Here is a 60,948-nt window from a genome sequence, read left to right as displayed (position 1 = left end):
TTTAAGTGAAATCTTGTTTATTATGGTCAAGGGCATAAAAATGAATGTAACTGCATCAAGACAATAAAGTACATATAACAGGGTAAAAGAATTGAATAAGATATGCTCATAAACATACTTGTAGATAAATGATTGGACTTGAGTCACAAATTTGATTACTTTAAACTCGGCTTGACAAAATCAAAAAACATTTGCAACTCAACTGGGACTTTAACACCAGTGAATTGTGACTTCACTTGGACTTGAGTCTTATGACTTGAACATACTTGATACCTTCCCCCAAAGACTAAAAATTTATTTTGAAAGTGTGCCACAAATCAGTTCATTAACCTCCATTTCCTAACTCAACTAACGGAAGTGCTATTTTTTTCCCAACAAACTGACATTCAATTCCCTGGATCCACGTTGTTCAAACCAATCTTTGAGAACTTTATTGTGCCAACTGAAAAAAAAATACCATTTATATTTTTATTTCATTTAGACAAAACATTAAACATGCAATATCAGTTTGAGAAGAGAAAGTTCTATAGTCTTTCAAATATGAGATGAGTTAAACATTTTTCATGTACTTCAGTCAAACGTAGAGCACATAATGACTTGTTTAAGACTGGGAACTAAAAGTTTAGGAGTTGGGACTTAACTTGGGACTTGAATACAAGGATGTGAAACTTAATTGTGACTTGCCAAATAATGACTTGCTCCCACCTCTGCTTGTAAATGCACACTACACCGCATGTGCAAAGAAACAATTTAAACAGAAATTGAGGCAGTTAGGTTGTGATGATGGGAAAGCACTTGTCTTTTGGTAACAAGACAACAGTGATTTATCTGCTGTGATTTTGACTGAAAAACAACAAACAAGTTTTAAATATTATTGTTTCTATGTCTATTTGAAGCTCTTGAAAACAGAATACTAAATTATAGTGTAACCAAATGTAGGCTATATAGCTATTTACATGTCTTTTTTTTATTTTTTTGGCATTTTTGGCATTTTTGCCTTTATTAGATAGGACAGATCAGCAGTGTGAAAGGGGGAGAGAGAGGGGATGGTATGCAGCAAAAGGCTGTGAGCTGGACTCAAACCTGTGACCGCTGGGGCACGGACAGTGCCATGAAACATGGGGAGCCTGCTTAATCCACTAAGCCACCGGACACCCCAGCTATGTACATCTCTAACTGCTGGGATAGTAAGAGTATTTTAGACTTGAAATTAATTCATGGGCAAAAAACAAAAAGGTTGAATCCTTTGATATAAACTCATATGCTGATTGTATTTCCCACTGCTAAAATAAGAAATGCAATGTCTTATTTAGCTAGAATGCAGAGGATTCAACAACATGTTAACCCTCTCTGCTCATCTGAATGCTCATGTGTGACGAGCAGGTGAAATGAGGAATAGCGGCCCTGGCCAAGACAGCTCCCAACTGCAGCACAGCGAGTGCCATCCATTTCCAGGCGACAGATCATTACAGCTCTGATGGTCGACAGATGGTGATGAATTGGCGCTGATTCTGGTGCTGGACAATTTTGGAGGCAGTCAGTTGCACAAAGTGCTAGATCACTTTTTCTCAATGATGTAGCCATCCAGTGAGTGTCAGATCCAAACCGAAGCTCCGCTCACCTCCTCCCACTCCTCGAGTTCACCAGAGATGGGTAAATACCACAGAGATAATCCTTGGGCTTATTGCTTCATGCACAAACAGATGTTTGTTCTGATAGAAACAATCACAATTCACTGAAGACTGACTAATATCCAGCATATGGTAACCTACTAATGACTAACAAACTGCATACCATAATAAGTACAACAAACACACAACAGGACCTGACTTTTGAGTGTCCCAGTGCAACAGACAGAAGCTCCAGGGGGATGATGCTCCTTTATCAACTCATAAAAACAAGCCAAATACAGAGGAAGCCATTTATTTGTCTTCAAACCAATGCTGTCATCTAGTGGTATAAACATGTACAGGCTATATTCTTCCACTGCTGCAATTAAAAAAATGCAGGTTGCTTCTGACTAGATTTTCCATCAAGCAGGGAAATATGTTAGACTTAGTGTCTTGTATATATATATATATATATATATATATATATGTGTGTGTGTGTGTGTGTGTGTGTGTGTGTGTGTATATATATATATATATATATTTATATTTGAATTTTTTACTTTTTAAAAATGCTTTTACGAAGCCTTTTTAACAGGCATTTGGGTAACTTATATGCAATAGCTCTGTATTTTTTTATATCTAATTTATTTTTGTTGTGTTATTTGATTTTTTCATGAAGTATTGTGCAGGTAGTTTTGCACTTTTAACTATGTAGCTTGTGTAGTCGCTTCATCTTCTCTGTTTTTGTATTGTATGTTGTATACTTCCCTTGTAAAGCACTTTGTGACCTGAGAGAAGAGCTATATAAATACATTTTGCTTACTTACTTATTAACATTTTTGCCTCTGATCCAGGCTCTCGCTGCCACCTTGATTTGCCAAACATTTTCAGTAAGCGTGTAAAGTACCTATGTGTTGAGAAAATGCAACATGGAAATTATCAGGAAAAGTGACACATCAGACCTAAAGCCCAATTTGTTCATTAGAAATACAACAAGCTTTTGATGTCCCTAGTGTTTGCATAGTGTCCCTCTCCTGACAGCGTAACTGATGTGGGTAGGGGGGTATGGAACAAATGCCATCCATATTTCCTCATTAATTGTTCCAATAATCAGTTGTCCAAATACGATTAGGATGACAGACACAGCATATGTAAAAATAAATCAATAAATAACATAGATGTGGCATGAACAATGAACAGGAAGATTTTAATTGAAAATGTTTTGTGAAATTGGGTTTTTGTGATGCTCTGATTTCAAAGTGTGTACTAGTAATGCTTTTTCTAAAACCATTTTTATGCTTTACCAAAAAGTACCAGAGTATAAAGTACAAACTAATACATTTCACCTACTATAACCCACAACATCTACAGGAGGTTCTGAGTTAGTATAACCTATACTAATAATTATACTATAATTACTATAGCCTCTAATAAGAACCACACTATACTTACACTTAACTCACACTGCAATTTTAGGCTTACACATGCTCCCCCAGCATCTCACCCAATAATTTGCATCTGCATCATCAACCTCAACAACAGAGGGCAATTGGATTACCGAGCCGCCTGGCTTGAAACACCCAGCTAGATTTTTTTTAAAGGCCTCTACAGGCCTACCACCAGTCAAACTAATTGGACAGCTGACCTTTCTTTGGCTTTAAAGAGCCCACTCAGCAGTTTGGAAGCCACATTGTCTCAACACTAAAAAGGCTAAAAGGATGGCTGAACCCTGCTAACTTGGGTTTGCCTAGGAAAATTTGCATATGTGTAACATTTAAGGCACCTGTTGCATCACAAAATAGTAGTGTAAGCTACAGTAAGTGGTACCAGAGTTAAGTTTTAAAAAGAGTTTAAGCCATAATGACATCTAAAAGTCATTTCTGCTGTATTGTTTTTTTTTTCCTTGAATTGTCATGAGACCATCTACTGCTGACAATTTCGGAAAAAAAAGTCACTACAGTTTATCCTCGTGCCCTCTGTTTTCCGACTACTGGTTTCTGAAGGCCAAATGTTTCCCCCGTTGGGCAGTGTTTAGGCTTAGTGAGTTTGTGGTTTCTGGGCCTATTCTTTAGGAACCCCAGCTAGAGAGATAAATGTTTGTTTCATGGTGATTGGTTCTGAATTTTTCTGACAGCTAAAACCTAAATATAAGCCTATAATGAGAAACTGTTCTTTTTTTTCAGGGGAGGGTGGTGGCCGGAGTCTGACTTTTTAAAATTAAAATTCTTTTTACCCTCTCCAAAACTACAAATATTTTTCAATTAGCTTACTTGAATAACTGCGGAGAAATCCATGTCCCTCCCCAGTGCTTAAAAAATTATTTGGCATGCCTCTCCTGTTTTGCACCACCCTCTGCCCACATAAAGAGCGAACAGTCCCTAAAGATCTTTAGCAGTTGTGTGACATGTGAAATTGGCTTCAGCATCCCATCCATAAAATGTTATTTTGCTGAGGTATGTGTAAGAAAGAAAAGGGAAGCTGACAACTACTATGTTTTTAAAGTGTCCAGCAGATGTCACTCTTCACACTAAATATTTATGGAAAGCTCAATAGGCTAATGACAATGTAATAGGGAAAAGTGTGTAGCCCAAAAGTAGATAGATAGATAGATTCTTTATTGTCTTCTTCCAAGTGAATCCATTGCCACAGTCTGTTCAAAGCCAAACATAAATACACAAGTGCACAGTTACATTATTCGCCACACCATAAATATATGCAAGACATACATCCACATTTATAGCCTGCACACAGCACCTACACAAATAGGCCCTAAAGGCCTAATAGTGGCAACAGTTAAGATGTCATGCCATCAAGACAGGCTGATACAAACAATCATGACTCCCCACAGAGGAGGGCTTCTGCCAACTGTGCAAGGAAGTCAATGGTGAGACAGATCTGCTCTTCTTAACAGAATGTACAAAATTCTAGTGAATTGAAAGAAAATATTTCCCCAAACTCAAAGATAAATATCCTGATTTTGACCTCATAACCAACATCAACAAATTACCAGTCCTGATGGGAGCACATAGAGAGCTGCAGTCTAGCAGCAGAAGACTAAGCCTGTCTTTACCTGCCACACCCTGAAGAACAGTTACTGACACACACACACACACACAGAGTTACTACTATTGTTACCATTATTATTATTGTTATTTATTTATTTTTAATTTTGTTTCTGATGTCCATCAGTATGTTCGGCACAATGTCAGTTGCATGGTTGTTGCCGATGAAGGTTCTCAGTCATCCAGGTCATTGTGTCCATAAGTGCCATTTTGTCGGCAGTTGGACTTGTTTCAGTTCCTTGAAGGCGTTTCGCCTCGCATCCAAAAAACTCCTTCAGTTCTACCCTACTGGAGGGTAGTTGCAGGCTTGTCTTGCAGGGAGTTGCAGTTGGCTAGAACTGAAGAGGCTTTTTGGATGAGGCTTCTAGGAACTGAAACAAGTCCAATTGCCAACAAAACAGCACCTATGGACATGGGTGTTGTTTCTGAACTGTGATGTTTGTCATGATATGCTGTTTGCACTTTTTTTTGTACATTTCCCTGTTGAAACCACCTCGTACAGTGTACTTTGGCAATACTAATACTGTTTCAATTAAGTCATGCCAATAAAGCCAGTATTAATTAAACTGAACTGATGTCTGTGCCACTTGCACAGCGTTGAAATTAAACCGAAGTCTTTGAGTAATGACCCTAACTTCAAGTCCCATGATCCTCAGTTGCGGACGCCCACCCAGTTTTGATGATGCTTTTCGCTACCGTCCAATATTTGTTTTGATATTTATGATCGACGTGCCAGCAGAGAGCTGCTATTGGTTTCTATGTGGTTTCCAGGAAGTAAACGCCACAATTCAAACCACCTCCCACATGTGAGCCCCGTCGTTAGCACCACGCGCAGCGTGTGGAGGAGAGAGAAACCGGTCGGGAAGGCAACGTCACTCCTCGGACCACCGACTCGACGTAGCGCAGCGGACAGATAGCGGAGCGGAGCGGCGTTGTCCGAGGCAGGTACCGTACTGGATCAATTTATATTGATATAAACTCAACGTCTGACGAGCTGACAGCTGGTTTCCAGGAGAACGGGGGAAAGTAGGTCGTATTAGATAAGAACAGGGTGGACTCTAGGGCCTGGCAGACTGTAGGCCTGTTATTCTCCGCGCTCTGTACTGACAGAGACAGCCCGGGAAGGGTCTTTCCTTCACGGTCAGCCCAGCTGCCAGTACTGGTCAGGTGCCTTAACGGACACCGCGCCACTAGGTTGGAGAGGTACATATTCCAGCTGGATAGGACAAATATTTTGCCAACCTAATACGACTGTGAATGTCAGCCAGTCTTTGTGCTTGCCGGTTTACCGCATATGTTTTGCTATTCTTTTTTCACGTCTTTTCAGGTGCTGAAGCGATTACAGCAGAAAGATGGCGGACGACCCCAGCGCGGCGGACAGGAACGTGGAGATATGGAAAATCAAGAAGCTGATCAAAAGTTTGGAAGCTGCCCGTGGGTAAGGGATCGATTTGAACAGTGAGTCGATGTAGTGGCGGGGCCCACCTGTACAAGGGTTTATGGTTTTGGCTGATTGTGTGAACGCTGGCCGCCGCAACAGCTGGAGATCGGATAAGTGGGGCCGAATTTGGGAGTGGTTAGCTTAGCATAGCTAACTCCGCTAACCGTAGCTTTTGCTGCTAGCTTGCTAATTGCTATCCGTTAATCGCTGTCGCATTTTGTCTGTCTGGAGGTCGAAAACGTTGTGTTAATATGGAAGGATGTGAATTTTGATTTGACTCCGTCCCGGGTGACATTGCGGAGAACGTTGCCTCAAGCCCCACAAAGGGTATAAAGCTTGTAACAGTAATGTTAGCTGTGCTGCTAATGAGACCCGCTAATAGACGTCATCTCTGGAAAGAGGCCGCCATGGGTGTCTTTAACAAGAAAGCACGTTGATGAGAGAGGAAGGCCGGCTAGCTTACAGCTGGACTTCCATATGCTCCCATAGACTCTTTCCACAGCGTCAGATGACGCCTGTCTGGCATTTTTACACGTAGATTATATGACAGCTTCTTAATTCCCACAAGAGTCAACTAAGTTGCCTCGTGGACGACGAGCTGCTTTGCGTCACAGTTACACTTTACTGGCAACAAAATAGTCCGATGAAAAGAAATCAGTTGCTTGCCGGTAGGGCCATTGTGGCCTTCTTGAATTATCAAACACGACATATAAAATGTGGGTGTTGCTACACTGGCTTATAGCTTGCTCTGCGACAGCTTGTCGTCTAGTGTTGCGCAGAATCTGCTGTCCTGTGCTGCCATGTCACACACAGTTGACCGTTTGCCCTATATTCATCCAGCTGCTGCTACCTGCCCGTGTGTGTGTGTGTGTGTGTGTGTGTGTGTGTGTGTGTGTGTGTGTGCGTGCAGTGTCAGCCTGTACTGGTATGCTTTGTCTTTGGACTGGCTGTGAATGGAGAGAGAGAGTGTGGAGCAGTGGAGCTGAAACAGTCCTCGGGTTCAAGGGCAGATATTGTATATTGTGTAACTCAAAGCCCACCCTGTTTGTTCCTCAACCTTTCAGACCTTTTCAAGGATATTTTGCAAGGGAAGGCTGTGTTGTGTACAAAATGAGATGAGAGTAAGAGACTGTTATCTTGATGGTGGTCAAATAAACTGGTCAGAGTTGATTATACTGATAATGAATGACACCTATCATGTAACTCCTTTTGACACATAATTTACATTGTCGTAGTGTGATTTGTTAGACATTGCCTCCTATAGCATCTTGTGTGTATGTATACCTTAGTTTTTATGTAGGCACTGATTAAAAGTCCTCTCTGTCTTTCTAGTAATGGCACCAGTATGATCTCACTGATCATCCCACCCAAGGACCAGATATCTAGAGTGGCCAAGATGTTGGCTGATGAGTTTGGTACTGCTTCCAACATTAAGAGCCGAGTCAACAGGCTCTCTGTACTCGGGGCCATCACCTCTGTACAGCAAAGACTAAAACTCTACAACAAGGGTATGTGTTGCATTGAAACCCATATAAAACCTTGCTGACCTCAATGTGAGACTTTGTCTTTTAGGGGCAGCTGAACAGACTAAATTACTATCAGGACATCTTTACTGACACAGATAATCTCACACTCCTTGTAAAGCTCAGATTGATATCAGATCTAATGTTTAATTGACATCTAGACAGATGGTACGAAAAAAAATTAGTGGCTGTATCGAAAGCTGCAGATTTATAAACACGAACAGATTTTAAGTTACAGTAGGTCTTAATTGAACTGCAAATTATATAAATGTATGTAATGTATATAAATCTATGTCAGCTTGTAATTTTTTTTAGGTTTTTCTATACATATGTACGGTACATTATGCACCTCCTCCCAGCTTCCAAGCAGCTAATAAATGAGTGAGAAGTGTTTAACTAGCACAAGGTGTGATGGTTGTAGCACTGAACTGTAAAGTATGCCACTAAAGCATGGGACAAGGGTGCTATTACCCATTGGTACAGTGTCAGTACATACATCACATCACATGTTATTACAGAAAGACATTCCAGGGAAAATACTTGTATGATGTATGTCTCACAGTATGTTGTGGCCTTTTGAAACCAAGATTGCAACATGTGCTGTGAAATATTTGAGAAAACTTGATGACGCTTGCCCCCCCCACACACACAAACTATACATAGTTTATTTATCTGTATAAAAACCTGATGTTTGTCTAATCTATTGGCCTCTGACCTTTCTCTCTTGCCAGTGCCACCCAACGGTTTGGTCGTCTACTGTGGCACCATTGTGACAGAGGAAGGCAAGGAGAAAAAAGTCAACATCGACTTTGAGCCTTTTAAGCCAATCAACACCTCCCTGTATCTCTGCGACAACAAGTTCCACACCGAGGTGAGGGCTTTTGCAAGGTTTCTGTCTGCATATGATATTTTCTTGTACAGATGTAAAGTTCTCTGAGTATCTATAATACACATGCTTTCTGTCACATTCTTATCATCCATTCTTCCATCACTCTCTCCTAACGCAGGCATTGACAGCCCTGCTCTCTGACGACAGTAAGTTTGGCTTTATTGTAATCGACGGAAGTGGGGCACTGTTTGGCACACTGCAGGGCAACACCAGGGAGGTGCTGCACAAGTTCACCGTGGACCTACCCAAGAAGCACGGTACTGACCTACAATATTCACACAACTCTGAATATTACTGTACATTCCTTTGGAGCTTAGCTTTGCACATTAAGAAACACTCTAAAGATTGCATCTCTTATTCTTCATCTCTCTCTCAGGCAGAGGAGGGCAGTCTGCTCTGCGTTTTGCTCGTCTGAGAATGGAGAAGAGACACAACTATGTGAGAAAGGTGGCTGAGACGGCTGTCCAGCTCTTTGTGTCAAACGACAAAGTTAATGTGGCAGGAATGGTCTTGGCCGGTTCTGCTGACTTCAAGACTGAGCTCAGCCAGTCGGACATGTTCGACCCAGTAAGTCTGTGCCTGTTTGTGTCCGCAGGGTGTCTGCTGGTCCTTTTAAAAAGTCATAAAACGTCCTGAATTCACTGTTGTTAGTATAATGCTTTAAGAGTCAGTAAATCATTTTAAATTTAATTTTGTGAGGTCTTAATGGCTGCAAATATTTGATCTAATTTCATTTATCCATCTTTATCTTCTTTTTTTCAAAATGTGTCAAGCTGCTCACTGTGAAAATTTAAATTTCCAGTGTTAGAAATCTTTAAAGCTACCACTGAACCTAATGCTGTATTTTTACTTTACATTGGCAAAATATAAATTAAGCTAACTCTCACTCTATGTTCCCTACATAAAATCTACCTCTGTACAGGACCACATATTTACTACTTACCCTGCAATGCTTGAATACGAAAAAAGATTATGTCCAAAAGTCTGCCTTAAATTTGGTGAGAAACTATTTTGAAAAGATCTTAAAAATCATTCAATGTAAGTGTCTGCCACCTCTAGGTACCCTGGTTCTGTTAGAAAGCAGTAACAATTTAGATTTTACCATGTAATATCAAAAAATATCGAAATGAATGTCCAAACAATTCAGCAACTAGACAACTAACCAATTTATAATCTGAGTTTACTGTGGGGAATAGATGCCAAAAAAGACAAGTTAATTTGTGCACAACACATACAAACAAGATATACACACTAGCTATACAATATCAATAAATAGATATTATGAATACCCCAAATAAAATTTGATATGCTGTTCATTAAGCTTTGTGTAAAGGACTGTTAAGTAAATTGTCTTTGTGTACTTTGAAACAGTACACAACAACAGTGCGGATACTAGCAGTTTTTTCCAAATGCTTATAGGTCTTTGTATATACTGCATACCGTCATACCATGATGAAGAGCAACTCCCTCAGCCCACTTTTAAAAGCCTCTTTGCATTGAAAAATCATTTTCGCTGCACTGTTTTGTGCTATCTGCAATTTGCTCTTATCTGTGGGTTGATTTACACCACAATACACTCCAACATTAGGAACCTTTGTGTTCGTTATTAAAGCAACATAACGTGTGTTTTCCACCTTAAAATAGCAGTTTCAAAGTCAATCTAATGGTACACTAACTCTCAGTATTCCAATTTAAAGTCTATTCCGTTCTCACAAAGTGCCACAGTTACCTGCTTTCTACACTTTGTAATTTGGCCAGCGGGCCCTGGTTCCCTCGCAAGAAGTGCGTATTGCACTAAATAAGTAAATCCATCTTATGCCACAATGTTGTCACTGTCCTTGTCGATTCTCAAGTAAGCCTTAAATTTGGAACTGAACAAACCTTTTTCAACTAGCCTGTAATAAATTCTCTCTCCAAAGTAGCCATTTAGCCACAGCCGAAAGACATCATGGAAACATTTTACTTGAAAACACACATACTCCACAAAACAGTTTGCAAACAAATGGCTTTAGACTCTAGCAGAGTCATATTTGAGCAAAATCCAGTGAAATTACTGTACCTTGTCAGTCAACGTGGTTCTCTGGCCTCTCACAACATCTTTGCTGGCTCTGCATACCTCTGGTTGTCAACAAATGCACATTTTCTATGAGACCTTTGGTGGGCACTGAAGCACACAGAACCAAATTTCTGTATAAGCAGTAGACTTTATACTGTAAAGGACAACACATTAAATACGTAGTATATTGACAAAAGTATTGTGTATTTAAATGATCAACATCAAACATGTTTGAAAATGATGCCAGACTTTATTGGGAGGTCCGGACAGTAGTTTTTTGGGTGCACTAACCCCTGAGCAAAGGCGGTCCTATCACTGGTAACCGCTAAGTGAGCTTTCCACAGATACCTGGTCAAAACTCTGGTCGAAACACAACCGACAGCATAATGTGTCATTATTGCAAGCGTGTTTCTTTTGATAGCATTTACCATATCTGCCATGTTAGGAACTTAGGGATTTTATCTAAAGCTGCTTAGTTTGGAAGAAAAGGCTTTTGGTATGCAGGGTTCCTACGAGCGTGAAAAACCTGGAAAAGTCATCGAATTTCGGAATCACAATTTTCAGGCTTGGAAAAGTTATGCGATTACTCCAAATTCTAGAATTTTTTTTGAATGTCATAGATTTTTTTGTGTAAAATGAAATTGTAACAATAATCTTCCATTGATAACGTTCCACGTTATATAACATACAGGTTAATTAATTTCTGTAGCTGTCGATGTTAAATAACTAGTATGTGTCAGTGTGTGACAGCGTTTTGTTTACCATCACCTGTGTTTTGCCATTGTCTCCCTTCTTTTTTGTGTGCTAGCCGGTATTATGTTTGGAAAGATTTTAAATCAGTTTGAACCTGATATGTTTGAAAATACCGGGCAAGTGGGGCAAGAAATGGAAAAAACATCTTTATTGTGGTTCCCTGAAAACTTGTGGAAGAGTTTTGAAATCTTGCCCATGAAAATGTGTGGGAAACCCATAATATGCTTCTAGCTGTATCACTCTATGCCTATGTGTGGATATCTCTATAGTGTGTTTAACTAGTGTTTGTGTGTGTGCGTTTTCTACAGAGGTTACAGGCCAAGGTTTTGAAGCTGGTGGACATCTCCTATGGAGGAGAGAATGGTTTCAACCAGGCCATTGAGCTCTCAGCAGAGGTTCTCTCTAATGTCAAGTTCATCCAGGAGAAGAAGCTCATAGGTGAGTTGTGTTATTGGTGCATTAGAACAACTGTATTGAAGTGCCTCTAGTGACAGCTAAAGGAAACAAAAGCTTTTGTTGTGTTGGAGATTTTCTTGATGTTTGTTCCTCTCTACAGGGCGGTACTTTGATGAGATCAGCCAGGACACGGGGAAGTACTGTTTTGGTGTGGAAGACACACTCAAAGCCCTGGAGATGGGAGCCGTGGAGATCCTCATAGTCTACGAGAACTTAGATACTATGCGTTACATTCTGCGTGTACATGGGGCAGAGAGCAACGGAGCAGAGAACGGTACACAAATATCACACCTAACATTGCTGAGAAACAGGGAATGTATTTAAAAAAACAAATATGCTATGGTGCTGTTATCTTAATGTCTGTCCTTTTGGCTTTCAGATGAGAAGACTTTGTACTTGACGCCAGAGCAGGAGAAAGACAAGTCTCACTTCACAGACAAAGAGGTGAGCCCTGCAAAGGAAGGACATATCCCTGTAATTAAAGCTTAACACATTACCCGTTATGCCATGTGTTCCTGACTCTGCTTCTGTTCCTAGACGGGACAGGAACATGAGCTGATCGAGAGCATGCCACTGCTGGAGTGGTTTGCTAACAACTACAAGAAATTTGGAGCCACGCTGGAGATAGTCACAGACAAGAGCCAGGAAGGGTCCCAGTTCGTCAAGGGCTTCGGAGGCATCGGGGGTGAGCACACTGTTGTTTATGTTAGGGGTGATGACAATGGGAGTTTACGTTTGCACAACATCAAGTTAGGAAGAACAGGGGATTTATATTTCATTGGTCATTTCATGAAGTTTGTGACTTAGTGAGTAGATGTACTACTCTTAGACCTAGAGGGAGCAGGTCCAAGCTACTGTGTATTTAATGTTTTCTCTGTGCTGAAGTGACCATGGGCAAAATATGAAGGGTACCTTAAAAAGACTTTAGTTTTTCCTTCCCTGCCCCCTGTTTTCCATTGCAACCTGGAGCAGTGTAGGAAATGCGTTGTCGGCAACATAACAGCTCTGTCACAATGAATACAAGAGTTACTTTTCAGGAAAGCTGCTCTACCTAAATATACTTCATACTGAGATCAGCTGCAATTAAGACACCGATAGCCAGGGCTGTATGATTGCAAAAAATGTCACAGCCTAATAATAATCACTGGCTTAACTTCATAAACTAAACATAGTAAGATATGGGTATGACTAATTCAGCTTAAAAGACGCTGTGTCTGACTACTTTGAGGAAATCACTGTTCACATATAACCATGGCTACAGCAGAGTACAGTAATAGACTCCTGCACTTTAACTAGATACTTGTTATTTGGCCATGTGATATTGATACAGTAGAGAGGACAGACTGTCCCAGTTCGGTTCTCTTCTCATCTTTTTCCTCGATTCACTTTCCTCCTGTCCTTTGGCCACCGTCCTAGTTTTTCTCAGGAGGCAAGTTGTGGACTGGGAGATTTTTTTGGCTGAAAAAAAGAGGTTAAAAAAGGGAGGCATTATGACAGCAAATTAAAAGCATCCTCCCTGATTCTTAATGTCCCTGTGTTTTATTTGCATTGTATGTTGTCCTCTCCTTTTGAGGAGACGTGAGCAACAGAAAATCCCTGTGTGATCAGTAAAGTTTCACATTATCCTTTCCATTCCAAGTGTTTGAATGTTGCTTCAAACATTTGTTTACCCGAAAGAGTGTGTGTTAGTTTATTTGATGTGGACATCACAGTAGCATTACAATGGTAACATAAATTTATCAATAAGGACCGTATGCAGTGTGTTATGTGTTTTTAGTGAAATGCTAACACCTGTCCACAGGAGGCTTTCTATTTTTTCTCCTTCAGTAATGATTGAATACCTCAATTTCAATTCAGTTGGTAGACAGTTCCATATTTTACTCCTTTAACAAAAAAGACTAGTCCAGTCTTGTCCAGATGAGGTTTTTGTATGATGCAATGTGTCGGGCTGTGTCTGACGCATATAGTGTGTTCTTGTGTTGTGGGGTTGTAAAATCAAGTATGGTGTATTTGATGGAGTTTGCACTGGAGCATGCTGAGATTCCACCAAAACATTGGAAAGTATTGTTATAATAAACACCTGTGACATCTAATGAAATGCATAAAGTGCAGAGGGATAATTTCATATAAAGTACTCTATTGGTATCACTTAAAGGGTACTGGTATCATGATTTTTTTAACAATACACTTCCCCAGGAACGTGACAGTTATTGTTTATTGAGGCCTGTGTGAGATTCATTCATAACTTAATATCAGAGGCATAATAAATCAAAGTATTCAGAATATATTTAGTATGATTTCCTGCTACAGGTAAGGCCTTTTCATACTGATGTGCTGTTGTCCAGTAGACAATAGTGTAGTGGAGACTTAGATCATCCAAAAGCTTTCAATCCTTTTCTGTGAACAGGTGCGATGCAGCATATTTATCAGGACAGTTGTGGAAACATTGTGGGTCTAAAATTTAGAGCCAGTGATGGCAAGTCAAATTAATTTAATGTCAGTGCATTTATTAAATGAAGAAAGAATAAACACTAGTTCCCTGCACAGCCCCCCTCAGCCTAAAAGTAAATTTTATGCTGGTTTTTAATTCATTAAGTAGTACTTAGAAAAATAGGATTTTATGAATTCATGCTTTTTAGATACAAATACCCCAACCCCCGTAGCTAAAAGGGATTAGCTTATCCTAATACAAATTCTTCCTTTAATGCTGCTACGATCTAACCAAACATGACATAAGCTGGCCAGCCATCATATTACCCTCGTTAATCTGTCATCTTTGTGTTTCTCAGGTATCTTGCGGTACAGGGTGGATTTCCAGGGCATGGAGTACCAAGGAGAGGACGATGAGTTCTTTGATTTGGATGACTACTAGGTAGTCGGGGACTGATATTGGGAGAAAAAAAGCAAAGCAAAGGAATGAATGAAGAAATGAGGAAAGAAAAATGCCACCTCTCTTGCAGCAAGTGAGAGGTGCGACCGTGTTGACCATATATATGACAGACACACCTTCCAATTTACCTGTTGCATACACAAACTTGCGCATACATTTCATTTGTACACGACAAAAATGCATCACACAGGCTGAAGAGGAGTGAGATTTTCTTTCATCCAGAGAGGGAGAAAGCCCTTCCTGAATAAATCCCTGCCTTAGAGTGCTGGTTCCTTCCCCTAGTTGGATTGGACTCGACTCATTTTGTTTTTTTTTCCTCCTCCCCTCCATTTTGAATGAACACAACAGCAAGTTCCCAGATTCCTCGCTGTCCCCAACCCGGTCCGAAGAAGAACTTTGGACTCACTCCTCACATATAGAAAATATATTTTCCTTTCTTGCCTCAACATGTCCCTACCCTCTCTCTCTCTCTCTCTCTCTCTCTCTCTCTCTCTTCTCCCCTCTATGCTTTCTCTCTTTTTTTTTCTTTTTTTTTTGCATTTCATTTTTTTACTGGTAACTGCTGCTGTTGTATTTTATGAGAGTGGGGGATTTTTTTTACCTGGGTTTCTGTAGAGAAAGGGGGACAAAGTATTAAATTTGAACTGCTGAAAACCATTGCTACCTCCTGATCTGCTGTGGTCTCAATCCTGTGCTGCGTCTGTCCACTTCCTGCAAAGGTGGACCTTTTTTCTACTTACCTGACTTTAAATTAATATATTGTTATAGTGCTGTGTGAGTGGTAAGTGTGCATGAGTGCTTTTAGGGGCATTCTGTTTTTTAATCATCAGATCCACCTCCTTGTGTTGAAATTTAATTTCACGTTGCAGAAAGCAAACGTATCGGATCTCTTCATATTAAACATCGCTCTTGCAAAAGATGACACGCTCAGATAAATTAACCTCCGATATTTTTAAGAATCTGAATACCAATTGCGAGATTCCGCCTATTTGATTGCATTTGTAAAATTATATTTGACAGGTTTATTTGTTAAAAAATCCATTCAATATATGAACTTTTCAATGCATTTTTGCATTGACAGTTTTAAATGCAATTCGTTAGTCATCTAGAAACTGAAGTTTGCCATTTGCTCGCCTCTATTAGGGATGCGTGTGAGTTTTCATTCACAAGGCTTTGTGGAGAAATGCTGAAGACTGAACCACCCAAGGAGTAGTTAGAGAATGGCCTTGTTAAATACACCAAACACTCATCCATTCTTCAAAAAATGAGTCAGATTGATTCACAATAAAAGCTAAGGAAGTTAAAGTGCGTGAAGGTTCTTGTTAAGATGAATAGTCAGAGTAGAATGTTATCCAAGGAAATAAAACATCCTGCATATTACAGCCTTACAACATGTCCTGCAAAGATAACAACAATATGAAGACACTGGGATGTGAATAATTTAAATATTAAGGCTAAATTGGCTGTCAAACATATTCCTCTAATGCCTGTGGGAATCATAGGAAAGCTTATACAAAGGTGAACTGAGGTAAAAGATGAGGGAAACTGAGGTTGTGTCTGAGTGCCTGCATCACATTTTGTCTCTGATTTCTCTTTACATTAATTCTAACCATGCAGCATCTTGTGTGGATATACTACAGTATGCATTTGGGTGGAAATGTATTAAAACAATCCAAATCTTTTTTTAAAAAATTGTATTTGACCATATTGTAACAAAGCTATAGGAAGACATAATCTTAAATCCTTGCATCACAACTTCTGTTGCGGTTCTATGGAGTGGAATTTAAAATGGCAATTTCCTTTAATCACAAATGACATGTTAAAATAGCCAGCATCCTGCAGCATCTCATAGCAAAGCTATGCGGATGATTGATTTTGCCTTAGTGTATTCCTCTTCAGGATAGCAACAGCATCTTCATCCATTTGCCCTTTTGTTTGGGGGAGTCACCGGGGAAGCCTTGGTAGCACGGTTAGCCAATCAATAAAAAGCAAACCTGTGAAGTCACTCCCCTTTTGACAAAATCCGTCCAATCAGCGTGTTTTCTCATCGTATGGGCGTTCCCATCCCCCACCCACCCTTCTGACACTGCCCTACCAAAGCTGTGTGGTTGAGCGAAGTGAATGACGTCTCTGCATTTGCGGGCCGCCGACGCAGGGCTGGGTTTCCATTTTCAGAGCGAGTTTCGGGGGGGATCGTCAACATGGAGCCGGAGATGGAGGACAAAACGTTGGAACTGATGGTAAGATTCGTTTCGTTATGGCATCCTGAACACCCGAAGTGTTCAGTATCTCTGTTATATTGGGCTAAGCGCCGAGGCTCGACTCGACGGCAGGAATGGGCTGAAGCGGCTTGTCGGGAGAGGTGGAGGAGAAAGGAGGGGGGACCAGAAAACAGAGGGAGGGCCTGAAATTATCGATACATTTCGTTAAGAATGCCCCTCATACTGGTCGGATTGATCACCAAGACCTTGACTTCAGCATCTGGCAAATGTGAAACACGCGTTGTTTCGGATAAAACTGGTAAACAGGGGAAATTAAAAGGTTGAGTTCAGTCGTCGGCCGAAGACAGCCGAGGATTCTCGGGGTAGCGTTCACTGCGGTGACGCTGCGCCACTTTAACTGGGCCCTGTCTGATACTTAGCCATCCAGCTAACACAGGCTAGAAGGCGATGAACCACGCAAATTTACGGGTATGTTATATTATGTAGTTTATGTTAACAACATATCACATAATAATAGATGTGTGGAACGGTCGAATAGATTTCCGAAACGAAGGGAATGTTGCTAAAATCGCTATAATGTTCTGGTTCTCTGTTTATATTTTCAAAGTGCGTAGAAGGAAGTGTATGGCTTTTTCATTCACATAGGGTTACCACGATTAGCGAGGTAGCAATTAGCTTAATAGCTAGCATGCTAAAAAATGCTAGGAGTACTTGACAGTCGTTATCACACCAAAACAGTCAATTGGCCGCGGCGGTGAAAGCTATTTTAATAACAAGAAACATGACCTGCCATGATAACATCGTTCTCCTGAATTGACGATCAGATCTGGTGAACAAGTATTCGTTTTCTTGTGAAATGATTGGCTATCTTGAGAAGCTAGCCAGGCTAGGCTAACGTTAGCACAGTAATAGCTAACATTATCATTATAGGGGTCAAAGTGGTCTCAAGGAAGACGCCAATTAAGATAAGGCAGTGTTTTGTTAATGAACTTAAACGCGGATTGTTTCTGTTCGGTTGGCGGGTACTCATATGCCATGACTGAAATACTGTGCAGCCCTCAGATTCTCTAACAAACAAATCAATTGTATTGCCATACTTGCAATAGACACAGCAATTTGGGCCTAGAAAGTAACATTTTAGAGTATGCTGTAGATTATATGGATCAGGTGTATCCTGTGGATCACAAACGTGGCTGAGTGAGCAGTTTGTGTCTATTTTTGTTATAGGATAATATCCACAATTACTACAGATGTTTATAGACCGAATAACTGTGGTTGAGAAGACTGAAATAAGTACAGAGACAAATTAGTAATGGAGACAGTCAGCGGATTACACACTCACCAGACTTTAGGAAGGTGTTTAAAAGTTCATAAAATGTAAACAGTGATTAACACTACTGTGAAGACATTTAAAAAAAGAAATAGTTTGCTTTCCAAACCTTACAGTGGTTGTATAATCTTAATTTTGGTCTTTAAGATAAAATAAAAATAAATAAATAAATTGAAAGATTGTAAACATAAATATGCTCAGCCACAGAATAGGAAAACAATGTTGAAAAGAGATTATTAGTGCTAACATGGTATGAAAAGTAATTTATCTGACAAGTACACATACAAGAGGTAACCAGTGGACAAAATGAATTTATATATTAACACTATTTCTTCTCTCGGAGAACTGATCACACATATCAAAATAGAGGAAACATAGATTTGTGCAAGGTTTGGGAACTGCAGTTTTACAGGCTTACAGGATTAATTTTGTCTGGGTTATGTCTGTGTATGTATTTTGATTTTAATTTTTGTTCCAGTGTTATTCACTAACCACTCATGAGAGTGGGGATGGCAGAACAGTGGGTGGGGTTTCTGTCAAAACTAGTGACAATAATTGACAATTACTCCCATTGCCCCTCCCTCTCCTCTACCTATCCCCACCCAGTTCATGTCTAATAATGCTTCTGTGTGTATGTTTATTAGTCTGTATCTTGTGTGTGAAGGAGTGTGTGTTCCTGCGCTCACTGTGCCAATGTGTGTGTAGCTCTAATACTGGTTTTTCCCCTCACTATCCCCCACCTCCTCCCCTTCTTCTTCTCTCCTCACCTTTTGATGGTTACACACCCACCTCCTCTCAATATTCAAACCAAACCTTTTCTTTTTCAATTTATTTATTTATTTCATTTTTACTTTTATATTCTTAACACTTTTTATAAACTCCACCTGTCCCGTTCCTTACCAACTCCTCACCACTTCATCCATTTGCCCATTCATCGATCCATCCATTCCCTCATCTCCTTTGGTTTCCTCCTCCCAACTTCCCTCATCAACCCCCCCTCCTCTTTTCCTTTACTTCCCATCTCTGGTCTCTCGCTCTTCCCTTTCTCTTCCTCCCTCACCCTGTCCACTTCGTTCTCCTCCTCCCTTCCTCCCTTCCTCTCTCTCTTTCACACAGTGCTCTGTGCCTCGCTCTCTCTGGCTGGGCTGCTCCTCGGTGGCTGAGAGTTTGTGTGCACTCAGGTGCCTGCAGAGCATCCCCTCCACCCGGGCTCACAACCAGGTTCTGCCTCTCTCCTCTTAATTCTGCTGCTCCTCCTCCTCTCCCTTCCCTTCCTCCCTCGCCATCTCCACACCCTTCACTTTTCTCCGCCCACGCCACATGACTCCTCATACCACCTTGGTGCAGACAGCGCCCACTCACCCCCTCACCCTCCTACCTCCTCACCTTCCGTTGTCCTTTCCTCCCTGTTGGAAGCACACTGCTCTCAGGTTCTTCTCTGGTGCCTCCTCAAACTCTGTCTGCTTGAAAGAGTGGCTTTATAAACTGTAATTGACTTCCTTATAATCATGTCAAATCACAGTCCTTGCATCTAAATTAGATCCCAGAACACTTAAAGTCAAACAGTGTTTATGTCGTGTAATGAAAACCGGAGACTTTTAAAATCAGTGTGAATAGTTACCAATTCCTAAGAAATTTGGTGTGACTGAAAGAAGGATGCCGGCGGTGTCAGAGAAGAACCTCGCACTGAGGAGTAACTTTTCTCCCCTTCTACCTGGAGGTGTGAGGGCCGAGGTGGGGGGTCTTCCTTCAAGCTCTGAGAGGCTACATGCTTGCTTGCCTGCCTGCCTGGCCAAACCTGGTCTGTCTGTTTTTATTCCTCCTTCCTTCTCTTCTCCTGCTCTGCATGATCATCAACACCAGCAAGCCCATTCTGGCTTCTTGTCCTGTCTGCTTTGGTCTTGGTACTTGACCGTTTGTTTGTTTGTGTGGTTGTGTTAGTGCCAACCACTGATATGGTCTTTGTTGGTTTGCTCTCCACATGTAACAACATCACCAAGTTGGATAACTACACTGAGCAAAACCTGAAATGGGGTTCTGGGTTTTACTTAGAAAAGAATATCTAAATCATTAGTAATCCTGTTTCTAAGATAGGCCCCAGGTTCAGCCCGCCAATGGCAACTCTTTGGCCTCTGAAGAAGCACTATCAGATTAAAATAAATAGACAGACAGGCCTGTATTCTAGCTTTTTTTGCCAACAAAGCTGTTTTCAAAGACAGTGACCTTGGCCCAGTCATCACATACACTGATATGCGATAGCATTGACCCTCTCTCAGGTAAAAGGCCCCGTGTGTCCCATTTCCCCAAATTAGCTTGTAATATCTGTGAACAGAGAATGTACTCTTGTAAAGAAAAAGAAACTTAGGAGTGAGCCTGCAAATAATAGCAATGATACATCAGTCATTTTTGGTGTTTCATATACAGTTATGTGCTGGAAAGGTTGTGCTGTTCCTGCTAATTTCTGGAGTTTGCAGTTTTTCCTACAAAGAATCGTGGTAGTTCAGGAATATGCTCATTTGGTGAAAACGTTTATTTTACAGTGTGCAAACATGTTGATTCAAGGTGTTCTACTAACACTAAAAGTTCAGCATATCTTCAGTCATAACTAAAACTAGTGAACATGAAGTGCCCTATAAGGATAGCAGGTCTTCATGTTGGTTTTGTTTTTATGTAATGAGGATTGTAAGATTATGAAATTGCTGCCAGACTATTAGTGACTCCCGAAGAAGTGTATATGCTACAATTCAATTGATGTGTTCATGATTAAATTTTATTATTCATTAAGTGTTAAGAGCCAGGTGAAAAGGTCAGCCTCTCACTCTGTTACTGTCAATAAGAGATTTGTGCCATAGTTCTGTTGTTATTCAAATCACTCAGGTCTAGTTTGTTTGGAAGACACAGTTGTAAGTTATAAATGGGTGGGATGCGCTTACCTCCCTTTTTTTTATCCTGTGTTGTAAGACCACTATCTGATTTTAGTTTCATCACAGTCATGCCTGAGCTGCTGCCAGTGACATACCCAAGATGCTGCAGTTTAATTTCCTGTCCAGACTACTTAGCCCACATCGCAGACAAGCAGGCAAATAGATTCCTTTTGTTGCAGTGCTCAGTTTTTTTTTCACTCCATATGTGTGCGTATGCACGGGTGTTTGTGCGTGCACGCCTCAGAAGTCATGATGGTTACCCTTCCTTGGCTGTGTTCGTGGCACTCTCGTGTCCAATGCTGTCCACACCGTTGCCCTGGCTCTCACAGTGCCTTTACCACAGATGCAAAGACAAAAAACACTAACCTGTACCTTCTCTTTGTTTTTTTCTTATCCTACAGAACACGTCAGGGATGGAGTCACAGAACCTCGTGGACGACCTGTCGCCAAAGAAGAACACAGTTCTCAAGGTGTGTGTGGATCTATATTTGTGTGCGTGTGCCATTTGTGTAGGCTATCCATGACTGCAGCTTTGTATAAAATAAAGATCTGCAGCTATTTTCATTTACATTTACAGTTTTTCAAATATATATGCTAATCAGAAATGACACACAATGTATGAATTGTTTACATTCACTTAAATCTCCTACACAGGGATCTAAAGATTGATGATGCTGCAGTTAAAGCTTTCACGGGCTTCAAAACCATTAAACATTAAATTAAAAAAAAATGTTAAATAGAATTTATTTTAGATTCATAGTAGAGCTGCACAGCATAAAGAAAATAAGCAGTAACAGTGTTGAATATTGCGAGTGCCATTACTTGCAATTAATAAACAGATATTTAAGTGTACTCCGTTCTTAGATGTGCACAGTCCTTGTGCTTGTTTATGTGTATTTACTTTGGTCTTGAGGTTTTATTCAGGAACAAACCTACACTGTATTGTCACTGGAAATCTTCCCTGTTAATTCCTTCTCTGTTACAATTGCAGCAGTCTGCTCTGATTGCACCCACCACAACTCTCTCTCGCTCGACCAAACACTGTCTATGCACTGAGCTGTCCTTAAAGGAGCTACACAAATCTTATAGCATGAGCAAGACATAATTAGTGTTCTTTTGTGTTTCAACTTGTATGTTGTTTTAGGATTGGCAGCCATTTCATCTATGAAGTAAACAAGCCTTTGTCTGTCTTTATGCGGTGCTCTGGTCACGCAAATACACATGCAGACAAAGCGGGGGGGGGGAGTATCAGCGAGTGGAGCAGATGTAGTAACACACTTGCTCGCTCATCTTTTTCCACCCTGGGCCAAACTGGGCAATTGGCTGATTGTGTTTTTCTGTGACATCAGAATCGTATTTTTTCAGGTCATGTCGCTATTCAAGTAAAAACCTCACATTGTTGTTGACAAATGCCATTGATTAACATTTATTTTAAAGCATTTTTTTTTCTATTCCCACACATACACCCACACCACTGCAGGCTTCAAGTGGTCTAACGAGCCTTAACCCTTAGCAATAAAAATTGATTTTTTTTACTTAGTCCATTCTGCAACATTTAGAAACTCCTCTTGATGTTGTTCACAGACCATAATGAGGATGGGAAAAAAAGATACGAAACTAATTGAGGTTAGGGGTGAGCAATATTTCGAATATACGTTAGGTATCACGTTCAAAGTGTGATATACAAAATGCCACTCTGTGATGTCGTTTTTCCTAAGTTCCAGCGTTTTGGTTCTCTTACTCTCTCCTAAGGCTCTCTCTCTCAGTAGACAGGTTTCTATCACAGATTTGCGCAAAACTTAAGCAATATTTTCGAAATGACTGCTTTTCTATTGAGTGATATTAAGCGACTTCTCTCGCGATGTTACACGACTTGCCTCTCGCGATAACATTCCAGTAACCATGACGATAATTGTCCAAATCATTGCCAGGTTTGTTTCTATTGCAGCCACTTAATAAGGCCAATCTAATATCACCATAATTTCTTTTTTCTTGTATAAGAGTTAAGAAGATCCCAGTCTCTTCCTCCGTCTACACATACCGAGCCATGTTTTGTAGAATGTTTTCTGACTTTGTTGTACTTTTTCTTCTTTGGGTTTAATGGTGGTTGGCATCCATAAAGTCGTATTACCACCACCCAGTAGTTAGTTTGTTTACAGCTTACAGTGAACTAATCATCAGGTGCGCTGTGGTCACAGTGTAACTTAACAGTGAAATGGAAGTGGCGGTAGTGTGAGCAGGTGAGGTATGCGTTCGCATTTGCAGAGCTCTGATCGCAACAGTTTAGTGACATTTTGGGACCACAGAGCACCAGTGCAACTTTGAAATATTAATGATGTGTGAACTGTAGAGCTGTTTGTTTGATGCCTGCTCACAGTGAACGATTAAAGGTGCCACTAACATTCAACTGTTGACCTGAAGTTTTAAGCCCACAGCAAAAACATCACTTACGACCCAAGACGAGCCAGGTCCTTCAGAATAAAAGCACTATTGACCCCACTTTGATTTATGTTATTATAACAATTAGTAATGCCCAATAATGATTATTTCTAGTAATGCACAATAATGATTATTTCAACCAATGTTGATATCTGATCATTTCCAGCTTCTCGTGGCCGATAAAATACCGATAACAGATCATTTCTTTTTGTTTGTTTTTCATTACCTAAAGGTATGAACGGCTGAGATGTAGTGAGTGCAGGTTAATTTAAAATTACAGCTCCGACCTAACCAAATATAACTGACATCACTTCAGGTAACACAACAAAAACAAGGAGTGCAAGTTCTTAAAATGGACATTTTGTTTTCAAGTAAAATGCTCTGACAATCGGTCAAATCAGAGTTATTGTAAATTGTACCACTTAATAAAAATATAAAAACTTTTATAATACAACCAAAAGCCTACGGCTGCTTAGTCTGTTGATAAGACCCTGACCAATATAGATAGATGGTGGACTGTTGTGACCTTCAGAATATTTTGTGTTTTTAATATAAAAACAATGAATACATCAAGATAAAGAACAGATCTGCAGCTTTCATACACAAAATACACTTCAGTTCTTTTTTTTATCAACCTCTGAATTTGTGCATTTTAATCTTTATCAGTTTTCAAGAGCAACATCAATAACATCTTATTTTCTTATGTCAACATAATTGTACAAAAGTAATGCCGAAAATAATATTCTGAGTTATAGTGGAACTATAGAATGGAACATTCCCCAAAAAAGGCACTGCAGCGACAGAACAGTCCCTAAGTAACAGCTTTGTTGTGATCTCTGCATACTTACATATTGTTCTGTTTGTTGGGAGTTGGAAGAAATCAAACATCAGATCATCAGTTTAGTCTTTCAACATTACATCAACAACATAACTGAGCTGGAAATTCACTACACCTGAATTCACACCGTGTGCAGCGTGTCCTCATGTCATGTCACTGTCACACACAAACACACACACACGGAGCACGAGGAGAGAGAGGGGAGATGGTTGCTGCATACAACAGTGTTCAGTGGTTACTGAGAGCATCGAGCATGGTAATAAATGACAGTATATTTGTGAGAGGGTCCAAAAAGCCGCTAAATAGCGATAAAGTCGGCACGTTAGTAGTCCTCTCCTCCCATCATCCTGGTACCTTAGATCATCTTGTTTGTTAGTTTTTGGATGTGGAAATGTTGTTTTATTGCATAACATCTGTAACGGTATCCCCTACACTACAGTGAAAACACAGATTGACGGAAAATCTTGTAAATGGCGGGGAAAGAGTTAAAAAGAAAAAGAAACAATGGGGGAAACCCTGCTACTGGCTGCAATGACATGTTTTGGACTGATCTAGCAGGCGCAGCAGCTTGACGTCACGCACAGCATAATGCAGTGTGTGTAGTACTGGCGGCGCGAAACCATGGGCAAAAATTTTTGCTTAGTATTAACGGTTCTATGTATCGGTCAAAAATTTTATTATCGTAATTATCAGTATGACGTCATAAAGCCCATTATTGGGCCGATAATTATCATGCATGCCTAATAACAATACTTTTTTCTTTCATTTGACCATATTTTACTAAATTGTATTATAACAGTATAACAGTAGTGTATTAAACTTTATTATATGACCGTAGCTACTTTATATGTATTATAACTGCAGTTTATTCAATAATTTTGTGTTTTAGTCATTAACCTTAGTTTAAGGGGCATTTAAAAATATTAAGATATATATTGTGTATTGCGATATAGCCGTAAGATATTGCAATATTATTTTAAAGCCACATCGCCCAGTCCTAATTGAGGTGATATTGTCTTTGCTCTAATGTAGTAAGTAGATATGAATTTAAATGCTATTTTTACAAACTTACAGCTTAGTAATGGTCCTGTTGTGGGGTCCCGCAAGCGTCCGTCAGAGGGAAACTACGAGAAGGAGAAGGAACACTGCATCGCCCTGTTTGACCAGTGGTCGGAGGCCGACCAGGTGGAGTTTGTTGAGCGCCTGATCTCCCGTATGTGCCACTACCAGCACGGCCACATCAACTCCTACCTCAAACCAATGCTGCAGAGGGACTTCATCACTGCGCTGCCAGGTACAAACACAGATAGAAATGCAGTTACAGTTAGGCCAACATAAGATTCATCATTTTCATTTTTTAAGGGATTTCCCTGAATGCAATGATTTTACTGAAAAGAGAAGATTATTCTTAAGGGATTTTGATTTATGTTTATTCAATCGAGAGTTGTTTTCTGTTGCATTAGGATGATCATTGCACTTTAGAGTAAATGAGGCCTTCTAATGAGCATAGTAACAACAAAAAGGATACAATTTCAGAGGGTGCACTGCAAATGGTATTTTCAAAAAATTCACCCTGGTTTTCGTATTATTGATTTTATTTTTCAAAGTATTTTTTAATTTTTGAAATATATACCAATAATCATGGATTATGTTACAAGATAATGAACCTCAGGCACAGATAAACCAACTAGATGAAATCCTATTCATTTCGCAGCAAAAACTCCACTCAGCCTCTTCTCTTCCTCCCTTTAGCCCAAGGCTTGGATCACATAGCGGAGAACATCCTGTCTTTTCTGGATGCACGCTCGCTGTGCTCGGCAGAGCTGGTGTGTAAGGAGTGGCAAAGGGTCATTTCTGAGGGTATGCTGTGGAAGAAGCTCATCGAACGCATGGTCCGCACTGACCCACTCTGGAAAGGCCTGTCTGAGAGACACCAGTGGTGAGAATGGACATACACCCATTTACACTCACACATACAGGGTCAGCTAGCTTACTTTTGTTTCACATTAAGATGTAAAAATATCTGACACTTGCAGAAATTAAGAGGGTAATATCTGAAGCTAAAGGCAAAATACATGTTTTTAGTTTGCTTGTTAGTCTTTCATTTTTTTGCCATTTAATTTAGGATAGGAAGGTTACAGTCCAGTGCACTCAGAGCAGCTATCATTCTTCAATTTTTCTTTCCCTAGGGAGAAATATCTGTTCAAGAACCGTACGTCAGAAGTCCCACCCAACTCCTATTATCACTCCCTTTATCCCAAGATCATCCAAGATATAGAGGTAAGAGACAGCGAGAAGGATTTCAGTATTAACTGAACTATTGTTTTGGTAAGCATATGTAATTTTGTGCTGTCATTAATGCACCATATATTTGCTTTCCTTGTCAAAAAAAGTAAATTGCAGGGAATTTATTCTTGTATGTGTGTGTACCCTATACAGCATATGCTGGTTTATATTCAAGCGGACACAATGCAAGATTTTCATTACATGATTATCAGGAGCAAAAAAAGTTCAAAATAACAATATAATAATAATAATAATAATAATAATAATAATAATAATAATAATAATAATAATAGTTGTTATAATAATAATAATAATAATATAAAATTATTTAAAAAAACAATAACATTAAAACATGCTTTCTGTCGTATTGATTTTTTAGCTTTGTGTATTGTTCATTCTGTGTTTTTATGGCAGATGAATTACTCTGAAAAATACAAAATATGAGCGTAAGGACTTGCAAGAGTCTGTAACCATTACTGTGTACAAAAAGACCAATTACATGTAATGGATAGGGGCAAGATAACCAGATGGCGTTGTGGAAGGGAGACCGCAAGAACATAATGAAATGCAAATAATCTAAGTGCCGCTGGATTATTTACTCAGTATTATTGTTTATGTATTATTGACATGATATTAGTGTTTCATTTTGAAATATCATGGCTATTGTCAATACCGATATATTGCGACACCCCCAATTAATATTGACTTATTTGAATTTACATAGTATTTTTTTGTTTTTATAGAGTATATGCATCACTATTTGTTTGTTTTTTTGTTTTGTTTTGTTATTTTCACCTTAAAAAAGGGCAGGACATGTGTGATTTGACCACATGTCCCGTCCCATTGGTCGATCTAATAGTGTTGTTTTAGTATATAGCAAACTTTTCACACTTTGCTTCACTCACATAAAGATCTTTTGATTACAGCTAATTTAATTGACGGTTAATTGTCTTGGTGTTAATGTTATTCTAATCACAATAATCTCATGACCATTTTCCACTTAGCTATATCACATCTTTTACGGTCCCCTCTTATAACATAACATGACATTTGCTTCTGTCCTCTCTATCTGTCAGTGCTTCTCTTTTTGGTTGCCTTGTTTGTTGGTGTTTCTCATTGTTTCTCCTTCTTTTTCCAGACTATTGAGGCAAATTGGCGATGTGGCAGACACAACTTGCAGAGGATTCAGTGTCGCTCAGAAAATAGTAAAGGGGTTTACTGTCTCCAGTACGACGATGACAAGATCATCAGTGGCCTTAGAGACAATTCCATCAAGGTACGTGTCTGTTGAACATTAAGGACAGTCTGAAGTTTGTGAGTTTATGAATTTAACCACTTCATTATCTTTGCCACTGTGCCTGGGGACACATTGGCTCTCTTCTGAACTTTCTAAAACGACCTTAGAGGTCTGTATAATGGACATGTTGGCAGGGACAAAAAAGGGCTGTTTGTCTTTTTATAGGAGGTATCATTTTCTTATGTTCTAATGTCAAATTTCTCTTGTAGTCATTGTCTAAGTGGATTGTATTTGAATGGGCGATGCACTGACAGCTCATAGAAACAGAAACTCACTGACTAGAATTACAGCTGGTAGCACCTAGGGGTGGGAGATATGGCTGAAATCTTTTATCACAGCGTATGTCATTTTATATCATGGTAATGGTATATACCAAAATCCTGTAATTGTTCTGTGAATTTAATTGATCCCATACTTAATTACATTTTGTTTTTTACTTCTTTTATTTTATTTATTTGGAACCTCCACACAGACAAAAAAACAACCGCCTCATATTAACACTTGACACAAAACACAAAACAAAGAGTAACACTAAGATTCCTTTTAAATAAAAGCTTTAGAGTTCCTAAGAACAATAATTTAAAATGTTTCTGGTGTCTGCATTTTTAACTTTACTCTCCTCCAAGTCATATTTTGAGGCAGGAATAGCGAGAATCAGAGGATTCAGGCCTGCCCGACAGTCATGGGGAATGAAATGTTCAATCACACCTTCTGATTTGTCTTTAAAAAAAGCTCCTTGCTTCTGCACTTGACAAGCGCAGTGCACCTGTGCCTGCATGCCTAAAGATAACCTGATAATGTTGAGCTGTTTTGATTCAACAAACGCTAGCCATCACAGCTTCAGTGTAGTGTTAGGTGTTAACATAATATCCATGGATTCCAATGTCAACATAACATACTTGTTATTCCAAATTCCACTCGTATAACATTACAGACGTAAGAGCTCTGGGACTACTCGTTTATCGTTTTTAAGGTTACCCTTTTGCAGATGATGCAATATAAGTTGAGCTCCCCAGCCGGAGTGGCAAATAACTGAAAGTTGGCCACTGATGGTTCTATTTTCTTTATGCTAAGATAATGTTAGTAATGCTAATACTGACACAACCACAAAGTAATAAACAATTTGCTTTTGATTTACTTTGGAACCTGAGACTCACCCTTGAGACAACAGTGTAGCTACACAAACACAAACAAGATGTCTTGTTTATATAGCAATGGCATTATGACAAAATTGTGAGTTAATGCAAGATGGGTGGCAATGTTTGTGTGTGATATATTTTTTAAAGTGCCTTGAACTGATGTCCCACTTACATTACTTCTGTAGCCATAGGATTACATTAATTCTAGGTTGGATTTTCCTAATATAAATTCACATTTTGAAGGTGTTCTTTGAAAAAAACAAAAAAAAAGCTCTATTGCAGGGATTAGCACATTTTTGTCACCTTTTTTATCCCTGATAAGTTTGCACATCTGTTAAGGGCAGAGTAGTCAGTCTGATCAACATTTTTACAGTCTTTGGGTTTCATTCATAAAATGTTAGTAAATCTGTGAGTAGATTTTTTTAAAAATTTTGGGGGGCTTTTTTTGCCTTTATTTGATTGAACAGTTTAAGCATGAAAGATAGAGGGGATGACCTGCAGCAAGGGGCAGAGGTTGGAATTGAACTCGCGGCTGCTGTGGAAAAGATGTAGCTTCTGTACATGGGGCGCCTGAGCTACTGCACACCCTGTTTTCACGGATTTGATCGTAGGTGCATGTGTTGGTTCACGATTGCCAGCCAGTCATAAACTGACAGGACGCTCCTGATAGTCAGCAGTTAGCCAGTGACCACCATATAAAGAGGTGATGATTACTATGGATAGGTGCATCCTGTTAACCTGTGTACAAACAAAGCGAGAGAGAAGGAAAACTTTTCTGATGCTGAGATTGAAGTCATTTTGGGTGGAGTTGAGAGAAAAAAATTTCTTTTATGACACTATGGTGGACTTTCTCGTGCTTAATGGCATTTTGGCAGGAGCTTTAATGGACCGATTCAAGAGGTAAAGAGAGAGAAAGAGGGGGAGAGAGAGGGAAAGTGATGAAACAACAAAGCATATGGAGAACCGGGGACGCGAGAGAGCGCACCTTAGAGAGGGATGGAAAAAGAGAAAGAGAAAGGGGGGCTGTAAGGCAACTTTGTTAGCGTTTGCCTCTGCCTCCCCAGCAGTGGGAGAGATGTGCGTAACATGCAGAGGAGAGTGGTAAAAAGGAGTGTGAGAAAACACACCATCCCTTTGCTTGTAATACATGTTTTGATAATAAAAAACATTTTTTTCATAATATATAAAATGTTATATAATAATATTTTTAAAAATTTTTATAATGCAGATTTGGATTTTTAATTGAGCTTGGGCTCAAAAGTGAACATAACAGAGCACAATGCGAATTAAAATGATAATTTCTAATAAAGACAACCAATATTTCTGTGCATTATACAACAGCAGTACAGGCAGTCAGAAGCGTACATAATGAACAAGGTGTAGATTTTGTTACCACTTAAGAACAGATTGGAGCTACTAACATATTGATGAATGCCGAAATTCACATACATTTCCTCCTGCAAACAGTTTACACACATTCGTCCTGTCCACCTTTCATGAATGAGACCCATTAAGGGGAAAATGCAAAGCCCTTTTTTTCTCAATTTTAACATAGCTAAACATTTTTTCCTGATATTTCTGTTCTGACTTTTATGCTTTTGAAAGAATATATTTTTCAAATTTAATCACTTGTTTTTTTCCTGCTGCTGCTGCGGTAGTTAGAAGATGGCATGTATCAGTCTGCCCAGCTGTCCCGAACTGACATGTAAAAGTAATTAACATTGATCCCATTTGTGTGTTTAAGCAACGGCAGCCAAAGTGTTAGCTCTGAGAAAGACATGCATGCTGTGTGTGTGGTTGTTTTCTTCCTACCTGGATTTGTGTTTTTATGATTGGAATCTTTTCTTCCGGCTCAGTATGGCTTATTATCTTATTGTCTATGGCGCTGAGCTAACCCAGCAGACACTGAGACAGAACACAAGTGAATTATAGGATAAAAGGGCTCGGCTCCAGACCCGTTGTGTGTTCCACTTATCTGTCTGGCCTGGGAGAAGAGGAGAAGATGATGAAGAGGAGGGGAGGATGGAGGGAGGAGAAGAGCGGATTTGTCTTCTTATTGTTCTGGAGGAGGCTGACGCACACCCAGGAAAGCGCTTGAATGGCTCTTACGTACACACTCAGAGCTCAGCAGTAGGGAAATGGGGCATGAACACTGCTGTAAGAATAGGCCATTCTTAGCATGACCCAAATCTGCAACCTTTTCACAACCAATTATTTTTCCTCTTCTTCTTTGTCCTCCTCTATCTCCCCCTGCTTCTCCCTTCTCCTCCTGCTCCTGGCCTGTCTCCTCATAGATCTGGGATAAGCAGTCTCTGGAGTGTCTGAAGATACTGACCGGTCACACAGGCTCAGTGTTGTGTCTGCAGTATGATGAGAGGGTCATCGTCACCGGGTCTTCTGACTCAACTGTCAGGTACGACACACCTCTTGTTACATGAGGAACATGCTGTCTTTTAAGCAGGACTAGCGAGTAGTAACAGTCAGTACGTTTACATGCACAGTTAAGTAGAGCTACGGTTATAGCTCAATGAGGCCATTTAATTGGACTGCTGTTCTTGTCCCAATACACAAGCACTAGGGAGGAGTCAATTCATTGACAGAAGTATGTCTGACTCCGCCACAGTAGGGGGCGATATACCCCCTTTCAGCTAGTTGCTGTTGGACTTTCTTCCTGTTGACCTTTTAAGTCAAACACCAAACAAGTCAGCAAGTGGATAGCACGTTGTCGAACAGTGACAAGCTGGATAACTTTTCGGCGCTGTGCATTTCGTACGTATTGTACCTTTTTACCTTTGTCTTTTTTTGTTTTTTTGCCATTCTTTTTTTTCTTTAGTTTTTACGTACTTTCTTCTACAAATGTATGCATTTTGACTTCTGGGTCAAAGCTAGGTGTGACAACCATTGAACAAAGAGGCCTCTCTTTAAGTTGCTGTTCAATAGGTTTCCTCAGTTTGCTCATTCAAAATTGAGTGCATCTGCAAAATATATTCAGTATTTAATACACAGAGCAAAATGTATAAAACATTGTACTGTTTGTGTGAAATTACATGCTTTCTTATCACCTGAAATGGTTGCTAATGTGATAGATTGCTTTAAAGCCTGTCCTAAATCAAGTAGCTGCTAGATTTGCTTTACTCACCTGCCAAAGATAAACAAAAAAAACAATGGTTATCTATTGAGTGGCTGACAGATCTTTGAATCCACAAGCCACAGTGGCAGGTGGACAAAAAAATTTCCAACCTTGACCTCTGCTGTAAAAGCAGGTGAATTACATTTGATTTTAACACCAACAGTTTGGGAGGCGTAAAATCCTAACTATACTGCACCAAGCCGGTTATAGTTGCGGGGCTCAAACTACGGTACTTTTGCTGTTGTCACACCATCTAACTTTTCACACACTGTATGCTTATGGTCCGTTTTGCACCCAGTCGTGACCAAAGTACCGACTGCTGCCCCCATTTTACGATCAGTTCCCACCCAACCAACAGCTGCTCCTCACAGTCTGGCAGGGAAAACATAAATGCTGACGTTTATTATTTCATAATGAGTTAGATTTACTATCATTACTGGAGATAGTGTGATATGTTTTATTGCAGATATTTAAAGACCTGGCGTGTGTGTGTGTATGTTGACACTTGCTTGGCGACTACACACAGAAGCCCAACATTAATTCTCTTATTACTTCACACTTCAGCCGTACTCACTGGGCAGTATCCAGGGAAAATGTGACTTCACTTCCTTAGCAACAGCTTGACAGGCACTTTGTTTGTAGGTTTGGTTGTCAGCTTTTCCAGTGTGTTCTGCATTTGACTTTCAATGCCCCACAGTGCAGTTCAATAACATGTTCTTCACAGCCGTGTGTGTGTTTGCGCGCAGTTCATACAGTATGTGTGAACTCTTGAGTTGCTCTCCATTGTAAAACTAATAAACATAATTCTCTCTCCTGTCTCCATTGTTTTCCTTTTTCCTTCACTCCCATTACATTTCTTTTCCACTCTCTGTCTTCAACCTTCTTTTCTTTCATTTTGACCACTCTCCCTGCTGCCCTTGTCTCGTTTTTCTTTCCTACTCACCCCTTCCTCATATCATTTTCCACTTTTCTCACCCCTTTGCCATTTCTTCCCTCTTTGTCTCACACCCCGCCCCTCTCATTCCACATCCCCATTTTCCCTTCCTGCCTTTTCTTTTCCTCTCTCTGTCACCTTTACCCTCATCATTCGGCCTGCAGGGTGTGGGAGGTGACAACGGGTGAGGTACTGAACACACTGATCCACCACAATGAGGCAGTTCTTCACCTGCGCTTTGCCAACGGCTTGATGGTCACCTGCTCTAAGGACCGCTCAATCGCCGTCTGGGACATGGCTTCTCCTACGGACATCAGCCTACGTCGTGTCCTTGTGGGACACCGGGCGGCTGTCAATGTGGTCGATTTTGACGACAAATACATTGTGTCCGCCTCAGGGGACCGCACCATCAAGGTAACGAGCTGAGGAGGTGGTTCCTAGAAAACCCTTTTTTTTGATAGTGTCTGCAGGGTTTGTTTCAATGAAATGTTATTTGTCTAATAAAGTTTGGAGCACACACTGAGAACTTTTCATATTTACAAAGTCTCATAAAATACTCCTTGTAACAGAAATGTCGAGCTTGTTCTGTAGTTTCAAACCTGCCAAGTGTATTTCAGAGTGGATGTTTGGTAGGCTGTACTCCTCTGACTGAATCCAGGTCATTGTTTCACAAAGTGCTCTGTGTTGCTCTCTGCAGGTGTGGAGCACCAGCACCTGTGAGTTTGTGCGCACTCTAAATGGTCATAAGAGGGGCATTGCCTGTCTACAGTACAGAGACCGTCTGGTGGTCAGTGGCTCATCTGACAACACAATTCGGTAAGTGTGTGAGTTTAAAGATGTATATGGTTTATATATTATGTAGTATTTTACTGAAATGTACATTGTTAAAATTACAAAGATTTGATGTGAAAATAATCAAAAAGTACTAAAAAAGTTCATTTAACATTACAAGTGAGACCAGTCGGTCGAAAACGCTTAATTCCAATTGTTCATTGTTTCAAATAATACCTCAGTGTAGACACTGTATTTTGCTTTGTGTGTTTACTAAGGCTACTCTTTCTCCAGGTTATGGGACATAGAGTGCGGGGCATGTTTGCGAGTTCTGGAAGGTCACGAGGAGCTGGTGCGTTGCATTCGCTTTGACAACAAAAGGATTGTCAGTGGCGCCTACGACGGGTCAGTCTCTCACACACACACACACACACACACACACACACACACACAGCTTTGTGCACAGAGACACATTTTGTTCTTGACGCTGTGTCGTGTCATGTTTCTCTCTGCAGGAAGATCAAGGTGTGGGACCTGCAGGCAGCCCTGGACCCACGAGCCCCTGCCAGCACATTATGTCTGCGCACTCTAGTGGTGAGTACCATTTGTTTTACCCTGTCACAACAGGGCTGACCGATGGAGCTCATGCACAAGTCTGTGAAACTTCAGTTCCTTCAAAGCAATCTAAAGGTTGGCTTCAAAAATCCCAAATGTACAGGATGAAATAATACTTTCACCTCTTTGTGAATCCTCTTTTTCACAAGTTTTAACTCATCGTTAATTCCACCTCTGATGTGTATTTTGTCAGGGATTTTGAGAATCATTAAATAGAGAACCACTCATTTGCAAATTTTTGTTGCGGTTAGCAAAAGTGAATACTTTCAAGTGCAATAGTCCTGTTATAAACCCTGCCATCATGATTGATATAATGTTCCGTTTTTTGTTGAAACTATTTAGAGAGCTGCAGATCAAAACACCTTGGGGTGGCCTTTAGCTCACCTGCTAGAGTGTGCACCCCATATGCTGAAGCTTTTGCAGCGGCTCGGGTTCGACTCCAGCCTGTTTGCTGCGTGTCATTCCCCCTCTCTCTCCCACATTTCCTGTCAATCTAGCTGTCCTATAAAATAAAGGTGAAATCGCCCCAAAAAAAATTATCTTAAATAAATCTAAAAATTAAAACACCTCTGCTTTTTTTGTAATGTCTCGGATGGGGATGTGGTGATTTCAGCAGTCCTCAATATTAAGATTGTGCTGCAGTTTGCTTCTAATGTCAAATTAAACAGTCTCACATTAATGTCTTACCCTGGTTGGTCAGCCTTCAACCACTGTGTCTCGTTGGTGACATCACAGACGTCCATGTTTTTGAGTTTCTTAAACCCACCTGTATGCATAACATGTTATCATGCTCTTTTATTCCATCGTGTTTTCAGGAGCACTCTGGCCGCGTGTTCCGTCTCCAGTTTGATGAGTTTCAGATCATCAGCAGTTCTCACGACGACACCATTCTGATCTGGGACTTCCTGAACGTCTCGACCAACGGCCAGTCAGAGGGACGGTCTCCCTCCCGCACCTACACTTACATTTCTAGATAGCAGGTAAAAAGACTTACACACATTCACACTGATAAAGACTCTGTAAAAAATTTTAAAACAACTTTCAAATGCTGCACAGCTTTTTTTCTTTGTTTTTTTCTTTTTTAGCACAACTATTTATTCTGTTTAAACTGAGTGTTTCTGCAGTCAAACATGCTCTGTACATTAGGTCATACTAATATTAATAGTATTATATTATTTGCGGAAAAAGGGATAAAAATATGCACATCCACAAAATGTTAAGAAAGGTGCTGGACCCACAAAGATTGCAAACAAAAACAGAGAGAGGTCCGCACACTTTTTGCTCCCCTTGCAGCTTTTTTTGAGCTACTCACAAGTGACGTTTCGAGCAAAACAGCTCTTCTTCAGACTAGTCTCTCTGTTTGTATTGTATTATTTGCAGAATTAGATTCCAGTGGCGGCTGCAAAGGATTGTTTCTGACTCCTGTGATCCAAACTTTTCCAATAACTCAAGAGCGATGTAAAATTAAGTTAAAATGAATTATTAAAAAAAGAAAAATGTTATAATTTCTAGAATCACAGCATGTTTTTATCTAAAGAAATATTCAGCTTCAATCCATAAGTTGTTTGTGTTAAACCTTAAAAAAACAGAATGTTCACTTCAGTCAGACCTTTTTCTCTCTACTAGCTGCACAAAAAATGAGGCATGCTCCCATATTACCAGGTCGGTCAAGCAGTCATTAACAGCAACATAAGCCACATTTATTTGTTGAAAATTTTTTATTTAAGTTAAAAAAAAAAAAAAAAAAGCGCAAGTGTCATTGCAATTGTCAGACCGGCACAGTTGTCAAATAACAAATGTACCTGAAGCCATCTGCGCACTCCTGGGCGTGTCGGTCTTGAAGTGAGGTGTGGTCAGGCGTACTGTTGGTGGATTGCTATTTTGAGGCAACAGAAAGCGAATGCGCCATTGACCAAATAAAAGCTGGTCTGAAGTCAAAGGCGCAGTCTATGTCCTGCTATTTAAATGGCAGATTATTCAGAAAGCAAGATGAGCCTGCACTCATTGGAGCATTCTTTGTGGCATGTTGTGTGTTGCACAACATTGATATACGTCACTTATGTCTCTTGGACATAAATTAGGGCACATTACAGGATGTAGGAAGGCATGAGGCTGAACTACTGCCAGTTAACCCAACTATGCCAGCAGCAGCACGCGCGCTGAGAGATCAGCTGGCTCACTCTGTTTCTGCTTGATTTTTACGCTGAGTGGCGAGCTTTGTTTACCCCTCCTCACATCACTGTACACTGTTCTGGATTGTAAGGCCGTTCTGGAGGTTCCAAAAAATGACTGAACCTGCACAGCCACGTCCTCTCATACCTGCTTTACCTCTGCTGCTTTTGTTGATATCTGCTGCTTTCGTAAATTGTCTGCTAGCGCGCCTTCAACTTTCGCACAAGCAGATCGGTTTCTTCAGCAGAACACCTCTCACATCTGTAATTCGCCAAATCTGTCATTTAGATCGCAATCTGCCAATCCCTGGCGCACTTGGCTTTTAAAGGGAATGGTAGCTGACGCACAGATTGGTTAATTCGTGTTCTGCCCAAAACACACCCATGACTAATGCAGACTCTAAATATAACCTCTCTGCATTGTACCTGGCGCACAGATTATCTGCCATTTAACTAACAAAATGGACTTTGGCACGCCCTAAACGCATTTTGCACCATGTGCTTTAGACCTTGCTCTATAGATCATCTAAATAGGGCCCAGGATGTTCTTGCTGACTGGGAAACCCATGTCTGATCGCAGACTCCTTGCTATCCACCAGGTGGCGCCATCCATCTAATCCTTTCTTGGAGGAGCCCAGGGCTGATTGGCTGATGGGTGCGTCCATCATGGAAAGGAGCCCGTCTCTTCTCCTTCCTCCTCGTCATCTCTCTGTCCACCTCCCGCCCAGCCACCTCCGCCTCACCGCCCGTTCTGACAGACTCTTGAGCTTGGGGCCCATTGCCTGCCAGTCCCGTGACATGCACACACAGACACACATACACACAGATCAACACTGATGAGGATTCCCTACTACAGAACCAATGCAACTCTCCCGAGAAGTTCACCTTCTACTACTAATTTATGTTTTGTAAAGTACACTAATGACAGTATTAACTTAGACCTTATATAAGTCACAGGCTCCCTTTTTGTCGCCTTGATACAAAGTTAAAGCAGCTCCTGCTCCTCAGTTTTCAACGCCTGCCAAAACAGGTTTCCACAGATATGGAATCGCTTATAGATATATATATATATTTATATATATTGCACACACACACACACACACACACACACACACACACACACAGTGACACATTTGGACAGAGGATGACCGGAGCTGTGATGCGGGAGACAGAGACTCTTTACTCAGCTCTAGGAAAGGAGGGAAGGACGGGAGATGGAGGGAGTGAACGAGGGAGAAATGCGTCGGGGATGACTTCCCTGCTCCCTCTCACTCCCTCACACTCCTCCCTGTCTCTCGCTCTCTCTCCACCCCCCACCCCCCTCTAACCCCCAGAGATGCACACTCACTTGGAATATGGGGGCGCACACACTCAAGTTTGCTCGAGTGTGTGTTTGTGTATGTGGACTTGTGAAACGGCAGAGCAGAAGCGTCAAACAGACAGACATGCATGTGAGGTTGCCTTGGATACAGCATCCCGGTACACCTCTGCTTTTTTTTCTCTTTAACTCTTACTTTCTTACTGTTTTTTATTACTGTTATTTTCTCATTTTATTTGAGTATTTTGGTTCTTAGTACAAAAATCATACTAAGCGTAGTCCTCTTTCTACCCCCCTCTCTCTCTCTATCTCTTATTGTCTTTTCCTCATTCTTTCTTCTAACTTCAACCCTTGTTCATCTGTCCCTTTCACTCCATCTTTCTCTCCCCCATCATCTACGTGCTTGCTTTGGTTATGAGAGAAGCTGGAACTCAAGAGCTCAAATTTAGCTGTAAACGGAGTTGTCTTGTCAAAAATTGTGTTGTATATTAAAAATGATTTTTTAAAGAAGATGACCTTATTGTGAATAAAGTACTTGACAGTGGTGGAGTGTTGAGCCAACTGTAACATGAATGAGTGTCTAATTGTCTGTCTGTTCTTGTCTGTGTGTGCATGTGTGGGTGGATTTGAGCTGCACTGCCTCTCTATCTGACATGTGGATACAATTCAGCAAGCCTTCTGTCTGTTTCTTTTGTTCTCCAAGACGAACAGAAGAATCAGTTGCTGTCTTTCCTGAAGACAAAGAATTTTGGTATGTATTTTTAATGTGTGAAATTCCTGATTGTTCACAAGAAAGACTTAAAAATACAAAAAAGCCTCAACATCCAGTAACTAGATTTTTCTGGAGGCCACAGCATTTTGAGGTCTTCCTAAACAGAGTTTACTCAGTTGACAGACTCAGCAGTCAAAGACTCAACAGAGCAAACTCCATCTGCTGAGGAGGACAAAGGAAGTTGTGACTGAAAGCTCTGAAAAGCTAGTAGATTGGACCTTGAGTATTTTGGGTTTTGTTTTTTTTTTTTTCAAACTGTTGCCAAGCTCAAGAGCGCTCACACTCAACTTAAAACTGAATACGGTCACATGCACCCTAGTATTCCAGTATTGAGTCTTATTCAGATTTTTATCTTTCTCTAGGGATGCACCAATTTAACACTGATAAAAAACATTGGGCCATACTGACACAAACAGCTGGATCAGGCATCTGTAGCAATGAGTCTGATCTATAAAATTAATTTCTATGTTTACATCTGATGACATGAGCATCTACTATGTCAGCAGCATGCCAGTCGACCACACTGTTTTTTTTTTCAATTTTATGCAGTTTTATTCTGAAATTTTGTCATCTAAAGTGGCATAAAAAGTGTATAGTATTTCGTCAAAATATTCATGAAAGATATCATAGTATACTATGTTGTCCAAAATAGCAAGAAAAGCTCATACTATAGGGTGTAGTTGAAAACTGCATAAAAAGTCATTGTATAGTATGCTGTTCAAAATGCCTTAAAAAAGGTCATAGTATAGTATGTGATAACCTCTGATTACATGTGCATCTACTACATCAGCAGCATGCCAGTTGACCACATTTTGTTTTCAGTTTGTTTTCACATTAAATTTTATGCTGGATTTTAAATCTAGAACATTTGTTAAGAACTCATGGGATATGATGTCACAGGTTTAGAACTCTCAAGGATTCTCACAATGGAACTTAATACACAAACTTATAGATGCAGTTAATGTAAATGATGTATGGGTGAGAAGTATATGTCAGCCTCTTTTATTAACTGTGGTATCAATCTGGATTGCAGTGCTCAGGTAGGTAGTTTTAAATAATATGTCCAATCACATTCTGTAAACAGTAGTAGGCCGAGCTGTTCTTGAAAATGATACTTTTTTTTAGTATTTGTAGTTAAATACATTCAACAAAGTTGATCTCAACTGTCTTAGTTGATGCATTGTATTGCATTACATTTACCAGCACACGTTTGACTGAAAAACCCAAAGACTGTCAATCTTTTGTACTCACATTATTAACAATGTTTCAGTCCTCAGACCTGCAAGTTAAATTAGACCATATGTTTTACTTAAATAAGATGACTGGCAGTTCAAATCAACTTTGTTTCATTTGTAACCTGTATTACAAATGTATTACATTTGATTCTTCACACCTGTCAGTAAGATTTTTAAGAGTGCAGAATCCTACTTCCATAATTTCTTTATGTATACTATTTTGACTTGAAGTCATAAAACGAGAAACAAATGTTGGTTTAATTGTGTAGTGTAATGTCAGTGTATTAAGGATGGCCACCAGGTGGAAGTACAAACTCAGCTATCTCCCTCAGTGTAATCTGTTTGTGAGACCTAGGCTCTGACTGCTTGGTAGCCAAGTTTGGAGTCTAAACAACCTGTTAGAGTAGATCATATACTCAGCCTTGTAAACACTGTAACCGTGAAAGGGGAATTTGTGTTTGAGATGCTTAAAATGGTCCCTTTATAGCAAAGATCTGACCGGTGTGAAAGAGAGCTCCACAGTGTGTCTGACTGGTTATTGTACAGTGTGCATTCGCTGGGCCAGGAGAAGGAGGGGAGTTGGTTTTCTAAATTTCTGGGTTTAGTGTAGTAGAATGTTTCAAATACTGGGAATAAGTTATGTGGGATGGATTTGTGCTTGGTGGAGCACCATTAGTATATGATGTGTGTATGAGTTGGATATGGGTGTGTGTGCTTCCTCTGGGTCTGTGGGATTTTGGCCCATAATTCCTGCAGCTCTCAGGTCACAGCTCCGTTCTCACGCACATATTTGGCATTCCTTCCCCGACATGATTACCATACACCTTCCACTCTGGGTTTGGCTACGCAGAATATTTCCATCATTCCCGAGTGGAACTGGAGCAACGTTCCAGAAATGAACAACTCACCCCACCAACCCCCTACTCGCTCTTCTTTATCCCACCCCCACACCCGTTTCCCTTCCACCCCGCTGTCTCCCCCATATACCACCCCCCTCTTGCACAGATTCCTGCTGCCTTGCAATAGGAATCCTCTAGTACAACCCTTTTTCCCCCTGAGTCAGCTGTTTGTGTCTGCTGGCATGATTGGGTCATTTGGCAGTGACATCTCTTCAGTGACCTCCTGCTAGGATAGGGAAGGAAGGGGAGAAGAGCAGGATAGATGAGAGAAGAGGCAGCTATGAAACTCTATCTCACTACTGCATGTTTCCCTTCCACTGTTCTGTTTGATCCTTTATGCTGGATATTCATGGCAAAACTTTATAAAGTAGAGGTCACTGTTGGTCTTTGCACAATAGTTGGTGCTCAACAGTTTGAATGGGTTCCTGATTGAGACTCCCAATCTTGGATTTTTTTTAAAGCAATTTAACGTTGAGGTTTTGAGCTTCAGTGATTACTTCAACATTTGGTGATAAGAAATATGAAAACCGCAGAATCCTTTCTTCTACTATGTCGTCAAAAAAGCCATGAAAACGTCATAGTTTAGTATGTTGCAGCAAGTGCATTAAAGCATCATGGTAAAGTATGTCATCCCAAATGGCATGAAAAATTTAATAGTGTATTATGACGTTTGTGTGCCACTTTTGATGACATACTATACTAAGTTGTCCAAAATGGCAAAAAAAAAACATGACAGCATAGTTTGTCATCCAAAATGGCATAAAATATTATAGTATAGTATGTCGTCCAAAATGGTACGAAAAAAGTCATAGCACAGTATGTCATCAAAAATGGTATGAAAAAGATCCTAGTAAAGCATTTTGTCCAATATGGCATAAAAACTTCATATTATAGTATGTCATCTGAAATGGCATGATAAAATCATATTATATAGTATGTCCTCCAAAGTGGCAAAAAACATCACCAGCAGGAACTCAGGATCAATAGCAGCCGCCTGCTTAGAGGCTTAGGCTGAGCGTTCTGCTCTGAGCGTAAAAGTTCAAACGTTGGAACAGAAGCATGTTTTGGATATGGAGGAAGCAAGGTTAGAGGCCAAGCAAGAAAAGCTTGCATTAGCAACCGAACTGGCAGCAGCTAAGGCCAAAGCAAAGGTACTGAGGCAAGATGGAGCTGGCTCAGTGAGTTCAAAGTCAAGCACCTGCAAAAGGCAACAGCACTCTGCTTCATCTAAATCTTCCTCTGCTAGAATGCAGAAACCACCAGAACCAAAGATAACTCAAACATCTCTAAAGGCGTCAGGAAAAACTAAGCAACATCTTTTTAAAACTGAGCCAGTCGCTGCCCCAACTAAGGCTAGGCCCCTGCCTATTGGAGAGAAAACTTTGCGTGTGGTTTTTGATTGTGCACCAATGTATGGAGGAACTTCACTAAATAAAGAAATTCTGCAAGGTCCTGACTTGACAAATACACTGTTAGGTGTGTTGCTTTGTTTCCGCCGGGGCCCCATAGCTATCAAAACCAATATTGAGGGAATGTTCAACCAGGTGAGGGTGGCAAAAGAAGATGTCAACTTTTTGCGCTTCCTCTAGTGGCCTGATGGGGATGTCACACAAGATCTGGTGGAGCACAGAATGACAGTCAACATCTTTGGATCTGTATCTTCCCCAAGCTGTGCTTCATTTGCCCTGTTGACAGCTGATGACATCCAGAACAATTATGCAAGTGAGATTGTAAATACCATCTGACAGAACATCTATGTTGATGACTGTTTAAAATCTGTCAATACTGCGTGGCAAGTAACATCTCTATATCAAAACCTCACAGACCTGTGTGCCAAGGGGGGATTTCAACTCAACAAATGGGTGAGCAACCATCACTCTTTCCTGGTCTCCATCCCTGAAGATCAGAGGGCAAAAGGCATAAAAACACTAGACCTGGACAAAGACCAGCTTCCCGTGGAAAGGGTGCTTCGTGCTCAATGGAATGTGGAACAGGACACCTTCACTTTCAGTATGGATGTAAAACCCCCTTGGTGACCACGTGTGGCATCCTGTCCATTGCTAGTTCAACGCATGACCCCCTAGGATTCCTGACACCAGTTATTCTCCCTGCAAAACAAATCTTGCAAGGATTGTGTAAAACAAAGCTGGGGTGGGATGACCAAATCCACCAACAAACGACTCAAGCCTGACAGAAAGGCCTGGATGACCTAACTTTGCTGGATACATCTAGCATCAGCAGAAGCTTTGCACCTAAAAATTTTGGAGCGATAACAGCAGCACAGTTGCATCATTTATGTGATGCCAGCGAAAGTGGGTATGGTCTGGTATTGTACAAACATTTACAACAGCAGGAAAGAGGCGAGCATTGCTCTGGTCATGGGAAAAGCCAGAGTGACACCACCTAAACAAACAACCATACCCAGGCTGTAACTCGCATCAGCAGTCTTGGCTGTAGGCATCAACAAGATGCTAAAAACAGAGTTGGAAATTAGCATGGAAAAGTCTGTTTTCTGGTCAGACAGCATGACAGTTCTTCAGTGCATCGCCAACAACACCAAAAGAGTCAAAACATATGTTGCAAATAGTTTCCATCATTCAAGAACTGTCAAAGGTGGCACAATGGCGGCATATCAGTTCCAAGCTAAATCCAGCAGATGCAGCATCACGTGGTGTGCGAGCTGATGTTTCCCTCCAGTCTAAATCATGGATCAACGGTCCATGTTAAATGGCCAGGAACAACAAAATTAAATGGAATTCCTGATGAGGACCCAGAGGTCAAAGGTGAGATCTCTGCTTGTGCAGTAGTGCTGGAACATGGGGCATGTCTCACAAGTAAGCTTCTAAACTACTTTTCCAAGTGGACAGACCTCGTAAGAGCTGGAACCTGGATCCTGAAGATTAAGGAACTACTGCTTCAGCTGAGAGGACAAAGACTGAACACAGCTCAAGAACATGCTAAGCAGGAACACAAACTAAAACGACAAGCAAAGACAAGCATGCCAAGACTGACAGTGGGTGATTTGGAAAAAGTGGAAAAATTCATTGTCTGTTATGTGAAGAGGCAGGTTCATTCAGATGAAATTGCAGCCTTACAGAAAAGCACTCTGAAGAAAACTAGCCATCTATTCAAGCTTGACCCCGTGATGGTGGACGGAGTTCAGAGAATTGGTGGTAGGTGAAGGAGGCCTGTTCTTCCCGAAGAGAAAAAACACCCAATTATTCTGCCAAAAAACAGCCATATCACTATGCTTCTTCTGCATCACATCCATCATAAAGTTGGTCATGGGGGCAGAAATCACATACTGTCAACTCTTCGGTGCCGCTGCTGGATACCACATGCTATTTCCACTGCTAGAACAATCATCAGAGAGTGTATGACCTGCTGAAGGCAACAACAAAAACCTGGTGAGCAAAAGATGTCAAATCTTCCCCCTGACAGAATCACGGCAGATCTCCCACCATTTACAGACTTTGAAATAGACTACTTCAGCTCAATGGAGGTGAGAAGAGGTAGAAACATTTTGAAGAGGGATGGTGTCATATTCACATTTTAACATCACGTGCAGTCCACCTAGAAGCAGCATATACGTTAAACATGGATTCATGCATAAATGCCATCAGAAGATTTGTCTGTTGCAGAGGTCAAGTCAGAGAAATCAGGTCTGATAATGGAACAAACTTTGTCAGTTCTAACCGGGAGCTGAGACATACAATCACAGACTTTAATCTAAACAAGTTGCACAGTTCTCTCATGCGTGAATTGAGTGGACCTTCAACCCCCCCCACATGGGGCTCATCATGCACAGTGGTAAAGCATCAAGTGCTGGATGGCGAGGCCTTACATCCTGCCTTGTGTGAAGTAGAGGCTGTTTTGAACGACCGTCCTATCACGCCATTTAGTGATGATCCTAATGACCTGGCAAGTTCAGAACATTGCTGACCTGTTCTGGAAAAGATGGGTGAAAGAATATCTCCCACTGATGCAAACATGTCAAAAGTGGAACAGAGCAAGAAAAGGCTTTGCAGTTGGAGACCTTGTGCTTGTCATGGACGATCCAGCACCCAGGAATTCGTGGACATTGGGACGGGTCACAGAAACTATCACAAGTGACTGAGCTGAAACGACCCATCACCAAACTGCGCATTATGTTGGGAGGGGTTTAGCTTAAGGAATGCCAGCTGTGCCTGCTGTTGGAGTTTGGAGTCCCTGGCTCTACATGTACACTGACAAAATAGGCCTACATTTAAAGATTCTTGCTATTATTGGATCATTGCGTTATGGCTATATATTTTCCTTTTGTTTGCTGCTTAGCAATAATTAGGGGCCAGAATGTTATAGCCATCCTTTTCCTTAATATTGTCGTATTTGTGTTTATCATTATTATTAATTACTAGAGTGAATTATTGGTTTGATTCATTTGATTATCGGGCATAGTTTTGTTTTGAGAGGTTGTATAGTCACCAAAGCATGGCAGCTAGCAGGTCAGTCTAGCAATGTCAATGTCGGGTGACGCTGTGGTTACACGCGGTTTTGACCACACTTCTTAGTACACTCAATGCTTGTTTTATGTTACTTAAGTCATTCTTTTAATTAAGTTTTAAATTTAATTGAAATTTTGGAACCAGTTTAATTCATGTTTGGAAGCTCCTTTGTTTGAGAATAAATTAATCAAACTGATGAAACCAAGGTTTGTTTGGAGTGCGTTAAAACACTACGCTCTGTAACCCGCGGCATCGCCACCCTCAGATGCTGAGACATTAAGTCAAAATCACTTTGATTCTGGACTGACTATTACTTGTTGAATCCTTCCTTGGAAATGATGTCCGCTTAGTGTTTTGCCTTGATAACACTTATAGCACAGTACAAAAGTAAAGAAATGGAAACCTATTGTGATCAAGCAATTGAGGCAGAAAGGACATTGTTACAAGCAATTAAAACGTGCAGAGAAAAACTCAGCGCACTGAGAAGAAAAAAGAATGAAGTGCTTCATATGATTAAAACAAATGCAGACAAAGAAAACTAATAACCTGATATCTCAATTTATGGAGCTGCAAGTGACTGGTTAATCCCTGTTGGAATTTGATGAGGGCGAAGCTGATCATGCTTACTGGTATGAGCCAAAGTTAATTGAATTAAAAGAATTCCTTAACATGGTTAACTTACGGATGCAAGAAAATGATGATGGTGATGATGATGATGAAAAGGATGAAAAAAATGACGATATGCTGATGATAAAGAGGATGACAAATATGATTGTGATGATGATGATGATGATGATGATGATGATGATGATAGAGGATCATAAGGATGGTGAAAGTGATGAAGAAAATGCAGACAGTGAGATTGGCCCTAGTGCATCTCAAGTAGCTTTGAGCACCAGCAGGAACTCAGGATCAATAGCAGCCACCTGTTTAGAGCCTGAGGCTGAGTGTGCTGCTCTGAGTGCAAAGTTCAAACATTGCAGATGTTTTGAGAAGGCAAAACGACAGTTAGTGAAACAACAGAAAGCCTTTCTCCTGCCTATTGGAGAGATACCCAGCTTTGATAGCGACCCACTGCAGTTTCATTCTTTCATTGAAGTGTTTTAACAGGGGATAGAAAACAAAACAGAAAAATGCAAGACAGACTTTACTACTTGGAGCAGTACACAGTGGGGCAACCAAGGCAACTTGTATGCAGCTGTCTGCATATGGAACTGAGAAATGGACACATTGAGGCAATGAAGCAGCTTGAGTGGCATTTTGGGAACAAGATGCAGATCACATCAGCATTCATGAAAGCAAAAGCCTTAAATTGGACAGCTATAAAAGTGGAAGATGGCAGTGCTTTAAGGTCAGATTCACTCTTTCTTCGAAGCTGTTACAACACTTTGTCTGAAACTGACTCTGTGGACGAACTGGAATGCAGCAAATCTGAGGATCATTTTGTCAAAGTTACCCTTTAGCTGCGTGATAACTGGAGAACAGTGGCCTATGACATTCAGGAAACCCAAGGCAGAAGAGACAAGTTTAAAGATCTGGAGAACAGTCTGAAACCCGCGGCATCGCCATGCTTGGATGCCAAGACATTCTGTATGTTATGCAAGATGGCAAAAGAACCCTTCATAGTACAGTATGTCGTCAAAAATTACCCAAAAACGCCATAGTATAGTATGTCGTCAAATATGGCATGAAAATAGTCATTGTGTCATATATTGTCCAAAGTAGAGGAAAAACAAAATAGTATAGTATAGTATAATAGTATATTTAGTGGAATCCTGTTTCTAAACATTTCTATCTTCCTTGACCATTTAAAAAAGGTGGTGGTCTTGCAGTTTTTTTAAATAAAAAATATTTTTAAATGTTCTCTTATTTCTTTTGGCAATTTTAACCAAGCTGACCTAGCTTTTTTTGATGCTCAAATAAAAAATGTTGTTCATTTGTGCTTCTACCAGCTTAAAAAAATTCTCAGATTAGACCATTCTTGTCTTCCCCGGACTAACACAGGGTGATACATGTTTTTATGTTTTCTTGCCTTGGCTACTGTAATGCACTTTATGCTAGTATAAATCAGAGTTGCCTTCACCGACTCCAACTGGTCCAAAACCCTGCCGCCCAAATTTTAACAGGCTCAAAAAAATATGCACAATTTTCTCTACTTACTGCATCAGTTTAATGATCACTTTTAAAGCACTGCATGGCCATTCTCCAAATAACATTAAAGAATTATTAACCCCCTACGTACCTGGGTGCTCCCTCAGATCAGTGGATGCAGCTCTTCTCGGCTCATGACAAAATGTAAGCATGCTTTTGCTGTCAGAGCCCCAAAACTGTGGAACTGTTTGCCCACTGAAATCAGACTTGCTCCATCATTAGCATCTTTTAAATCGCTTCTTTAGACTTTCTTTTATAGCAAAGCATTTTTGAGTATTAAATAGATTGCTCTTGCTTTGTTTTATTAGCCACTCTTGATCACTGTGTTGTTTTTTTTTGTTTGTTTCTTTGTTTTGTTTTTTTGTTGTTGTTTTCTGAAGACCACATTGTAACCTGAAGAACAGTGCTATGTAAAAGAAATGTATTATTATTATTAAAACGTCATAGTATAGTATGTCGTCAAAAATGGCATGAAAAAAGTGATAATATAATATGTCGTCCAAAATGGCATAAAAACGTAAAGCATGTTGTCAAAAAGACCCAAAGCAGCCCAAAAACATCAGAGTAAAGAATGTCGTTAAAAATGACCGAAAAATGTCATAGTATAGTATGTTGTCAAAAAAGAGCCAAATTAGCCCAAAAATGTCATAGAATACTATGTCGTCCAAACTGGCATGAAAAAAGTCATACTACAGTATGTCGTCAAAAATGACACAAAATCGTCATAGTATAGCACGTCATCCAAATGCCCAAAAAAGACCCAAAAACATCATAGTGTAGCAGGTCATCAGAAATGACCCAAATGGCACAAAAAAGTCATAGTATGGTATGTCATCAGACATGACCAAAAAACGTCATAGTATAGCACATCGGCAAAAATGACCCAAAAAGGCACAAGAACGTCGGAGGATAGTATGTCGTCAAAAATTACCCCAAAACGTCATAGTAAAGCATGTTGTCAAAAAGACCCAAAGCAGCCCAAAAACATCAGAGTAAAGAATGTTTTTAAAAATGACCCAAAAACATCACAGTATAGTATGTTGTCAAAAATGACTCAAAATGGCACAAAAATGTCATAGTATAGTATGTCGTCAAAAATTACCCAAAAACTTCATAGTATACCTGTCGTCAAAAATTACCCCAAAAGTTGATCTTGTTATCTCAGGAAAACAAGGATTTTAAAGCATTTCTTTGATTATGGATGTTTCTCTGGGACTTTAAGGCATTTCTAGCGTTTAAGGATGTTTCTAGGATTTTAGTACATTTCTGGGATTTTGGATGTTTCTAGGATTTTTGGACATGTCTAGATTTTTAGGACAGTTTTAGATTTATGGACATGTTAAGAATTTTAGGATGTTTCTAGAATTTTAGGACATTTCTAGGATTTTAGGACATTAGGGTCTTAGCCAGGATCTCTGTCGGGGGGTATGGGGGCCCTTTTTTGATGCTATTGTCTTTTTCAGTTCTTATTTGCACATTTTTTCTTTAATCTTTTTGTTGTTGTTTGCTTACTTGTTCTTTGTACATCCTGTACATAGGTATCTTTATGATTATTATTGTTATTTTATTCTATGTTAAGTGCCTTCCTTTGTAGATATATTTGCATTATCTTGCATTTTTAACAGATATTTTATTCAGTTGCTGCTCTCTTATTTGCTGCTGTAATGAAACATTTTTCCTCACAGGACTGATAAGCAGTTTTCAGCCATATTTTGGACATATCAAAATTTTAGATTTTTCACCAAACTATACTATGCGGCAATTCTTCACCAGTTTTTTCATGATGCTAAATTATGAAGTTTTTGGCCTTTTTTTGGCCACTTTTTTCATCATGACGTGTCTCTACAAGCTATAATATGTTGTTTTAAGGCATCTTTGGGACATTTTAAAATTTGACATTTTTTGTCATACTATACTATGCGATTTTTGGCAATTTTGTCATCAACCTAAATTATGACGTTTTTGGCCTTTTGGGTCTTTAGTTCCACTTTGTTCACTATGACGCATCTCTACAAGCTATAATATGTCGTTTCAAGGTATTTTTGGGATATGTCAAAATTTGAAATTTTTGCCACACTATACTATGCAATTTTTGGCCATTTTGTCATCAACCTAAATTATGATGTTTTTGGCCTTTTTTGGCCTTTGTTTCCACTTTCTTCACAGTAACACATCTCTACATGTTATAATATGTCATTTTCAGCCATTTTTGGGACATGTCAAATTTTGACATTTTTCGCTACAGTATGGTATGCGATTTTTTCGGTATTTTTTCAAGACATTAAATTGTGAAGTTAGCCTTTTTTGGTCTTTCTTTCCACTTTCTTCATTATGATGCATCTCTACAAGCTATACTATACTATTTTAATTTATTATTTTTTCACCATGTTAAATTATGACGTTTTTGGCCTCTTTTGGTCTTTGTTTCCATTTATGTCACTATGACGTGTCTCTACAAGCTATAATATTTAATTTTCAGCCATTTTTGGGACATTTCAAAAGTTGACATTTTTCGCCATAGTATAGTATGTGCTTTCTGGCTATTTTTTCACCAAGTTAAATCATGACGTTTTTGGCCTTTTTTCGCCCTTTGTTTCCACTTTGTTCACTATGATGCACATCTACAAGGTATAATATGTCATTTTCAGCCATTTTTGGGACATGTCAAAATTTGACATTTTTCGCCATACTATACTATGCGACTTTTGGCCAAATTTTCCTCACCCTAAATTACGAAGTTTTTGGCCTTTTTTGACCTTTATTTCCACTTTGGTCACTATTACGCGTCTCTACAAGGTATAATATGTCGTTTTAAGACATTTTTGGGACATGTCAAAATTTGACATTTTCCCCATACTATACTATGCGACTTTTGGCCAATTTTTCATGATGTTAAATTATGACGTTTTTGGCCTTTTTTGCCCTTTGTTTCCACTTTGGTCACTATTACGCGTATCTACAAGCTATAATAAGTCGTTTTAAGAAATTTTTGGACATGTCAAAATTTGACATTTTCGCCATACTATACTATGCGACTTTTGGCCACTTTTTCACCACCATAAAATATGACGTTTTTAGCCTTTTTTTTACCTTTATTTCCACTTTGGTCACTATAACGTCTCTCTACAAGGTATAATATGTCGTTTTAAGACATTTTTGGGACATGTCAAAATTTGACTTTTTCACCATACTATACTATGCGACTTTTGGCCATATTTTCATCACCCTAAATTACGATGTTTTTGGCCTTTTTTGCCCTTTATTTCCACTTTGGTCACTATTACGCGTATCCACAAGCTATAATAAGTTGTTTTAAGACATTTTTGGGACATGTCAAAATTTGACATTTTCGCCATACTATACTATGCGACTTTTGGCCAATTTTTCACGATGTTAAATAATGACGTTTTTGGCCTTTTTTGCCCTTTGTTTCCACTTTGTTCACTATAATGCACGTCTACGAGCTATAATATGTCATTTTCAGCCATTTTTGGGACATGTCAAAATTTGACATTTTTCGCCATACTATACTATGCGACTTTTGGCCATATTTTCATCACCATAAAATATGACGTTTTTAGCCTTTTTTGACCTTTATTTCCACTTTGGTCACTATTACGCGTATCTACAAGCTATAATAAGTCGTTTTAAGACATTTTTGGGACATGTCAAAATTTGACATTTTCGCCATACTATACTATGCGACTTTTGGCCAATTTTTCACGATGTTAAATGATGGCGTTTTTGGCCTTTTTTGCCCTTTGTTTCCACTTTGTTCATTATGATGCACGTCTACAAGCTATAATATGTCATTTTCAGCCATTTTTGGGACATGTCAAAATTTGACATTTTTCGCCATACTATACTATGCGACTTTTGGCCATATTTTCAACACCCTAAATTATGAAGTTTTTGGCCTTTTTTGACCTTTATTTCCACTTTGGTCACTATTACGCGTATCTACAAGCTATAATAAGTCGTTTTAAGACATTTTTGGGACATGTCAAAATTTGACATTTTCGCCATACTATACTATGCGACTTTTGGCCAATTTTTCACGATGTTAAATGATGACGTTTTTGGCCCTTTTTGCCCTTTGTTTCCACTTTGTTCACTATGATGCACGTCTACGAGCTATAATATGTCATTTTCAGCCATTTTTGGGACATGTCAAAATTTGACATTTTTCGCCATACTATACTATGCGACTTTTGGCCATATTTTCAACACCCTAAATTATGAAGTTTTTGGCCTTTTTTGACCTTTATTTCCACTTTGGTCACTATTACGCGTATCTACAAGCTATAATAAGTCGTTTTAAGACATTTTTGGGACATGTCAAAATTTGACATTTTCGCCATACTATACTATGCGACTTTTGGCCACTTTTTCACCAGCATAAAATATGACATTTTTAGCCTTTTTTGACCTTTATTTCCACTTTGGTCACTATAACGCGTATCTGCAAGCTATAATAAGTCGTTTTAAGACATTTTTGGGACATGTCAAAATTTGACATTTTCGCCATACTATACTATGCGACTTTTGGCCATATTTTCAACACCCTAAATTATGAAGTTTTTGGCCTTTTTTGACCTTTATTTCCACTTTGGTCACTATTACGTGTATCTACAAGCTATAATAAGTCGTTTTAAGACATTTTTGGGACATGTCAAAATTTGACATTTTCGCCATACTATACTATGCGACTTTTGGCCAATTTTTCACGATGTTAAATGATGACGTTTTTGGCCTTTTTTGCCCTTTGTTTCCACTTTGTTCACTATGATGCACGTCTACGAGCTATAATATGTCATTTTCAGCCATTTTTGGGACATGTCAAAATTTGACATTTTTCGCCATACTATACTATGCGAGTTTTGGCCATATTTTCAACACCCTAAATTATGAAGTTTTTGGCCTTTTTTGACCTTTATTTCCACTTTGGTCACTATTACGCGTATCTACAAGCTATAATAAGTCGTTTTAAGACATTTTTGGGACATGTCGAAGTTTGACATTTTCGCCATACTATACTATGCGATTTTTGGCCATATTTTCAAAACCCTAAGTTACGAAGTTCTTTGCCTTTTTTGACCTTTATTTCTACTTTGATTACTATAAAGCGTATCTGCAAGCTATAATAGGTCGTTTTAAGACATTTTTGGAACATGTCAAAATTTGACATTTTCGCCATACTATACTATGCGATTTTTGGCCACTTTTTCACCAGCATAAAATATGACATTTTTAGCCTTTTTTGACCTTTATTTCCACTTTGGTCACTATAACGCGTCTCTACAAGGTATAATATGTCGTTTTAAGACATTTTTGGGACATGTCGAAGTTTGACATTTTCGCCATACTATACTATGCGAGTTTTGGCCATATTTTCAAAACCCTAAATTACGAAGTTCTTTGCCTTTTTTGACCTTTATTTCTACTTTGATCACTATAAAGCGTATCTGCAAGCTATAATAGGTCGTTTTAAGACATTTTTGGAACATGTCAAAATTTGACATTTTCGCCATACTATACTATGCGATTTTTGGCCACTTTTTCACCAGCATAAAATATGACATTTTTAGCCTTTTTTGACCTTTATTTCCACTTTGGTCACTATAACGCGTATCTGCAAGCTATAATAAGTCGTTTTAAGACATTTTTGGGACATGTCAAAATTTGACATTTTCGCCATACTATACTATGCGACTTTTGGCCAATTTTTCACGATGTTAAATGATGACGTTTTTAGCCTTTTTTGCCCTTTGTTTCCACTTTGTTCACTATGATGCACGTCTACGAGTTATAATATGTCATTTTCAGCCATTTTTGGGACATGTCAAAATTTGACATTTTCGCCATACTATACTATGCGACTTTTGGCCAATTTTTCACGATGTTAAATGATGACGTTTTTGGCCTTTTTTGCCCTTTATTTCCACTTTGGTCACTATAACGCGTATCTGCAAGCTATAATAAGTCGTTTTAAGACATTTTTGGGACATGTCAACATTTGACGTTTTCGCCATACTATACTATGCGACTTTTGGCCAGTTTTTCACGATGTTAAATGATGACGTTTTTGGCCTTTGTTGCCCTTTGTTTCCACTTTGTTCACTATGATGCACGTCTACGAGCTATAATATGTCATTTTCAGCCATTTTTGGGACATGTCAAAATTTGACATTTTTCGCCATACTATACTATGCGACTTTTGGCCATATTTTCAACACCCTAAATTACGAAGATTTTGGCCTTTTTTGACCTTTATTTCCACTTTGGTCACTATTACGCGTATCTACAAGCTATAATAAGTCGTTTTAAGACATTTTTGGGACATGTCAAAATTTGACATTTTCGCCATACTATACTATGCGATTTTTGGCCACTTTTTCACCAGCATAAAATATGACATTTTTAGCCTTTTTTGACCTTTATTTCCACTTTGGTCACTATAACGCGTATCTGCAAGCTATAATAAGTCGTTTTAAGACATTTTTGGGACATGTCAAAATTTGACATTTTCGCCATACTATACTATGCGACTTTTGGCCAATTTTTCACGATGTTAAATGATGACGTTTTTAGCCTTTTTTGCCCTTTGTTTCCACTTTGTTCACTATGATGCACGTCTACGAGCTATAATATGTCATTTTCAGCCATTTTTGGGACATGTCAAAATTTGACATTTTTCGCCATACTATACTATGCGACTTTTGGCCATATTTTCATCACCCTAAATTACGAAGTTTTTGGCCTTTTTTGACCTTTATTTCCACTTTGGTCACTATTACGCGTCTCTACAAGCTATAATAAGTCGTTTTAAGACATTTTTGGGACATGTCAAAATTTGACATTTTCGCCATACTATACTATGCGATTTTTGGCCACTTTTTCACCAGCATAAAATATGACACTTTTAGCCTTTTTTGACCTTTATTTCCACTTTGTTCACTATGATGCACGTCTACGAGCTATAATATGTCATTTTCAGCCATTTTTGGGACATGTCAAAATTTGACATTTTTCGCCATACTATACTATGCGACTTTTGGCCATATTTTCAACACCCTAAATTATGAAGTTTTTGGCCTTTTTTGACCTTTATTTCCACTTTGGTCACTATTACGCGTATCTACAAGCTATAATAAGTCGTTTTAAGACATTTTTGGGACATGTCAAAATTTGACATTTTCGCCATACTATACTATGCGATTTTTGGCCACTTTTTCACCAGCATAAAATATGACATTTTTAGCCTTTTTTGACCTTTATTTCCACTTTGGTCACTATAACGCGTATCTGCAAGCTATAATAAGTTGTTTTAAGACATTTTTGGGACATGTCAAAATTTGACATTTTCGCCATACTATACTATGCGACTTTTGGCCAATTTTTCACGATGTTAAATGATGACGTTTTTAGCCTTTTTTGCCCTTTGTTTCCACTTTGTTCACTATGATGCACGTCTACGAGTTATAATATGTCATTTTCAGCCATTTTTGGGACATGTCAAAATTTGACATTTTCGCCATACTATACTATGCGACTTTTGGCCAATTTTTCACGATGTTAAATGATGACGTTTTTGGCCTTTTTTGCCCTTTATTTCCACTTTGGTCACTATAACGCGTATCTGCAAGCTATAATAAGTCGTTTTAAGACATTTTTGGGACATGTCAAAATTTGACATTTTCGCCATACTATACTATGCGATTTTTGGCCACTTTTTCACCAGCATAAAATATGACATTTTTAGCCTTTTTTGACCTTTATTTCCACTTTGGTCACTATAACGCGTATCTGCAAGCTATAATAAGTCGTTTTAAGACATTTTTGGGACATGTCAAAATTTGACATTTTCGCCATACTATACTATGCGACTTTTGGCCAATTTTTCACGATGTTAAATGATGGCGTTTTTGGCCTTTTTTGCCCTTTGTTTCCACTTTGTTCATTATGATGCACGTCTACAAGCTATAATATGTCATTTTCAGCCATTTTTGGGACATGTCAAAATTTGACATTTTTCGCCATACTATACTATGCGACTTTTGGCCATATTTTCAACACCCTAAATTATGAAGTTTTTGGCCTTTTTTGACCTTTATTTCCACTTTGGTCACTATTACGCGTATCTACAAGCTATAATAAGTCGTTTTAAGACATTTTTGGGACATGTCAAAATTTGACATTTTCGCCATACTATACTATGCGATTTTTGGCCACTTTTTCACCAGCATAAAATATGACATTTTTAGCCTTTTTTGACCTTTATTTCCACTTTGGTCACTATAACGCCAGATCTGCAAGCTATAATAAGTCGTTTTAAGACATTTTTGGGACATGTCAAAATTTGACATTTTCGCCATACTATACTATGCGACTTTTGGCCAATTTTTCACGATGTTAAATGATGACGTTTTTAGCCTTTTTTGCCCTTTGTTTCCACTTTGTTCACTATGATGCACGTCTACGAGCTATAATATGTCATTTTCAGCCATTTTTGGGACATGTCAAAATTTGACATTTTTCGCCATACTATACTATGCGACTTTTGGCCATATTTTCAACACCCTAAATTATGAAGTTTTTGGCCTTTTTTGACCTTTATTTCCACTTTGGTCACTATTACACGTATCTACAAGCTATAATAAGTCGTTTTAAGACATTTTTGGGACATGTCAAAATTTGACATTTTCGCCATACTATAATATGCGACTTTTGGCCAATTTTTTCACGATGTTAAATGATGACGTTTTGGCCTTTTTGCCCTTTGTTTCCACTTTGTTCATTATGATGCACGTCTACAAGCTATAATATGTCATTTTCAGCCATTTTTGGGACATGTCAAAATTTGACATTTTTCGCCATACTATACTATGCGATTTTTGGCCACTTTTTCACCAGCATAAAATATGACATTTTTTGCCCTTTTTGACCTTTATTTCCACTTTGGTCACTATAACGCGTATCTGCAAGCTATAATAAGTCGTTTTAAGACATTTTTGGGACATGTCAAAATTTGACATTTTCGCCATACTATACTATGCGACTTTTGGCCAATTTTTCACGATGTTAAATGATGACGTTTTTGGCCTTTTTTGCCCTTTGTTTCCACTTTGTTCACTATGATGCACGTCTACGAGCTATAATATGTCATTTTCAGCCATTTTTGGGACATGTCAAAATTTGACATTTTTCGCCATACTATACTATGCGAGTTTTGGCCATATTTTCAACACCCTAAATTATGAAGTTTTTGGCCTTTTTTGACCTTTATTTCCACTTTGGTCACTATTACACGTATCTACAAGGTATAATATGTCGTTTTAAGACATTTTTGGGACATGTCAAAATTTGACATTTTCGCCATACTATACTATGCGAGTTTTGGCCAATTTTTCACCAGCATAAAATATGACATTTTTAGCCTTTTTTGACCTTTATTTCCACTTTGGTCACTATAACGCGTCTCTACAAGGTATAATATGTCGTTTTAAGACATTTTTGGGACATGTCGAAGTTTGACATTTTCGCCATACTATACTATGCGAGTTTTGGCCATATTTTCAAAACCCTAAATTACGAAGTTCTTTGCCTTTTTTGACCTTTATTTCTACTTTGATCACTATAAAGCGTATCTGCAAGCTATAATAGGTCGTTTTAAGACATTTTTGGAACATGTCAAAATTTGACATTTTCGCCATACTATACTATGCGAGTTTTTGCCAATTTTTCATCACCCTAAATTATGAAGTTTTTGGCCTTTTTTGACCTTTATTTCCACTTTGGTCACTATTACGCGTATCTGCAAGCTATAACAAGTCGTTTTAAGACATTTTTGGGACATGTCAAAATTTGACATTTTTCGCCATACTATACTATGCGATTTTTGGCCATATTTTCAACACCCTAAATTATGAAGTTTTTGGCCTTTTTTGACCTTTATTTCCACTTTGGTCACTATTACGCGTATCTACAAGCTATAATAAGTCGTTTTAAGACATTTTTGGGACATGTCAAAATTTGACATTTTCGCCATACTATACTATGCGATTTTTGGCCAATTTTTCACCAGCATAAAATATGACATTTTTAGCCTTTTTTGAACTTTATTTCCACTTTGGTCACTATAACGCGTCTCTACAAGGTATAATATGTCATTTTAAGACATTTTTGGGACATGTCGAAGTTTGACATTTTCGCCATACTATACTATGCGATTTTTGGCCAATTTTTCACGATGTTAAATGATGACGTTTTTGGCCTTTTTTGCCCTTTGTTTCCACTTTGGTCACTATGATGCACGTCTACGAGCTATAATATGTCATTTTCAGCCATTTTTGGGACATGTCAAAATTTGACATTTTTCGCCATACTATACTATGCGACTTTTGGCCATATTTTCAACACCCTAAATTATGAAGTTTTTGGCCTTTTTTGACCTTTATTTCCACTTTGGTCACTATTACACGTATCTACAAGCTATAATAAGTTGTTTTAAGACATTTTTGGGACATGTCAAAATTTGACATTTTCGCCATACTATACTATGCGACTTTTGGCCAATTTTTCACGATGTTAAATGATGACGTTTTTAGCCTTTTTTGCCCTTTGTTTCCACTTTGTTCACTATGATGCACGTCTACGAGCTATAATATGTCATTTTCAGCCATTTTTGGGACATGTCAAAATTTGACATTTTTCGCCATACTATACTATGCGACTTTTGGCCAAATTTTCAACACCCTAAATTACGAAGTTTTTGGCCTTTTTTGACCTTTATTTCCACTTTGGTCACTATTACGCGTATCTACAAGCTATAATAAGTCGTTTTAAGACATTTTTGGGACATGTCAAAATTTGACATTTTCGCCATACTATACTATGCGATTTTTGGCCACTTTTTCACCAGCATAAAATATGACATTTTTAGCCTTTTTTGACCTTTATTTCCACTTTGGTCACTATTACGCGTATCTGCAAGCTATAATAAGTCGTTTTAAGACATTTTTGGGACATGTCAAAATTTGACATTTTCGCCATACTATACTATGCGACTTTTGGCCAATTTTTCACGATGTTAAATGATGACGTTTTTGGCCTTTTTGCCCTTTGTTTCCACTTTGTTCATTATGATGCATCTACAAGCTATAATATGTCATTTTCAGCCATTTTTGGGACATGTCAAAATTTGACATTTTTCGCCATACTATACTATGCGACTTTTGGCCATATTTTCAACACCCTAAATTATGAAGTTTTTGGCCTTTTTTGACCTTTATTTCCACTTTGGTCACTATAACGCGTATCTACAAGCTATAATAAGTCGTTTTAAGACATTTTTGGGACATGTCAAAATTTGACATTTTCGCCATACTATACTATGCGATTTTTGGCCACTTTTTCACCAGCATAAAATATGACATTTTTAGCCTTTTTTGACCTTTATTTCCACTTTGGTCACTATAACAGCGTATCTGCAAGCTATAATAAGTCGTTTTAAGACATTTTGGGACATGTCAAAATTTGACATTTTCGCCATACTATACTATGCGACTTTTGGCCAATTTTTCACGATGTTAAATGATGACGTTTTTAGCCTTTTTTGCCCTTTGTTTCCACTTTGTTCACTATGATGCACGCTCATTTAGCTATAATATGTCATTTTCAGCCATTTTTGGGACATGTCAAAATTTGACATTTTCGCCATACTATACTATGCGACTTTTGGCCATATTTTCAACACCCTAAATTATGAAGTTTTTGGCCTTTTTTGACCTTTATTTCCACTTTGGTCACTATTACGCGTATCTACAAGCTATAATAAGTCGTTTTAAGACATTTTTGGGACATGTCAAAATTTGACATTTTCGCCATACTATACTATGCGATTTTTGGCCACTTTTTCACCAGCATAAAATATGACATTTTTAGCCTTTTTTGACCTTTATTTCCACTTTGTTCACTATGATGCACGTCTACGAGCTATAATATGTCATTTTCAGCCATTTTTGGGACATGTCAAAATTTGACATTTTTCGCCATACTATACTATGCGACTTTTGGCCATATTTTCAACACCCTAAATTATGAAGTTTTTGGCCTTTTTGACCTTTATTTCCACTTTGGTCACTATTACGCGTATCTACAAGCTATAATAAGTCGTTTTAAGACATTTTTGGGACATGACAAAATTTGACATTTTCGCCATACTATACTATGCGACTTTTGGCCAATTTTTCACGATGTTAAATGATGACGTTTTGGCCTTTTTGCCCTTTGTTTCCACTTTGTTCACTATGATGCACGTCTACGAGCTATAATATGTCATTTTCAGCCATTTTTGGGACATGTCAAAATTTGACATTTTTCGCCATACTATACTATGCGACTTTTGGCCATATTTTCAACACCCTAAATTATGAAGTTTTTGGCCTTTTTTGACCTTTATTTCCACTTTGGTCACTATTACGCGTATCTACAAGCTATAATAAGTCGTTTTAAGACATTTTTGGGACATGTCAAAATTTGACATTTTCGCCATACTATACTATGCGATTTTTGGCCACTTTTTCACCAGCATAAAATATGACATTTTTAGCCTTTTTTGACCTTTATTTCCACTTTGTTCACTATGATGCACGTCTACGAGCTATAATATGTCATTTTCAGCCATTTTTGGGACATGTCAAAATTTGACATTTTTCGCCATACTATACTATGCGACTTTTGGCCATATTTTCAACACCCTAAATTATGAAGTTTTTGGCCTTTTTTGACCTTTATTTCCACTTTGGTCACTATTACGCGTATCTACAAGCTATAATAAGTCATTTTAAGACATTTTTGGGACATGTCAAAATTTGACATTTTCGCCATACTATACTATGCGACTTTTGGCCATATTTTCAACACCCTAAATTATGAAGTTTTTGGCCTTTTTTGACCTTTATTTCCACTTTGGTCACTATTACGCCAGCGTATCTGCAAGCTATAATAAGTCGTTTTAAGACATTTTTGGGACATGTCAAAATTTGACATTTTCGCCATACTATACTATGCGATTTTTGGCCAATTTTTCACCAGCATAAAATATGACATTTTTAGCCTTTTTTGAACTTTATTTCCACTTTGGTCACTATAACGCGTCTCTACAAGGTATAATATGTCGTTTTAAGACATTTTTGGGACATGTCGAAGTTTGACATTTTCGCCATACTATACTATGCGATTTTTGGCCAATTTTTCACGATGTTAAATGATGACGTTTTTGGCCTTTTTTGCCCTTTGTTTCCACTTTGGTC

The 60,948-nt window shown here is 39.0% G+C and overlaps 2 protein-coding genes across 9 annotated transcripts; both read left to right on the top strand.

Annotated features, from left to right (window-relative positions):
• The first annotated feature begins 5,460 nt into the window (after window positions 1-5,460).
• etf1a (eukaryotic translation termination factor 1a) lies at window positions 5,461-15,337 on the top strand. Of its 6 annotated transcripts, none has more exons than XM_042493436.2 (11): window positions 5,461-5,617; window positions 6,000-6,110; window positions 7,446-7,621; window positions 8,368-8,507; window positions 8,644-8,782; window positions 8,902-9,092; window positions 11,643-11,772; window positions 11,891-12,064; window positions 12,170-12,234; window positions 12,328-12,475; window positions 14,580-15,337. In XM_042493436.2, the coding sequence occupies exons 2-11, from the start codon at window positions 6,025-6,027 to the stop codon at window positions 14,660-14,662; spliced, it is 1,332 nt and encodes a 443-aa protein (XP_042349370.1). In that variant the 5' UTR covers window positions 5,461-5,617; window positions 6,000-6,024; the 3' UTR covers window positions 14,663-15,337. The 6 variants fall into 6 exon arrangements, with proteins under 6 accessions (XP_042349370.1, XP_087937257.1, XP_042349372.1 ...); XM_088081131.1 differs by having other exon boundaries at window positions 6,000-6,130; XM_042493438.2 differs by having other exon boundaries at window positions 5,466-5,613.
• A 1,425-nt stretch (window positions 15,338-16,762) lies between these two features.
• On the top strand, window positions 16,763-38,667 carry fbxw11a (F-box and WD repeat domain containing 11a). Of its 3 annotated transcripts, XM_088081128.1 has the most exons (14): window positions 16,786-16,920; window positions 19,349-19,453; window positions 21,558-21,626; window positions 25,508-25,727; window positions 26,186-26,372; window positions 26,623-26,713; window positions 27,858-27,995; window positions 31,450-31,568; window positions 33,384-33,633; window positions 33,917-34,035; window positions 34,285-34,395; window positions 34,506-34,584; window positions 35,421-35,585; window positions 37,376-38,667. In XM_088081128.1, the coding sequence occupies exons 1-13, from the start codon at window positions 16,882-16,884 to the stop codon at window positions 35,580-35,582; spliced, it is 1,689 nt and encodes a 562-aa protein (XP_087937254.1). In that variant the 5' UTR covers window positions 16,786-16,881; the 3' UTR covers window positions 35,583-35,585; window positions 37,376-38,667. The 3 variants fall into 3 exon arrangements, with proteins under 3 accessions (XP_042348967.1, XP_087937254.1, XP_087937255.1); XM_042493033.2 differs by lacking the exon at window positions 19,349-19,453 and having other exon boundaries at window positions 16,763-16,920; XM_088081129.1 differs by lacking the exons at window positions 16,786-16,920; window positions 19,349-19,453 and adding an exon at window positions 17,122-17,370.
• Window positions 38,668-60,948: the final 22,281 nt, after the last annotated feature.

Source organism: Plectropomus leopardus, chromosome 8, assembly GCF_026936395.1.
Source record: "Plectropomus leopardus strain MGB_pleo_1.0 chromosome 8, ASM2693639v1, whole genome shotgun sequence".
NCBI lineage: Eukaryota > Metazoa > Chordata > Actinopteri > Perciformes > Serranidae > Plectropomus > Plectropomus leopardus.
Note: the sequence above shows the minus strand (reverse complement) of the source record. Positions and strands in the feature narration are given on the sequence as shown.

What these genes read in the sequence shown, in the direction of transcription:
- etf1a (XM_042493436.2), top strand. Translation starts at nt 6,025, where the DNA reads ATGGCGGACGACCCCAGCGCGGCGGACAGGAACGTGGAGATATGGAAA. An exon ending in ACTAAAACTCTACAACAAGG is followed by an intron (nt 7,622 to 8,367) that starts GTATGTGTTGCA and finishes CTCTCTTGCCAG; the next exon opens with TGCCACCCAACGGTTTGGTC. An exon ending in AGTCGGACATGTTCGACCCA is followed by an intron (nt 9,093 to 11,642) that starts GTAAGTCTGTGC and finishes CGTTTTCTACAG; the next exon opens with AGGTTACAGGCCAAGGTTTT.
- fbxw11a (XM_088081128.1), top strand. Translation starts at nt 16,882, where the DNA reads ATGGAGCCGGAGATGGAGGACAAAACGTTGGAACTGATG. An exon ending in CTTCATCACTGCGCTGCCAG is followed by an intron (nt 25,728 to 26,185) that starts GTACAAACACAG and finishes TCCTCCCTTTAG; the next exon opens with CCCAAGGCTTGGATCACATA. An exon ending in TCTTCTGACTCAACTGTCAG is followed by an intron (nt 31,569 to 33,383) that starts GTACGACACACC and finishes TTCGGCCTGCAG; the next exon opens with GGTGTGGGAGGTGACAACGG.